The following is a 55659-nucleotide window of genomic DNA, read 5'->3' on the forward strand; positions in this document are numbered from 1 at the left end:
CTGACTTCAAGACTTATTATTTAGCTACAGTAATAAAGACAGTGTGGTATTGACAGAGGGGGATATACAGAGGTCAATGGAAGCCACACTAATACACCCAACTGGTTTGTGACAAAGGTGCAAAAGCAGTTTGATGGAGGAAAGGTAGCCTTTTCAAGAAATAGTGCTGGCAGGGAGATCAGCTCGGTGTTTTGTGACCACCTAGAGAGGTGGGATAGGGAGGGTGGGAGGGAGACGCAAGAGGGAGGAGATATGGGGATATATGTATATGTATAGCCGATTCACTTTGTTATACAGCAGCAACTAACACAACAATGTAAAGCAATTATACTCCAATAAAGATGTTTAAAAAAAAAAAGGAATGGTGCTGGGAAAATTGGACATCCATCGACAAAGAAAGGAAACTCGACCTCAACTTTACACCTTCTGCAAAAATTAACTCAGGTGGTGTGATGGTTAGTTTTATGTGCTGGCTTGATTGGACCACCAGGTGCCCAGATGTTTGGTCAAAAGTTATTCTGGGAACTTCTGGGAGAGTGTATTTAATGAGACAAACATTTAAATCAGTAAACTGAGTAAAGCAGATGGCCCTCCCCAATGGGGGTGGGTCTCATCCAATCCGTTAAAGGCCTAGATAGAACCAAAAGGCTGACTCTCCCCCAAGGAAGAGATCATTATTCCTGTCTGATGACCTTTGAACTGGAACATTGCCTATTTTTCTTGCCTTTGGACTTGAGCTGAAACACTGGCTCTTCTTAGGTCTCCAGCTTGCCAACTCACCCTGCAGATCTTGGGATTTGCCAGCCTCCATAAGCACGGGAGCCAACTTCTTATATTTTATATACATGTACATGTATATACATATCTTCTATCTGTTCTGTTTCTCTGGAGAGCCCTAATACAGAAGGGATCATGAACTTAAATGTAGAACTATAGAAAAGAAACATTGGATTTAAAAGAATGAAGACTTTGGTCAATCAGGAAAAAAAAAAAAATCAGGTCATTTGTTTAAAAAGGAAATCAGGCTAGTTTCAGATTTCTCCACAGTGACACTGAACATGAGAGAACACTGATACATCTATAAGATCCTCAAGGAAGGAATGTTTTCTATCCAGCTAATCTGTATTTCACCCGTTGAACATGTAATCATTAAGGAAATATTTTTCCCATGAGTGCTTCTTGAGAAAAGTATGAAGGCTATTATCTTAGTCTGTTTGGGCAGCTATAACAGAATACCATAGACTGGGTGGCTTATAAAAACAGAAATCTAGTTCTCACATTTCTAGAAGTTGGCAAGTCCAAGATCAAGGCACTGGCAGATTGAGTGCTTGATAAGAGCTCACTTCCTGATTCACAGATGTGTCTTTTCACCGTGTCCTCACCTGGAGGAAGGGGGAAGGGCGCTCTCTAGGGTGTCTTCAGTGAGGGCCCTTATCCCGTTCATGAGGCCAAAATCACCTCTCAAAGACCCCACCTTCAAACACCATCATGTTGGGCCTTAGGATTTAACACATGAGTCTGGGAGACAAACATTCAGCTTATAGCAGGAACTTCAACTGGTCAAAAGATGACTGAGAAAAGTATAGTAAAAGGACTGTCTTTTGAGAATTTGGCAAATGAATACGTTTAACTGTAGAACGAAGTCTAAAACAAATGTAGGGTCTAGGGTAAAGATGGTATATAAATGTTATACACCTTAAAAATGTAGAAATAATAAAAGAAACATGTTTTGGGAGGGGAAGGAGGAAACATGTGGAAGGTAGGGTGACTTTACTAATTGCCTCATTTATGCCTGACTTCCAAATATACTGGTTAAAATAGACAAATCAAGTAATAGAAGTATAAATATTTACCACTATAAATGTAAACATTAAGAAATATATTATTGACTCAAATCAGGTGAGTTGGGTAGGAAGAAGTATATAAATTTTATCGTTGCTTATGGTGAAGGATTAACAGATCCTATCAAAGGAAGCAGATATGGGGCTAAGTAAGGTCTAATTATAGAGGCAAACAACTATACTACAAACTATCCTAATGAGAGGTTATTTAAAGAGGCAGAGGGAAAATAACACTACCACTCTTTACAGATGAGGATTACGTTCTCTGCTGCCTTCCACAGCAAGTGCTGTTTCCGAGTCCCGAGAATTCCCGTTATGCAGGACCGACTGGCAACCATCAGGCAGTACTGCCCTTTTCACTCTTAGTTGAGAGCAGTGCTTCTCAAATTGTGTTGAATGTCCAGGTTCCTTTTTTATTTCCTTTCCGTTGCAAACCAGTTAGAAAAATGAAATGAAAACAAACCAAAACAAAGACATGCAAAATATAACCTTTAACGATTTACTATTAAAGTCAACAGACTTAAAAATACATTAAATAAATATTATCTGAACAAACATAGAGAAAAAGAATGACACAACTGTATAGGCTGTTCATAGAAAGTATGCATAGGGACTTCCCTGGGTTGAGAATCTGCCTGCCAATGCAGGGGACACGGGTTCGAGCCCTGGTCAAGGAAGACCCCACATGCCACGGATCAACAAAGCCCGTGCGCCACGACTGCTGAGCCTGGGCTCTAGAGCCCGTGAGCCACAACTACTGAAGCCCGTGTGCCTAGAGTCCATGCTCCGCAACAATGAGAAGTACATGCACCGCATGGAAGAGTAGCCCCTGCTCACTACAACTAGAGAAAGCCTGCGACCAGCAACGAAGACCCAACGCGGCCAAAAATAAATAAATAAAAATAAATAAATCTATTAAAATTATTTTAAAAAAGAAAGTGTGCATAAAAGGGGTTAATATAGAGAATTATTTTTGCAACAAACTATATTTTCCAAAGATGGCTGCCATGATATCTCCAATCCGTATGTTCTTTTATAATGTGACCTTGATGCTCATTCCACTGAGTGGTGGGGTCTATGTCCCCTTCCCTGGAACCTGCGTGGGCCTTTGCGACCACCTTGACCAATGGACTGTGGCAGAGGTGACAATGCGGGCCTTATAATTATAGCTTTGAAAAGGCCATGTAGCTTCTCCCTGGTTTTCTTGGGACAGTAGCCCTTGCATTTGATCCATTGTCCTTGAGTAAACTCAAGCAGTCTGTGGATAGGTCCATGTAAACAAGAACTGAGGCCTCCGGCCCACAGTCCAGTTGACTCCCAGCCGGTAGCTGACGCCAACTTGACAGCCATGTGAATAAGCCATTTTCAAAGTGCATCCTCCGTCCCCCAGTGACAATGCATGGAGCCCTATCCGTATGGCAGATTCATGAGCAAAAGAAATGGTTGCCGTTGTTTTGAACCACTGAGTTGTGGAGTTATAACTGGTGACAGAAGTAACGTAACTGAAACACTATTACACTGGCAGCTTTCTATTAGTTTGCTTTGATAACAAAATTGAGTGAAATAGCAGTGACTCACATTACATGCCTATAATCACACTAGGTAGCATTTTTATCGTGAGAAATGAGCTTTCTTCTTTCTTGTTAACTTATCTAATGTATTATAGGTTGAGTTACCAACAATGCAGCTCATAAGGGATAATGTTTACCAAAGCTATTTGAAGGTTATGTTTTAATACATGCTGCATTAATAAGCTAGATACTAAAGGGCAAATGTTGTAGATTCCGTTTATACGAGATACTTAGAATAGGCAAATTCACAGAGAAAGAAAATAGAATAGTGGTTATTAGGGGCTGGAGGGAGGAGAGAATGGGGAGTTATTATTTAATGGGCAGAGAGTCTGGGTGGAAAGTTCTGGAAACAGTGTTGATGGTTCTGCAACATTGTGAATGTACTTAATGCCACTGAATTGTACACCTAAAAATACTAAAAAATGGTAAATTTTATGTTATGTATATTTTACCACAATAAAAAAAATGCTCACTTCATAAAACTTAGAAAATAAAGAAAAAATGTTTAATTAGTAATTCTACAACTCAGAGAGAGTTGTTCTTAGCTCTAGACTTTCCTCAGGACGCCTTCTTGGGATGACCTCACAATATGTGGCAGGGTTATTAAGATAATTTTTTTCTATTTTCTCTTCCCTTGTTGTTCGAAGATAGCGGGCTTTCTTTGTATTTTGTAAACAGGCAAAAACATAATCTCCTGTACAATATTTTCCTTTCTTCTGGCTCCCCCTACCAACAAATCCTAATCTCTCATGTCACTAAAGAGATTAAGTGAAATACCTTTGAGAGCAACGGGAGAAAAAGAAGATTTTGCAGGCTACCGGCAGGAACGGGGACAGATTTTTCACCTCACATCTGAGGGTTGGAGTGAAAGGCTCCCCCCAGTGGCCAAACTTCAAACAGGGCGTGGCACTAAGATTTTCAGCTTCAGCGAAGATTCTCTTCTGCGTCACTGGTGCGGAAGGGGATAGCAGAGGGACGTCTATGGACTTGAATAATAAAAATGTCAGCAACACTGTTGGACTGGGGATTTATCTCCTGTTCTGAGCAATGTGTAAGCCTTTTGGACTTTAGTACAAGCCTTGGAGGAAGAGGTCTAATAAAGACTAACAGTGATTTTCCTGACAGCACAGCAGATTTAGGTTTGATTTAATGATAATGTAGAAATATGATATTTTAGTCTACTGGAGTTTGTGAACGGAAATTTAGACGCGCCATTAGCGAGTTCCCATAATTTCAACATCCCCTAAAGTAACAGGAAAATTTGTCAACGTGTTTTCTCTACTTTGTAGCCAAACCTATAGCAGAAGGAATCTGTGAGAACTAATGTTCTGCCTCTTAGAGGAAAGGGTGTGTGTGTGTGTGTGTGTGTGTGTGTGTGTGTGTGTGTACTTTTATTTAGATTCTAGACATATCGTCTTGGAGATTAACGGCTTGGCCAGGGCTCTGCCCACAATATACCCGTTGTTAACCATTTTTATCATCGCCCTTCCCACTTTCATGTGGCTGCTACCAATTTCTTCCATTTTCAGTTTTAAAGTTTTTATTTCATAACCTAGGGTTCCTTTGATACTTTGTAATCACTTTTTAATATGGAATGTTTAAAGGCTTCTATAAAATTGTCAGTGGATTCTTAAAGGAATTATTTACGGCCTAAGACATCATACGTTGCAACATTAAAAGGCTTTCGTGTACTTAATTGCAACGTATGATGTCTTAGGCCGTAAATAATTCTTTTAAGAATCCACTGACAATTTTATAGAAGTCTTCGGGAAAATAGGATATAAGTCTTAAGAGTTTTGGCAACTTTCCAAGATACAACTATTCCCATATCAAGAATACCTACATTCAAATGCTTTGTCATTTCAGCCAGAATGGTGATCACTTGTATACAATAAGCACAGTTCCATGACCTTGTTCATAGATAATTCGTGGGTCTGTGTTAAGTGCTTGGGAAATATCAAGATCAGTCAGTGATGGATTCTACCACTACATGTTTTTAAAGTTGGCTCTTAAATTTCATCTCCTCCAGAAATGATCTTTAATCCTTCAGTCCTAGTTATTTACTTAGTCACATTTGCTTTTTGTGGGGCTGTGAATGTATGTGCAATTTCAAAGTAAGTTGCAGACATCATGGGACTCTTGTCTCTCATCCCTGTATGTCCATAATTCAGGACGTATCACCTGGAAATAAGGGCCCCAGAAACACCCACAATAACCACAATACCATTATCACACCCAAGACAATAGCAATTCCGTATTATCTGATATCTAGTTTGTATTCATATTTCTTCAATTATATCCAAACTGTTTTTTTTACAGCTGTTTTTTCCTCAAATCAGGATCCAAATGAAGGTTCTCATATTGCATTAAGTTATTGGGTTATGTGTCTTCAGTTTCTTTTAATCCAGGAAAAGTCCTTCGACCTTTTAATCGTATTTATTTTTTGTTTAACGACATTGACTTTTTGGAGAGACGAGGCCAGTTGTCTAGCAGATGTTCCACATTCTCTTTGGACTGATTGGTTCCTCATGATGTTATTTATTTCCCTCTCCCCTGAATTTTCTGTAACCAGCAGTTAGGTCTATGGTTTGACTGGATTCAGATTACATATTTTTGGTAGGAACACTTCCTAAGTGTATTTGGTATTGCATCCCACCAGGCAGTGCAGTCAGGTTGCCCACGCTCAATTTGATTTCTTGGGTAAGGTGGTGACAACCGTATATCTCCTGGTAAAGATCATGTTCCCCTCTGCAATGAGCAAGTACTCTGGGAGGGACACTTGGAAATGTTGGTAGATTGCCACCACCAACCCCTCCCATTCCTATTTGCAATTCCTCTACCCCCGACAAGAGGTAGAATCTATTTCTCATCCCTTGAAGCTGGATTGGCCTTGTAACTTGGTTTGACCAATATAATGTGATAGAAGAGGTATTTCTTTCTTTTTTTTTTTTTTTTTTTGGTATGCGGGCCTCTCACTGTTGTGGCCTCTCCTGTTGTGGAGCACAGGCTCTGGACGCGCAGGCTCAGCGGCCATGGCTCACGGGCCCAGCCACTCCGCGGCATGTGGGATCTTCCCGGACCAGGGCACGAACCCGCGTCCCCTGCACCGGCAGGCGGACTCTCAACCACTGCGCCACCAGGGAAGCCCAAGAGGTATTTCTTTATTTCTGGACCTAGGCTTTAAGAGGCCTTGAAGCTCCTTCTGCCCTCTCGGGATTAAGCCACCAAGTAAAGGAACTCAGGGTAGACTCTGAATGATGAGGGACCGCATGAAGGGGAGAGGCCCAGCCAGCACAGCTGGAGGCATCAGACGTGAGTGGAGCCATCTGGATCCCTGCGCCCTGGTCAAGCCGCTCCCGCCAAACACCACGTGCAGCAGAGGCAAGCCCTCTCCAGGGAGCTCTGCTAAACTGCAGTCATGAGAAATAATAGACGGTGTTTTAAGGCACTGTGATTTTGAATGATTTGTCTTATAGGAAACAGATCTCATGTAAATATTCTTTCATTCAATAGTTTTAGCATCATCGGTGATCCTTGCCTGGATCGACTATGTCATTGGGGTTGCCAGAGGCTAGTTTAAAATCTGTTATTCTCTCTACATTCATTAGCTGGCTTGTTTTATTGAGAGAGAGAGAGAGTGAGTGAGCAGGGGGAGAGGGGAGAACGCCAGCTTTCCCTCATTGACTAGGTATAAACTAACTGTACTGTGCCTTCTAAAAATGAGGGTAAATGCTTACTCTTTCCCATTAGTTATTAGTTTCAGAATAAAAAGTTGATGTAATATTTACCTCCAAGGATGATAAATCACGTTCTCTCCAATTCTTTTCCTCTGGTCTTCTTTAGCTGTCTCTCCTCCATAGTCACATGGCACCCTATGTATCGCTCACTGAACTCCAAGTGTTGCAGTGTATTCATCTGTCTATCCTGTTAACTGGACTGTTTCATTTTTTTTCTTTTCTGGCTGCGCCATGTGGCATGTGGGATCTTAGTTCCCCGACCGGGGATCGAACCCAGGCCCCCTGAAGTGGAAGCGGGGAGTCCTAACCCCTGGACTGCCAAGGAATTCCCTGGACTGTAAGTTTCTTGAGGGCAGGAACACTGGAGGCTCAGACTCAAATACACACAAAGTTCTCAGTGAAACTAGATTTCTGCCGTACTTCTACTTTGTTTTTTCTTCATGCATCTATCTTGCATAGTTTAGATAATAATTTATAATTTTTTTTATCCTGCAACTGTTTTTGTCTTGGTTATCTTGATTTATTGACCTTAGACATGATTCTGTTTCCTACTGGATAGATGAGCCCTTAGCTCACTTACATTAACCCTTCTCTTCTCTCTCCCAATTTTTGATAGTAAATATCACCATTTAGAATTCTTTTATTGGTTACATTTGAAACTTTTAATATTTTAAAACCACTATTTCTTCATCAATTTTTGAAACCTTGCATTACTACCCATTTTTTAAGATTAAGCTTATATAATGTCTGCATCCATTTTTTAAAAAGGATTTAAGATATGGGGATATATGTATAGCTGATTCACTTTGTTATAAAGCAGAAAGTAATACACCATTGTAAAGCAATTTATACTCCAATAAAAATGTTAAAAAAAGGATTTAACTTTTATTTTTTTTTATATTTAATTTTTTTTATTATTTTCTTGGCCGCCCCGCGCAGCTTGTGGGATCTTAGCTCCCCACCACGGATTGAACCTGGGCCCTCAGCAGTGGAAGTGCGGAGTCCTAACCAGTGGATCACCAGGGAATTCCTGTCTATATCCTTTTTAACACACCTCTTTCAATACTCAACGATCTCAGATGTATCTTAATGAAATATTAGGCAAACAGAAGAACATAAATATGTAGGCCCTGATACTCTCTAAAACTCACTTTTCTGCACTGCCATTCTGAGGAGTTAAATGGGTCCCTGGTAGATAACACCACACAGCATCTTCCATGTTCTGAATAGTGGCACGAATTGGTGTTATTTCTCCTAGGTTTGTAAATACTGCTTTACTGCTTTTTCAGGAGGGGGGAGTTCCAGGGGCCCTTCTTTTCCCATTAACCTTCACTCCTGGGGCCAGGGAACTGCTGTGGTGACTCTGACCACTGCTGAGGATACTTGTGCAGAGTTCCACTGGGCCTGCTGTGGTGCAGACTCCAGTCAAAACTCCACCCCACTTATCACTTGCCTCCCATAGATGCTCTCTTGAATAGTGGACCACAATGACTTTCTGATTCTCTGGTAAAGAATATTAGCTCAGGAACTTCCCTGGCGGTCCAGTGGTTAAGACTCCGTGCTTCCAATGCAGGGGGCGTGGGTTCGATCCCTGGTCGGGGAACTAAGATCCCACATGCTGCATGGCACATCAAAAAAAAAAAAACCACAAAAAACAAAGAATATTAGTTCAGAGCCAGTGTCCAATAATCCTGTGAGTATTCCCTTTCTTTATTTCACGGTAGCCTTAAGCAGCGTCAGACCCTTTGGGAAAGCTGAAGGGAAGCTCCCAGTGCACCTGAGATGTTCCTGTAGGATCCTTCCTCAACAATACAGTCTCCACTTCTTTCAGTGGTGTAGAGTCTATGACCGGATTGTGGTCTGGAAATTGAGTGGGGTGCTCCATCATGATGGGAAGACCTCTGCTTACCAGCTTTTTGGTTATACCAACACAGCAGCCCTTAGTAAAGACCCTAAGGACCCTGCCAACCTTGAATCACTGGTCAAGATCTCTGCAGGAAAGAGCACCCGGTTATCACGCCAGCCCTGCAGCCTAATGTGGTGACCAAGTCCACCTGGCTTGTGCTGGCTAATTGCCGCTACTTGGCTTCTGCAACCAAAAGATCGTTTCCAGCTCCAATGAAATCAAGGACCCAAAAAAACACTCTGAAATGCCTTCCTTTCATCTATCAGTGCCTTTGGTCAAGGGGCTGGGTTCTGGGTCTTCTCCAGGAACTTCTGGCTTTGTGAGTGATTCTCATGTGATAAATCCACTCCAGCATTTCTCCTCCTAGATATTAGGTTCTTTCTTTCACATCACCTTAACTGGAGTTCAGAGTGGTCGACTGTCAAGTTCAGTTCCTTCAACCAGTAAAGCAAACAATTAAAATCACTCTTGGCTGCTCAAACGAAAATTCTAAATTCAGAATCTGTGTTGACTGAACCCATACTGATAGATTCAATCGTATCTGAAATCAGACGCTTTTCTTGGCTAATCACCGACATAATCCATTCCCACACATAGTTCTCGAGATACTCAGAATCCTCCAAGCTCTCACAAATATACATATTTCGATAGTATGGATCCCACTCTACTAAATTTCCTTACGTTCACATAAAATAATCTTGGTGAACCTGTGAATTCCACTGATATAATCTGGCAACCTGCAGGATCAAATACTGAGTTTTGCTTTTGATTACTTTAGTACTCTGAATACAACAAATGTTTCTTTTAGCACAGTCATGGAGAAGCCCTGGGTTTCCAATTAGCAGTCCTTGAAGTTCTCACGCCTTCATTTTGTTGTACAGCAGCTGCAAAGTAGTTCCCCGATGTCTTGTCCTCACTGGACACTTCATTCCATGAGACCATAGACAATAACGTAATTAGCCGTTTACCATCCAGTCAGATGCTATTGATGCTGCTGCGATCCTGTTTTTAACGTCCTGCCATCTTTGTGGTGCTCAAGATTGAAGGACCTGGGTGGCAGCACCTGATAAACCAAGGCTAGTCAAGGGCCCACGTGACATCTGCCACCTAATGAAGAAAAGTAGCATCTCCCCACTTTGGTTCCTACAGCAGGAAGCCAGGGCCAGTCCCAAAACCAGGGAGGTGATTTAGATGAACATTCCTCCAAAGAACATTTGTTTGATGAATATCTTTTGTTCTTCTTTTTAACAGGGAAATAGGATTTACTGGCAGACAGGAGTAAGGAGGGCACGGCGCCAAGGCGCTCAGGAGCGCAGGGCCCGCCATGTGTCCAGGGCCACGACTAGGGCTGTGTTCGACCACACAGTCTTCCGGGGTCATGAGCTGCTTTTCGGCCACCATATTTTCAAATCCACCCACATGAACCTTAGTACATCCCTGCTTCTTGGAGATGTGGATCTTCTGGTGGCCAGGGAACTTGAACTTGGCCCCTTGGAGGGCCTCCATGCTCCTTGTTCTGCAGGTTGGTGCGGACGCACATTATGACTTGGCCAATGTGGACCCTGGCCCCTGTGCCCTCGGGCTTTCCAAAGGCCCCGTGCATACCTGTCTGGAGCCTAGGTTGGGGACAGCATACCAGTCATGAATGGGCTGGAAAGGGCTGTCTTCAAGGTATCTTAGGGTAACCTGTACAGGCAGCAGGCTGCACACACTACCGAGGAGGCTGTTTGCAGCTACTGCACGCTGGGCGCCCATGGGGAAAGGAGCACAGTCGGCTGAATTGGCTGCAAACGCTTTCCTTTTTTCTTCTCTTTCTCTTCTTAAAGCCTCTTCTGTTATTTCATAGAGTTCCAGAGGAGACAAATGCCTGTGATCAGTCAGTCAAGCCGACTGCAATTCTTACTTAAAAACTTTTACTTTCATTTTTGGAAATTAAAGTGTTTAAAGATAAAAACAAAGAGAAAAATAAGTATCCATATTTCTATCACGCAGATTTAGCCACTGTTAATTTCTTGATGTATTTGTCTTCATTCCTAATTTTCTTCTCTTGTAAAAGAAATAAAAATTGCAGGGTAACAGGGAGAGAGGCAAAAACTATACATGCTCATTGTAAAGTATTCAGACTTAGAAAAAATACAAAGACTCATTCACTCAATAAGTATTTATTGAGCACCTGTCAGGCACCAATACTGTTCCAGACACTGAAGGTACAGGAGACAATAAAATAGACAAGAAAATCCCAGCCTTCATGGAATATACATGTTAGGAGGAAAAATTACAAATAAGAAAAGTAGTAAATTATATAGTATGTTGGACGATGATAAGTGCTACAGAGGAAAATAAAGCAGGGATTGGGGTACAAGGAGAGTCACGACGAATTGCCACTTTAAGTAGGATGACCAGGGAAGGTCTCAGTGGAATCTGAAAATAAACTTAAAGGACCTGAAGGAGGTGAAGAAAGGAAAAAAATCAAGCCAAATCTCACTACCCATAAATAACATAATGAACGTAAGGTGAATGTAATTCCAGATATCTTTCTATGTATATGTACAGATATCTGGATGAATGGTTATGATGAATGTACAGAAAGATACAGCTGGGAGAAATATACTGTTATAAAAAACGAATTCACACTATAAAAGATTTCTTTTCAATCATCAATAATCTGTTTATTAAGCACCTATTTTTGTTTCCAGAGACATACATATATACATACATGTATCTGTATCACCCAGATGTGGGTTTGGGATTGCATTAAATCTAGAATCAATTTGGTTAGAAATGATATATATATATTTTAAAAATTACTTATTTATTTATGGCCTGTGGGACCTTAGTTCCCCAACCAGGGACTGAACCCAGACCCCTGGCAGTGGAAACACGGAGTCTTAACCACTGGACTACCAGGGAAGTCCCAGAAATGATATTTTTCTTAAGAGTCTTCCAACTCATGAATGGGTCCCACCACTCCATTTATTCAGGTCTTCTTTAGTTTCTTGTGGTAATGTTTCATAATTTTCTATGCTGAGGTCTTACACATCTTTCAGATTTATGTGAAGGTATCTGATGCTTTCTGATGTTACTGCAATCAGGATTGTTTTTTTTTTAATCAGTACTGTTTTAATTTCAATTTCTAATTGTTGCTAGAATATAAAAATACAATTATTTTTATGTATTAGCCTGTATCCTGTAATCTTCTTAAATTCAGATTCTTTTTCTAAGTTTATTAATTTGGATTTTCTACATACACAATCATGTCACCTGAGAATAACAATTTTGTTTCTTCCTTTTTAACACTGGCTAGAATCTCCTGCACAAAACTGAAAAGGAGTGGTGACAGCAGGCACCTTTGTCTTCTTCCTGATCTCTGGGGAGTTAAAGTTTTCAATAATTCACAATTAACTATGATGTTTGTTAGAATTTTTTTGTTTCTTTAGTGGATGCTCTTTATTAAATTCAGAAGCTCTCTTCAATTCCTACTTTGAGTTAAAAAAAAAATCCCAAACGGGTGCTGGATTTTATCAAATGCTTTTTATGACTCTATGAAGATAACTTTTTCCCTTTAGTCCTGTAAATGTGGTAAATATTAATTTTTCAATTCTGAGCTACAGTCCTTGCTTTGCATTGCAGCATGTAAACGGAAACTTGCTGGTTTCTGTGGTGTAAATCACTTCCACCACGGCAGGTTTCAAGCTGCCAGAGAGGTGCCTGCAGAGGTGGGCAGCAGTGTGTAACAATGGTTCTTGTGAGCCAGTGTGAGCCAGCTCTGGCTCACCTCTGACTGCAGTTCCCAGGAACGAAAATGTACAGCTTCACTAGACCAGCAGGAACAAAGCAACTTCAAATTACCTATTTTATTAAAAGTCTCACAGACAATCTAGGAAGTAGATAAAATATGGATATAACTCCCTTAATTTTTTCAAGTCTTGATTAAGTACCTAATAAACAGTGTCTAGAACTATGTTAATGCAAAGGAAAAAACATAACTCTTTGAAGAGCTTACAATCTAAACGATCTAAACAAAATTAACAGAGTGTGCTTGACACTTGGAGAAACATCTTAAGATAGTCACAACTCGGTGCTAAAGAAATCCAAAGGTTGGATGGGGTAGTCTAGGAATTCTTCCTGGAAGAGATTAGATGGGTCATGAGCTAGGTCTTAATGGAAATCACGGGATTTGGACTAGCAGAGGAAAGAAGAAAGGAGGCAGGAGAGCACCCGGTACCTGTGGGAGCTCACAAAGCCGGGCGACATTCCCAGCACTCTGCTGGGGAGGTGTGCCTCCATTTCCCACCTGTGCAGCTGCAAGTGGCTAAATGATACTTCACATTAGTAATCAAATACACTCATTCTGGCTTTCTGCATGTTGATGACAGTAAGCTCAAAAACCAATTTTCTACTGAAATACTTTTATAATTAAGGTCTCTATAGAGTTCTCAGACTGAGATCAAAAAGTGTTCCTAAACATCCAGGGAATAGCTAGCTCACTGAGTTGCTCAAGTAGGGTTTACTTGGCGGCTCAGAAAACATCTACCCAAAATCAGAATGGCCAAGGTCCAGACAGAGCCCGAACATTGTTTCCTCTTGAGTATTTATCTGCCCATAAAGAACACATGGAAATGACCTATGCTCTACCATTCTAAAATAAGTCTAAAATTATTAGATTCTAGAAACAGTTTTAAAAGCAGAAATGTGGAAAATGGAGCTATGGCTAGAAGTGACATGGACACTGAGGCACGGTTCTCAGAGCACGTGTAAGAACTGAGTGATAAAGTATCCACTCATCATCAACACTGGACTTACACACTACTTGGCCAATTTAAGTAAAATACTTCCTCAAAACAAATTTTGGATTCACAAAAACATCTGGATTTCAGCTATTAGTTATACTAATATAGTTATGTTAATTATCCTAATGATATGATTAATAGCAATACCGTATGATTCTGAGGTGGATAAAGTAAAATGTCTCGTAAGACGTCCGCAAAGAACTCAGTGTTGGTGTGCCAAGTTAATTCCCAACTCTCACACAGTAGTTACTGAAAAATAGAATTTTCATGCATACATCCTTAATTAATAATTTTTAATGATTTCTTTGTATCTAATCAATTTAGATAATATTTTCTCCTATACAGAAGATTCCAAAATAAAGAAGCACACACAGAATATAGCCAATAGTAGGTTGTATCAATTTACTTCACGTAAGAACAGCACATTTCAGGCCTACGACTTCCGTTTAATATCAACGAAAACAACCTGTACAGAAAACCCAAAGGCAACCATATAGCACAATATGTAAAATGTGCAAATATACTTTAAAATGCAAGTTATCCTATAGCATTTTCAAGGCAGAACTTTATAGTAAATTAAGGAATCTACCTCATTCTAGCTGACTTAATAACCCTTTGCATGTAGAGCCAATGCAAATGTACAAGGCACAACTTAGTGTTGGTGCTCAAGTATGTAACACACACCCTCAGATTATTTATTTGAAGATATTAAAATAATACAATATCATGTTTGTATTTTATTATTTAAGGAGACATCAGCTCATTTCTAAAGCTTCATGAAACATTACACTGATAACATACGTGTGGCCAGGACGAGCTGTTCCTTGAACTTAAAAGGTAAAAGACAAGACTCTAGCTAACCTTTAATATTAAAAAAAATTTATATATATGTACACACACACCGCCCCCATCACACACAAGAAACTTCCCATAATCCAAAGGGAGGCTGTCCCTTTTAGCAAAGGCTCCCATTACAGTATTCCACGGCAGAATTATTTAAAAGGTACACGTTTATTAACCCCCTGTTTTGGTCAATCTTGCTACAAAAAGACACTGAAATAGACAATTTTCTTCTTCAAGGTAGAGACAATGCCTAATTTAGAGAGTCTTTCTCTTGAGATTGCACAGTAAAAGGTATTACTTAGTTAAATATAAAAAAGCTTGCTGCTTTTACAGAAATTATTTAAATCTACAAGGAGAAAAAAGTCAACCTATCAAAAAACCAGTAAAAGCCTTGGCTAGAACACAATTCAAAACCTTTCAAACCCAATCAGTGCTCTTTGCTGTTTTACTGCCCATCCCTGAGAGTAAATCATTTTTAATTTTTGTAATAAAGTAAATAAATTTTACATTGACAAGAATGATGCTTAAGTTTTTTTTCAAAATATGAAATAAGCCCCACTTCATTTTAGTTAAAAAAAAAATGAATGCTCTTTGCAAAGACCACTATTTATAAAAATTTAAAATATTTGTATCTCAATCAATTTTAATCTTCTTTTTACTAGGTAATTTCTATGTTTTTGCTATTTATGTCACTCATTTGCTTATAACCCATTATTTTATAATTTTTGTTAACAGGAGGATTTAATTGGTAATGGAGCAAAAGTACATATAAAACTTAAATGAATGCTGAAGTGAGATCTCTATTTTCCTGCAGTAAAAGCGTTTTACCGGAAATAATCTGACTGCCATCCTAGAAAGGCAAAAATACCTATGAAGGAGAGAACACACGTGGTAAACGTCTTCCTTGTTGTCTTTGGTCTAGCCTTCTTGGCCAAAATCTTCTGTAAACTTCTTTAATTTCAACAAGTCGTGCTCATTGACTGTGGGCTTTGTGCTAGATAGTGACCGTAACATATCCGACTGTCAGGAAAAAGAAGTGGGGGAGTATTAGTAATAGATTTAACGGAATAAAAAACATTTCATTATCAACATTCCTAACTTTTGCCTAAGGTTAAATGTGAAAATCTGCATCGTGCCATAAACTACTGACGATAAACTCTCTTGTTTTCCTGAAGGACATCTTTGACCAAGTTATTCCTTTGCTTATAAACTTTCAGTTGCTTGCCTTGTCACGATCACAACTTTCAAAGGCTCCTCAGCACCCTGAGGAAGTACAGTCCTCTTAGCCTGATGATCAAGGCCTCCAGAATTAAGTCCCCGATCGCTTTTCTGGCCGTATCTGTTTATTCTTAAACAAGAGAGCAGTTGTCCAAGTGCAACTCAAAAGGAATGCAGTCATTCACTTATACTTATGTGAAACAGAATAATACCATTTAATCAAAATCAACTAATCAAAAATTTTAACTGTTAGTTAAAATTACAATCAAAATGGTAAGAAAATATACAAATATCAAGGATTCATTAAGAAATTAACTTCTAGGCCATGTCTCCTGTAAAACAGTATGGAAAACAGTCAAAAGAACCAAAACTTTAAAAAATAAACCAAGGATTGCAACAAAAAAGGATTTCTGAATAATTTCTCAGATAAGCATTGTGGTTGATTAACACATAAATATATCTATGTTTACAGATGTATTTCTCTCTATATATGCATACAAACTTATATGCATATATGTACATATTTGTCTATATATCTAGGTCTACACATCACGTGAAAGTTTCCCCTTTGAAAGTTACTGTTAATTTTGACATATAGATTTGAAAATCTATAACTAAAGCAGAAGATTTTTAAAAATGACTGTTTATCAATAAGAAAACATAAACATAATAAATGTACCTTTTCAATCACAGTAAGTTCACTAAAATTAATATGGCTTACAAAATAATAAAGTCTTACGAATTATTTTATTTCTTCCAATAGAAACTACAGCAATGTCATTTTTATGAATATTCTAATTCCTCTAATATAAACAGAAATGTAATTTTTTATAATAAAAATTTTGTTTTCAGAACTTTTTAAAAGAGTAGTGCATTATTTAAACTTTCTATGAAGCTCTGAGAAGTAAAACAGGAAAATACTATTATGAATACTATGATTCACGCATTAGCGTTTCTGGATATTTTACAAAATCTGAGATTCAGGGGAAAAAATTTTAACCAATCCCACCATTTTGGTGATAATATCCCAGCTATAAGACCTATAATGTCAGAAACCTGTATGTTTTTAAAAATAGCTTATTCACTTAAAATTTCCTCGAAGCCCAAGAAAACATTTTAAAGATAATTATTTTTTTATATTTTACATTCAACTAATCTTTAAAACTTTTTAAGTAGTTAGTATTAACCTTTTTGAACTAATTTTACAAAACTGAAAATTTTATCTGACAAATTATAAAATATAATTTTTTTCTGCCTGCACGGTGCAGCATGTGAGAGGTTTAGTTCCCCAACCAGGACTCGAACCCATGCCCCCTTCACTGGAAGCATGGAGTCTTAACCACTGGACTGCCAGGGAAGTCCCCATAAAATATAAGGTTTTAAAATTTTTCTTAAAAGCAAACAAAATGTCAAACCATGCAAACAACTGGCTCCAAAAGTTTATCCCCAGGGACATCCATCCACGTCATCTCAATGGCACCAGGATCACCTGGAGAACAGGGCGTTAGCAGATCATCTACTATGTTGTTAGGATCAGCTTGTGAAGGTCCGCAAACCTGGAATAAACAGTACAACAACAGAACAAATTAAATAAACATTAAGATTTAGACCAGGGCTTCCCTGGTGGTGCAGTGGTTGAGAGTCTGCCTGCTGTTGCAGGGGACACGGGTTCGTGCCCCGGTCCGGAAAGATCCCGCATGCCGCGGAGCGGCTGGGCCTGTGAGCCATGGCCGCTGAGCCTGCGCATCCGGAGCCTGTGCTCCGCAATGGGAGAGGCCACAGCAGTGAGAGGCCCGCGTACCGCAAAAAAAAAAAAAAAAAAAAAAAAAAAAGATTTAGACCATTAGCAGGAAATCTGAAAATGTACTATTATTTTATGTTTTGTTAAAATGCTTACTTCTGAAAATAAACAGAAGCGTATACAACAAAAAGTGCAATTAGCTCTGGGTGATGGGATAGATTTTGCTTGATTTTAATCTTTTTCTTGGATGATTTTCTATATTTGAAATTTCCTACAATAAAATTACTTAGATGATCATAGGGAGAAAATAAGTTAAAATAAAGTAAAGAAACAATTACCTGTAGCTAAAATTTTCTTTTTTTTTTCCTAATGATTATTAGGTGGTCATAATCCTAGAGACCAAAAATAGACTTACTTAACACACTGCTATATTTAAAATAGATAACCAACAAGGACCTACTGTATAACACAGGGAACTCCGCTCAATACTCCGTAATAACCTAAATGGGAAAAGAATTCGAAAAAGAATAGATACATGTATAACAATCACTTTGCTGTACAAAACTACCACAGCAATGTTAATCAACTATACTCCCAAAAAAAAAAAAAAAAAAAAAAAGACCTACTTAAAAACTCCTTTAAGCTACTCTGTTTTCCATAGCCAAGAAATTGCTGTGATCTTTGGAAGGTTTATTATTGTGAAATTACTGAATCTTTGTCTTTCCCCACAAAAACTCCTTCTTCAAATATAAGTACAAAATTAAATGCTGAATGTAATTTCAGTGCTATCTTACAATTCATAACTGATTTAAAAGAAAAAGTTTTAATAACATCCAGAAAAAGAAACTTTGTGACATAGAGTCACATATAGTATTTAGAAGGCAACACACTTGTATCAAACCAGGGACTGCTTTCATACTTAATACTTGTTTTACAATGATCAATCTTAAATACTGTCTCAGGATTGGGGCAGGGGTAGAGAAATAAATATTTTCACTTTACTATGTGTATTTTATTGTCTGTCTTTGCTCACAACAATTTCAGTGGCAGGGATTTTTGTGTTTTTTAACTTAAGTACTTTAAGTACTTTTAACTTAAGTACTTAAGTTTAACTTAAGTACTCTGACTTACCTCTGGGCCCAGATTAGTACTTATACATTTAATAAATAAAATACACAGGCAAACTTGTTCTTGCTAATTGAAAAATGGAGAAGATGGAGCCACAGAAAGATCTACTATAGTTGGTGATACAAACGGCCTGATGTTAAAAGAGATTTGCCTGGGAATTCCCCAGCGGTCCAGTGGTTAGGACTCGCTGCTTTCACTGCCGGGTTCAATCCCTGGTCCGGGAACTAAGATCCTGCAAGCTGTGCAGCACGGTCAAAAAACAAAAAGAGAAAGAAAGAAAGAAAGAAAAACGAAATTTGGCTGCTTCAACTCTATCCTCCTAACAAGGGCCTGGCTTTAGGGTCATACAAGCCATCCCTAGTAGTTATACAGAGAACTGAACGGAAAGTTCTGAGTATGAAAGGACTGAGTTCCTTCTAAATGGCCAAGAGAATTTAAGAAAAAACACAACGGTTGTGGCATAAACTTGATTCTGAGCTAACCATATTTCTCTCAGTAATGAAATGGCTGAAGAAGAGATGAGTAATATTTACTGGGCTATTCAGGTACCATGACAGCTGTTTTATGAATATTCCTTCATTTCATTTTCATAAGAGCATTTCAAAGTAGTAATTATCATCCTTACTTAAGAGATGATAAAAACTGAGACTTAAAAAGGTAATGCAATTTGGTCAAGGAGATAAAACAAGTAAATTGTAGAGTCAGGCTTCAAATTCAGGTTTTAATTCAAGCTCCTCATTTAAAAAAAAATTTTACTGTGGTATATAACAGACACATATGTGTATCAGAGTCATGACATATTAGTTTGTCATATACCGATGGATTAGGTTTGCTAACAGTGTTTCAGGATTTTCATATCTACGTTCATGAGCATACTGGAGACTGCTGTCCTCAGCAAAAGAGCTGGTCCAAATTACCTAGTCTACTGTTACTTAAATTGAATATCCCAAGACCACAGTCTTTTCACAAAATTCTCTCTCAAACCATATACACTCAAGTCATTCATGCAGACCAAACAGTGCATGGGAGAAGCAGGAGAGAAGAATGGTTGAGGCTTCTGAAGTACACCTTACCTAGAGAAAAACCACACCTCCAATCCTCTCTAGCTGTACCTTGGCAAACTGTGTTAAAAACATCCAAGTCCCAGTTTAATCATGTTAGTCTAGAACTAACCATCAACAGGTGGCTATATGTACCTTTTGTAGAGCTTCTGTGAGGACCAAATGAAATAGGAAGATGATGGAGCAAACACAGTGCTGGGCATGTGAATATTTAAACAATATTAGCTATTATTATTTTTACTTTATTGATGAGGTGTAAACATACTAGATTCTGCTCGAGGATATTCTAATTACATCAGAGACAATCACAGATTTAAGTTTCTATATTTATATCAAAATAATAAATACTTCAAAAATCACTGCACACAAAGTTTTAAAACACTTTGGGAGAACTTATTTTCAATGAAATGGAAACATAATCTTTTATGTAAATCTACTTATTTATTATACAAAACTGAAATCTTCCTAAAATTCTTCAAAGACAAGTCAATCATGGTCTCAAAGCTTGATTTTAAAAATATATGAAAAGATGGATAAAAGTTCCTTACCTTTTTAAAATGAGTAGCTGACTGTACTTTCCTAACTGGCTGCATAAGTGCATCACGTACAATGACACTTATGTCTGCCCCTGAATAGCCTTCAGTTTTCTTCCCAAGTTCCCGGACATCTGCTTCTGTTAGACTGTTCTGAGTGGTCCCCAAGTGCAGTTTAAACATTGCTGCTCGGGCATGGGCCTCAGGCAAAGGAATATAAATTCGTTTCTCAAATCTTAAAATGAAAAAAAAAATTACATCAAGAATATTACTATATAATACTATTTAATTTCTATTAAAAATTAGTTTTTCAAGAAGAAACAAGATATTTAGATATTCTCATTTATACAAAGTTAAGCTGAATCAATTAAATGGGCTCATATCCATCAGAGTTAAACAGATACATATTTAGGTTAATAAAGGGGAAATATCCAGAACACATTAATAAAACCAAAATAGCCAGGGAACCAGTCTGGAGTGCTTTAGTTTTTCTCACATGATTTTTGAATTATTTTGGCCAGAGTGTTCACGTGTCTGGAATTCATGACACGACATGTCCTACAGGATTACAATTTCCTGTAGAATGACACTCTGAACTCCTGATCAAGGGATTAATATGATTAAAAGTGTGAAATAAGAGATGACAAAAGAATTACCTAAATTCTAAGGAGTAAAATCACTCAAAATCTTATAATTTTGCTTGCCTTCTTAGAATTTCAGCATTTGGAGATAAGGAGGAAGCAATGAGGGACAATTTAAATGGGTCTGTGAAGACATTTTCTTCTCCAGGTAATTAGTCTCTCTGGCAATAAGAGGAATTTTAAAAGTTTCCACTATCTCTAGAGATGGGTTTAGAATTAGGCCATTTTTCAAAAACAACCAGCACATTTCCTTTCTTGATACTGGATGGTAATCTAACATTCTGGCAAACCATCAAGTGAATGGGGTAAAAGCAGCAAAAACTGAAGTGTTCATTTTTACCATGCACAATTAAATCAATGGGATAGGGAACTGTGAAGCAGTGAAAAGTAAGGAGTCTGTATACCTTTCCTGTAGCTCAAGTTTCATATTCAGTTAAAAATTATAGACAGAATTTTTTAAACTGAAACTATATCTTTCTTAGCATACTTTAACTTGTAGAATTGTCATTTTGCTAAAATTTTATATTTAGCAAAATGGAAAAACCTTCAATGGAAGGTTTTTCCATTGAAATATCAAACTGTATATATAAATTTCTGAAGCATCAGTGCACCTACTAAGCTTAATTAGAACTAAAGTAAGCATTAGGTAACATACTTTCGGACGTGAAAGATTCCAGTAGGTGTAAATCTTGGATCTTGAACACAGCAGGCAAACAAACAAGTGCCTGCCTCTCTTCCCCAAGGCGGGGGCCAATAGGGTTCGAGCACATTAAAAAACATTCTGAAGTTATCAGAATGCCTCCTCAACTAGACAGAATGGGAATTAATATTCACTTATTATATTGTAATTAGAAATAAGGTATTTACTGTATCGTCATACCTTCGCCTAATGGCAGAATCCAGAACCCAGGGTATATTTGTAGCTCCCAGAACCAAAATTCCATCATTGTCCACACCAACCCCTGCATCAAAATAGGTAATGTTTTAAATAATTTGCCATTTCAAGTGTTCTTTGAACATCATGTGTTCTCTTATGAACGTGGTACTTTAATGTTAAAATGCCTCATCTTGAGACTTTCTCTCTGAAAAAAACTGTATTTAACCACATTTCTTACTACTAGAATATGATGCAAATATTCCCTAGAACCTCCTAAACTGTGGGAAAATACTATTAATATTCTTTTCAAAATATTTCTTGAAAGATTTAATTTGAAGTTTATATATTTTTATTGATATTGTTTCTGGCATGTTATAAGTGAATATATTAATCTCTTCACTATTTATACCAACGCGATGATTACAACTGGGTAAAAATTATGTATGCATGTGGATCAGAACGAGACATGGCATAAGACTTGGACTATAAGAACGGAGAAATTCTGCTTGAAAGTTTTTCCATTACTGTCATAATAATGATTATACAATAAAGAGAAACTATTTTAAAAAATCAGCAACACTACCTTGCATTTGAACTAGGAACTCTGTCTTAATTCTACGTGCAGCTTCACTTTCATTTTCACTTCTTGAACCACACAGAGAATCAATTTCATCAATGAAGATAATGGAAGGTTTACTCTCTCTGGCAAGTTGGAATAAGTACTTAACTTGCCTAAAAATAAATAAAGGTTTCAATTTCTAAAAAAAATAGTAAATGACACATGACAATGAAAAACCTAAAACAAAACTATATACCAATAGTATAGGAACTCTACAGATTAAAAAGTCTCATCACGTTTTGATCTCTAAAATAAGATTACTACATTTGGATAATTCATTTCATGATTTACTAAACCATACACATATCATATATGCTATCTTCTCCCTATGAAATAAATTCCAAACTAGGGACTAATCTAACAGAAATGAATACCACCTGTATTTATAATAGCACTTTTTTTGAATGTCTATTAATGATATAAGAAACCTATTACTTTATAGACTGAAATAGTGACTACCAGGCAAAGAAAAACTTAAAAAAAAAAATCAATTTACTACTTACTTTTCACTTTCACCTAGCCACTTAGAAACAAGGTCAGAGGAAGATATTGAGAAAAATGTTGAGTTGTTTGCTTCTGTTGCTACAGCTTTGGCCAAATAGGATTTTCCTGTTCCAGGTGGCCCAAATAACAGGATTCCCCTCCAAGGTGTTCTCTTGCCTAAAATTTGCATTAGAAAAATAACATGAGACTTTCAAGACTGTTGACTTCAGTTACCAGAGACATCATCCACAGTGAAGAATACCGTGAAGAGGTTTCCACTCTAAAGCTAGCCGTAGAATAAAACAACATTTAAATAAATCAATCTAAGGTAAGTATGTCCTAAGTGTACTTTGCTTTTTCTAGAGACCACTGTGTCAAAACTGTGTTTATATAGCTATAATCCTTCTAAGAGAAAGTTCATTTGCTTGCTCACTCATTCAACCACTACGTATTGAAACCACGACATGTAGGCAGAGAACTATGAATACAAGGATCTCTGCCTTCCAAGGCCTTCCAGTCTATTAAACAGAAAAGAATTCAGTTAAAAGGTACTTCCTGATCATCTACTATGTGCACTGCTCAACATCAGAATATTGTAGGAGAAACTATACTCACAGGAGAAGGGCAGCTGGAAATATTCTTTTAAAAATATTTATGACCTTTGGAGGAGCGAAACTAACACAGTTTGGATGACTGGTGAAGTTCTACTCAATTCCTGATTCCACAAGGAAGCACAGGTTATTTCAGGTGGCAGATTCCCATTCCAGTGCTTGGGTAATGATAAGCGGACTCTACCTTAAATACTAGTTTTGCCAAAATATAATAGCAAGTGAACAAGTAAATTCTTTGTATCTCAGTTCTGCTAATGAGAAATTATAATGCTGCCTTAAATAAACCAGGCTGGGTTACAACTGGCAATAAAATATCAAATACATATTAAAAAAACCTACTAGGTGTAAACTGTGGGTGGACACACGGTGTCTGTAAAAGAATGATATACAGATGACTGATGGCAAAACTAAATATCATGTTTATTGTTATGAAAGCCTCAACTTTACTTGAATTCTATTTGCCTATTTTAAATGTCTGCAATTATAAATCAGTGTTCCCTTAAGTGCGGTACATATACCACTGGTGGCAATGAGATGCTTTTAGGTGGTATACAAATACTTTTCAATTAAGTAATTTTTAAAATGCATTCTATAAAAACACTAATTTTTCCATTTATAGAGATACAAAGAAGTCTTCTAAAATAAAGTTACTAAGTAAAAACAAGTGAGCAAAACAATCTATGGTATTAGAAGTCAAAAGCGTGATTACCTCTGGGGAGGAAAGAGGCAGAGAGGGATTTCTAGGTTACCAGCAGTACTTTATCATCTGGGTGATGATTATACAGGTGTACTCTGAATGAAGCTGAACACTTATGGGTTCCTGCATGTCTTTGTATATTATGTTACAGTTTAATAAAAAGTCTGCTCTAAAAGTGAGTGATTTAAAGAAAAATATTTAAAAAATAATGGTACACGTATATGGAAAAATTCATGAAGATGACACATATAGGACTCATGTTTGGGAAACACTGGTGTAAGTAACACAACATAAAATGAGTTCAACCGTATTTTTGTACCTTTATAGGATTATGATGTCAACTTTTACACTGTTAGTTTCATATTCCTGAAGTGAGGTTGTGAGTCGTACCTCGAAGCTAGGTGGACAACGGGTGGCCCACGGGTCCTTGCTCTTCATCACTGCTCTATACGACATCACTGTCTGGACCTGTTCAGTTTGAGGCCAATATCACAGATTTGCTCTCTACATAAACCAGCTTGCTTTTAAAAGGAAAAACCTCTGTTTCACTGTTAGACTGTGGGTATAGCCATATCACAAACACAGGCTATCAGTCAAAAAAAGGACAATGTGAAGGAACGGTTCAGCACAGACAAACCACGTACTGCTGGAGCTGTAACTTCAACTGTACCCAGATGGTGGGTTAGCAATATTCTCCTTGCAGTGATAAAGAGCTACTAGAGGATACGTGCTTCATATGAAACTGTTCAATAATTTTAACTCCTCTGTTTAAGAAATGGAAATACTCTTATAAGACTAGTACATGTCCACTGCAAAAAAATTCAGATCAAAGTCAAAGGAGAAAGTAAAAATCACCCATAATCTCATCTCCTAGACATACATTAACATTTTTATGTCAATCTTTCTACACCTATTTCTCAGCACACACATTTAACAACATGGAATCATACTATACATACTATGTAACTTGCTTTTTGATCTTCACAATATAGGTGGACATTCTTCTATGTCAATTATAATGTAGATCTAAATTTCTTAATGTAGATGGTATCCTATACTCTAATGAGTGCACAGTATTCTACTGTATGTCCATGATTTACCCTATGCCCTACTGCTTGACATTTAGGTTTTTTTGCAATAAATATATTATAAATATGTATATGCATATGAAATAAGTATCTGTGTAAAGGTATATCACTGCCTTACAACAGAATTAAGGTAACAACTCGTGATATAATGACAAGAATTCACAATACTTTACTTCAGTCATCAACACATTTAAAAAAAAAAAACCATCAAAAATAATTATTTAAAGGTCATCTCACCCGTAAAGAGATGAGGAAATTTAATAGGCAATATCACAGCCTCTTTCAGTGCTTCTTTGGCTCCTTCGAGACCAGCAACATCGCTCCATTTCACATTTGGTCGCTCTATAACAATGGCGCCTACAAAAAATTAGGTCATCTTTAAAGAGCACTATTCCATCACATTTAGAAGACAACAAGAAATAATGATGAAATACAGAAATGCATTATAACTTTGTCTGGAAAAGTTCTATGTATTAAAAACATTTCTGAAAGTGTGTGATGAGGACGAAGTTGTTAGGGAGTAGTGAGGGGGAGTCAGGACCTGGGGTGGGGAGCCAGATAACCTGGGGTAAAGTCACTTAACGTTTCTACCTCCACTTCCTCACGGCGAAATAAAAACAATACCATCTGCCCAAACTACTTAGACAGGTTAGTAGAAAGATCAAATAACGTAATGAACGTTAGAGTGCTAGGAAGAGCACCAAACGTTACAAAAAGTAGTTGTAATGTTTGAGTACGTTGATTCTGGAATAGCTCCTATTTCTCTCTCTTTTTTTTTTTTTTTTTTTTTTTGCGGTACGTGGGCCTCTCACCGCTGTGGCTTCTCCGGTTGCGGAGCACAGGCTCCGGACGTGCAGGCTCAGCGGCCATAGCTCACGCGCCCAGCCGCTCCACGGACCGGGGCATGAATCCGTGTCCCCTGCAGCGGCAGGCGGACTCTCAACCACTGCGCCACCAGGGAAGCCCTATTTCTCCTTTTAATCAAAAGAAACGGTGATCTAATGCTCTCCTTAACTACAGAAAGAAAATATACTTAACGACTTTAACTGAAGATAGGCAGGTGGATGGATGGATAGATAGAGGGAGAGGGGAAGGGAGGGGTGAGGAAGCAACAGGGATGATGGAGAGGAGAAGGTGTGCTCTTACAGACATGCAATACTTTCCCAAGGTTTGCCAAATTTTCTATCTGGCTTCTAAATAGGCCTATTTACAATTTTTGTACATTAACAAAGTCATTCAAATGATTTAGTTTTTGGACACAATATATTCAAAAGCCATAGCAAACTGTTGCAGTAAGGAGAAGTAAAAATCAGTAAGAAAAAAAAAAAAAAAATCAGTAAGAGTCCACAAAAGATTTCTCTTACTATAGCGTGCTGGCAAAACTTTCCAGATCTTTTATCAAAATCTTTCCCAATTTTCAGTATATAGAAATTGCTCAACTACAAACTACAAAGTAGCCTGTTCAAAGGTGATGTGTAATTGTTTTAAGTATAATATCACCACTCACACAATCTACTGATTACCTATGATATTAGTTTTATGGGTATTTTTTCTTGTTTTGAAAGATCATCTATTATTCTAAGAATGCTATACTCTGCAACTTACTTCCCTAAATTATGAAAATCTTTAGCTATACATTAAAATGAAATGAGGGACTTCCCTGGTGGCACAATGGTTAAGAATCCACCTGCCAATGCAGGGGACATGGGTTCAAGCCCTGGTCCGGAAAGATCCCACATGCCGCGGAGCAACTAAGCCCATGTGCCACAAACTACTGAGCCTGCGCTCTAGAGCCTGCAAGCCACAACTACTGAGCCCACGAGCCACAACTACTGAGCCCGCACACCTAGAGCCCGTGCTCTGGAACAAAAGAAGCCACTGCAATGAGAAGCCCGCGCACAGCAAGGAAAAGTAGCCCCCGCTCGCCACAACTAGAGAAAGCCCGCGCACAGCAACAAAGACCCAACACAGACGAAAATAAATAAGTTTATTAAAAAAATAAAAAAGAAATGAAACCATAAACACTTTTAGCATTCTAAAAGTTCAGACTAAGTATAAATTAAGAAAAATAGCCAATTCACTTTTTCTTTTCTATGTCCCATACAGATTAGTAACCCTACATGAGGAAAATATTACATCATCTGATAGGATTTTGTGTCAGTTAAACAAAAGTAAATTTATATATAAGCATTATCTGGTCAACTAAAATCTTTTGTTACGAATTTTCTAAATGTGTCATAATTTATCTCCACATTTAACTAATACTTTTCTCTTTAAAAATTTAAGCTAGGTGACTTTGGAATGTTCAGTGATAAAAGACTATTTAGACAAAAGTAGTGTCAATTATTAGATACTGATTAATGATTTTTAAAATTAAAAGAGAGGGATTATTAGAAAATAAAAGCCAAATAATTTGATAATTCCCAATTGTACAAATTTATGCATTCTTTTGATTATACTATTTATTATACTAATATGTTATTTAACCTCAAAGTCACTGAATATCAAAATTAACAGAAAATTCAAATCATGAACTTTAATTTTAATAATAAAATATTACACTTAATGTCATGACCTAAAACAGAAGTAAAAAGATTTGGAAAATTGTTTCAGGAAAAATGAGGAAAGATTCAAAAAAGGATATTATACGATGAAATCCATCAGCAAACCATGAAACTAAAAGATGGAGAAAAAGGATTCTCAGATACGAAAGGCTAGGACTCCTTCATATTCTATTTCATCCTGAAATTCCAAATAAATTTCCTCATTTAAATGTTTTAAGCATCTGTATTTTTATACATCCTTGGGCCTTATCATCACTCATAGGAAATGTAAAAAAAAATTCCTTATTAAAAATTGTATCTTTTTCAAAATTAAAGATACAATCCAATTTTTACTTCCGTGGGGCAGAGCCAGAGAGAGGAGGAACAAAACCAAAAGAACAGATAGAAAAAAGCTTTTTGCCTTACAAGTAAAATAAAGCCACTTGGCATGGACCACTGGGTTGCCCAAAAATACTTACTGAGGATGAAGTATGACCACACTGCTCGAGGCAGTGCAAACTCAGTTACTGCCCTTGGACTACACCCACCATTGACGCTGGCGTGTAAAAATACCCTCGTTAACTGTAGTGTTTTCAAAATACTATCCTTATAGTATTACCCTATACATCCCAGAGGGGTCAGTAAGACAGAAATATTACCAAAATGGAGATCAGAATAGCAAGATTAAAGGTCTGGCCTTAATGGATCTCTTTCCCAGATATGTGTTCTATTCAGCAAGATTCAAATGAGATAAAATACATGTTACCAATGACTGAGCATAAAATTCAACTTGAAAAATCATTAGATAACATATCAAAGAACAATCAAGTCTCAGTAGCTAAAGAAGCCAGCAATTAAATAGATGCCTTTTTAGATACACAGAGCTACTATTTACTGAGTCCCTAGTACTGTCAGATGTAATATTAGGCAGTTTTTACATTGTCATTAACCTTTTAATTGCCCTGAAAGTATTCTTAACTTCCACTTTAGAGCTGGGTCTCAGACTCTGAGAGGTTAGGGAATTGCCCAAGACTAGACAGATTTAGGCAGCAGATCCCGGAGTGGAATCCAGATGTGAACGCAGCTACAATCTATGCCCTCTGGATCATGCCACTTCACTACAGTAGGGAGAAAGGGCTTTTATAGGTGTGGAAGGTAAAAAACTGAAAGCCGAAAGAGGGAAATGTAAATGGGAATGCTGAAATGGGATAAAAAAGCAGATTAGGAAGAGCAGGTAGGAAACATGAAAAAAATAGCATCAATGAATAAGCTACAGCAACAGCAATAAAAGCCAAGTGTGAGTCCTCATGCATTCTGTTCCTCTGACAGGAAATTTCAATACCATCAGATTTTATAGTAAGCTAATAGTATAACTGCTACCCTCTCTAAAAGGGGACAAATAAGACAAAATGAAAGACAGTAAGCTTTTAAGGCAGATATAAAATGAAACAATATTTTTACTGCATGGAAAAAAAACCAACCCATTAGAGACCCTATAGAGCAAATCTTATAAACATGTTCTCAACAAAGCCAGCATGTGACCACTGGGAACCAAAGCCAGTTCTTGAACCTCATTTAAATACAGGTGGGAAAAAAAACCCAATTCAAATAGACAATTCACTATGAGCTTTTTAAAAATAAAATAGTAAATTTAAAAATGAAATCTAAAGCAACCTTGAAGTTGACTCTGTAGTTTCTTTTTTTCAGGATCATCAGATTCTCCTTCCCCATCACTGTCATTCCTAATAAAAAGAATTTAATATATTCAAATGATCACTCATTGCTATCAAAGTAAGGCAAAAAATAAAGGAAAAGATTAACCTGAAATATCCGTAATTTAAGTGGCAAAGTTAGACATTCACATTAAAAGTTAAGCTTATTTTATTACTTTTCAGAATATACTAAATAAAATAGTAAGCACAGGCATATTACCCATCAAAATGGAATCATGAACAGGAAATGGACAAAACGACCAGAATGAAGTCAGGAACCAGCTCCAAATTCCCACGACATACCTATTTATGTACTGATATTAATTCATAAATGCATGACCCACACCTCATTCCACAAAAGATTTAAGATGAATTACAGGAGTGTTGTAAACAATTAACAATAAAAAAAATCAGGACCAGGCAAACTATATATTAGAACAAGAAGCCATAACTAGGAGGAAAACCCCCCCCAAAATATCAACTATTTAAGGTACAAAGGTGCATAACCCTTAGCCTAGGGGTTCCAAAGGATGGATGAAGCTTTTGATGAAAATGAACTGACCCCAAAGAACAAGGAGATCAATGCACACATTTCATATCTAGGGATTTATTCTAAGGAAACAATTTTAAATGAGTTCAAGGATTTGACTACAAGGATAATCATGCCCATATTGTTTGCAATAGGGAAAAAATTAGAAATAATGTATATTCAATTATAAGGATTAGCATGTGACAGAATACACTGCAATCTTCAAAGCAAAAAATATGGCATTACATTATTTTTCACATATAAGACATAAAGGGGAGTAAAAAGATGGACAGGTTTTATCTCAGAATGGGCTTGCTTGGTTATCACAGGGTGGTGGGGTTATTTATGGGTAAGGTGGAGACTGCAAACTGATTCACCTTGACATTCACTCCAACCTTCTTCTACTGCGTTTTCTTGTACAGTAAAGACTGTACTTGTTATAAAACTGCCCTTCCCAGGCTCGCCTGCAGCTGAGGCTCCACAGGAGACCAAAGTCCTGCTGGAAGGCAGAAGCAAGCAACTGAGGTAGGGGCTGCATGCGAGGAGACGCCTGTAGGTGAAAGCACTGCTTTGCTGAGGGCGCTGTGGCAGGGCCTACTGCCCACTCCCCGGCACCGGAATGCTGGGCAAGGGAGCTGGCAGCAGTGGGATCCCTGCTGGAACTACCCTGGTGGAGGGGGGCATTTCTCCTAGCCATGCGGAATCCAAACTTGACTCCCCGGCCCTCGAATTCTGTAAGGGAATGCACTACAGGGATCCCTGCTTTCCCAAAGTTTGCTTTATGCCACTTTGCTTTTACAAAAGACCTATATTAGTACTGTTTTCAGTAACTGAAAGATATCCAAAAACGATCATCACTTTAATGAAGGCAAATAACGAAAATAGCATTTAGCATTTGTTTTACAGTGAGCTCTTATGAGGCAGCACGCACCCTGAGCAGTGAGAGGGGCCCCGCCAAGAGCCTTCCGAAAACCACACTCCATCTCATCACCAAGCTGAACTGTGTCAGCTTTGAACTGTGTCTGTGAGCATCTGTGCTTTATCTCCATTTATTTTTGTGCATCCATTAGCAAGAGGTAATTGCTTCTTTGCTTTACCCCATTTCAGCTTAAAGTGGGTCCCGCCATCCAACACAGAACTGGTATCCCCCTGCTAGGCAGACATCTTAGGAGGGACACTACACGGTCTCCAAGCAAGACCAGGTGAGGCTCAACTCCCGGGGGAGAGGACGTTTCTGCGGGCCAGGGGGTCTCAGCGAGATCTGGGGGTCCAGGTACTTGAGGTCAACTGATCCTTCCCAACAGCTTTCATTTCATTTTCATCTGGAGTCCCAGTCTTACAATACATGCCCCAAATTTCACACAAGAAACCCAGTGAGGTTCAACTGATCTTGAAATCCAATAAGCTATGAGATCAGCTGGGTCTAATTTTTGTCATGCCAATGCTAGAGCTATAAGATAAAATATTCTTAGGGTATCAAAGGAACTCTCCGGTTCCCCGACCATGTCTTGAACAGAGAATATAAAACCTTGAGCTTATAAGTTTTTTCAAACTCTCCCATGTAATTTGAGGCAGGCTGTCAACTCTAGTTCTCAAAATGGCCTTTCGTAGTAGCCACAAAGCCCCCAGAGCACTGCCTCCAGGGCACTCCATGCCTGGTGACCACAGGGGTTATCTAAGTTGCTTGTACCACTGCTTACCATGAACTGTAAGTATTACATCCTATAATGCTAATCAGAATTTCCTGCCTTCATATCCAACGAAGCCAGATGACCCCACCCCAGAGTCTTGTTTTCTCCAAGTATGTTGTCACTTGGAACCACTTCTGGCTCCAATTAATAGAATGATCAGAGGATCTGGGTAGAATATGTTCCCACTGCTCAGCACAGAGCCTGACATGCACACATTAGGTGCTGAATACATAAATTCTGCATCTGTAAGTGATATATCGCCCATCTAGGAAGACAATTCAAAAATGAGTTTTGATGTTTATATAAATTATGCTGTGTCGCTTTCTTTACAATGATAAAGTAAAGCAAATCTGATGCAAATCCACATCAAAAAACTTACATATCCAAAATTTGTTTTATATTACCAGAGTTGTTTTTCATTTTGTCCGTGTGCTTAGTACTAAGTCAATACTACTAGTCAAAGATTCAATTCACAGATTACTCCTACAATTTTAAACTTCATTACATAATGGGCAGAGGGTAAAGAATTGAGTAGCATTCCTACCAAATGTTTTTTCTACTACTACCAGGCAGTCAAGGAGAGCAATTTGAGGTATATCACCCCCGAAGCTTGGTAAACTAGGGGTCCACAAACTTTTTCTGTAAAGCACAAGACAGTAAATATTTTAGATTTTGTAGGCCATACGGTTCCTTGTCACAACTACTCAGCTTTGCTGGTACAGCACAAAAACAGCCACAGACAACAGGTAAGTGAAGGCATGAGGCTGTGTTCCAATAAAACTTTAGTTACGAAAGCAGGCAGCAGGTCAGATTTGGCCCATGAGTCACGGTTTGCCAACACCTAGTTTAAACAAAGGAAATTTCCTTCACAAATTAAATTCAATTTTATCCTGTAATTCGACACAATACAATCTCACTCTAAAATACATACCCCTTCTCATCAGCTGGACTTGGCTGTCCCTCTTTCACTGGCTTCTGTGGTTTTTTCTCCTTCTTCTTCAGGTACTCCTTCAGTTTTTCTGCTCTATCAAGATACTCTGTACACTTGGCCCTGATACTTTGCTTGGCTTTATCACCCTGTGCTTCATCTATTGAAGGGAAACGAGAGAGATTTTTCCTTTAGTATTCTTTACAGACAGGTATAAAACTCCTAGACATACTTTTCCAAAAAGGAAAATCGATTTTGGAGGAGAGAGAAAAGATCATCTGTAGCTCATCATAATCCATGATTATCAATCCTTTCTATTCCTTCCTCCAGCAGGGTTGGGGGCCAACAGTGAGTGTGAGTCAGAGAGAGTTCTGAGCAAGACACTAGGATATCTTAAGTTAATGTTAAATAATAAGAAGAAATTATTTAATATTCTGTGGGCTTCATACTCTTCCCTTACATTCTGTGCAGACAGCTAAAAGCGGCTTATCTCATACAAAACCAATTATAAGACAAATAGAAGTAAAGCAATATTAACCATTTCCATCAACGTCTACATAAGCTTTATTTCAGAGTATAAAAAGTGACAGAAATCCCATATATTATGAGTACCACCAGTACAGTAATTTTACTAAAGGCCCCTGTGAGAGCTGTTTGAAAAGGAGACTTCAGCAATATACGCAGTGTGTGGGATTAGCCCCACCTATCTTATACGTTATGATTAATTCTTAGTTTCACTTTAATGTGACAGAAAAACCTCAAAATTAAATAGGGAAGCTCAAAAGAAAATCCTAAATTATCCAACTGCTAAAATTTTTTTTAAAAAAAAACGAAGTTTGCCAGAAAGACACTTTTTCAATGTCTTATTTCACATATGTTCAGCATTAGGTTTAAGATCCATGAAGGCAGGGGTCGTTATCCATTTCTTCCTCACTGCTGTATCTCAGTGCCTAGAACAGTAGCTGGCAGGTGGTAAACACTGAATACATATTTGGAAATACACAAAATGTCTCCCAACCTATTTTTGTTTGTTTCTGTTTTGGCTGCGCAGCACAGCATGTGGGATCTTAGTTTCCCCACCAGGGATCGAACCCGCACCCCCTGCAGTGGAAGCGTGGAGTCTTAACCACTGGACCACCAGGAAAGTCCCCCAACCTATTTTTAAAACATCTATTTTCAAAGAGATGTTTAGAAAATGAGTAGGTCCAGATTACATAATCTGCGTACATAACCAGTAAAATGAAAACTTTTTCCCACTGACTATATGGCATTTTAATATGTTTAGGTGTACAAAGTAATAACTATGACACCTGTGCACATTTGTTGGTTGAGTACTTAAAAACTACTAAGAAGCTAGTGGGACTCTTTTGCAAATTGATGGTTTATAATTTTCTGGCATTGTACTTCAATTTTTATAAATGAAAGAGAATAATCTTTTTAGTGTTTTTAAATAAAAAAACAAATGATGACCTTACATTTAACTACATGGAGAAAATACTGTACAGCGTGTTGGTAGAGTTGAAGGGCTTCCTCGTAGTTCCCAGCTTTGTCTTCCTGGGCTGCTTTGCTAGCAAGATCTATCGCTTTCTGTTTGAAGGGAGGCAAAACTATACCATCAAAATCAAAGCATAGCATAAGTCTGAAATAAATAATCACGTTGAATGTTTTCTTTAAAAATGAAAGCAACCTTAAAACAAATCTACCTTTTTTTCTAAATCACAACTGCATTGTATTATAAATTATAATTATTTATAAAATGCAAATTACATTTCTTCTATAAGTAAATGCTATCTGAACACCTCTTTATCTAGTACCAATCACTGAGATTCTCACATAATTTTTCACTCAACAAAAGTCAAGCTCAGGGCTAGTAAGGAATAATCAAGTAACATGAAAATTCAAGTTAAAAGCATTTATGGAAATTCTCAAAAATCAAATGTCTAAAGCATATGACAACAGTAAAATTTAAACGGGGTAAAACCCCTTCAGAAGCAATAGGGCAATGAAATACCAAGAGTCTGAAAAATACCCAAATCTTTTAACTCAGTAATTAACTAAAAGGTTCACTGAGCAAAGACAAACCAGAGAGGTCTTTTGAAAAAACAAAAACAAAACTTGAAAACTTAAATTTTAAATAGTGAAAAGATGCCACACAATATAAAAAGTAGAATTGTTAAATATTAAGCAGTATTTGTAATAATATGGAAAAATGAATAATGGAAGTTTTTAAAAAGCATTATACAATTTTTACATATAGCATGAGATCAAGTATTTGAAACAACAGCAAACAAACAAATAAACTTTTAAAAAGCACAGAAGAAAGATGGGAAGGAAATTTCACAGAGCTTATCTTTGATAAGACTCAATTTTTTTCATTTCCTACTTCACATCTTTCAGAAATTCCATAATGAAATGGGCAACTTTTGTAGTACTTTTTAAACTTTTTATTTTATATTGGAGTAGAGTTGATTAGCAATGCTATGTTAGTTTCAGGTGTGCAGCAAAGTGATTCAGTTGTACATATACACGTATCTATTCTTTTTCAAGTTCTTTTCCCATTTATGTTGTTACATAATATTGAGCAGAGTTCCCTGTACTATACAGTAGGTCCTGGTTGGTTATCCATTTTATTTTACTTTATTAAAACTTATTTTATTTTTTTAATTTTGGCTGTGTTGGGTCTTTGTTGCCACGTGTGGGTTTTCTCTAGTTGTGGCGAGCGGGGCCTGCTCTGCGTTGCGGTACGTGGGCTTCTCACTGTGGTGTCTTCTCTTGTTGTGGAGCACAGGCTCTAGGCTTGGGGGCTTCAGTAGTTGTGGTGCGTGCAGGCTCAGTAGTTGTGGCATGCGGGCTTCAGTAGTTGTGGCATGCAGGCTCAGTAGGTGTGGCTCGCGGGCTCTAGAGCGCAGGCTCAGTAGTTGTGGCGCATGGGGCTTAGTTGCTCCGCAGCATGTGGGATCTTCCCGGACCAGGGCTGGAACCCACGTCCCCTGCACTGGCAGGTGGATTCTTAGGCACTGCGCCACCAGGGAACCCAGATCCATTTTGAATACAGCAGTGTGGACATGTCATCCCAAATTTCCTAACTGTCCCTCCCCCACCCCTGCAACCATAAGTTTGTTCTCTAAGTCTGTGAGTCTGTTTCTGTTTTGTAAGTTCAAAAGTTGTAAATAACTTAAAAAAAACCCACACACACAACTACCAGAAATAGATCCATACAGCTATGTCCAACTGAATTTTGACAAAGATATAGAAAGGCAAGTTAACGGCAGAAAGATAGGTTTTTTTTTTTTTTTTTTGTGGTACACCGGCCTCTCATTGCTGTGGCCTCTCCCGTGCGGAGCACAGGCTCCAGATGCGCAGGCTCAGCGGCCATGGCTCACGGGCCCAGCCGCTCCGATGTGGGATCTTCCCAGACCGGGGCACGAACCCGCATCCCCTGCATCAGCAGGCGGACTCTCAACCACTGCGCCACCAGGGAAGCCCCAAGATAGGCTTTTAAAGAAATGGTTCCAGAGCAAATGAACATCCATAAGCCAAAAAAAAAAAAAAGAGGAAGAACGCCTCAAACTAAACCTTGTACTCTGTACAAAAACTAACTTGAAATGGATCACAGACTTAAATATAAAATGCAGGGCTTCCCTGGTGGCGCAGTGGTTGAGAGTCCACCTGCCGATGCAGGGGACGAGGGTTCGTGCCCCGGTCCAGGAAGATCCCACATGCGGCGGAGCGGCTAGGCCCATGAGCCATGGCCACTGAGCCTGTGCGTCTGGAGCCTGTGCTCCGCAACGGGAGAGGCCACAACAGTGAGAGGCCTGCGTATCACACACACACACACAAAAGTAAAACTATAAAATCCTTAGAAAAAACAAAGAGTATCTTCACCATCTAGGGCTAGGCAAAGGGTTCTTAGACTTGACACCAAAAGCACAATATATAAAAAGAAAAAATAAAAACAGTATATTGGCATAAAAAAGACACATAGATCAATGGAACAGAAGAAAGAGCCCAGGAATAAACCAACACATATGTTCTCAATTAATTTACCATAAAGGAGCAAAGAATGTATGATGGGGAAAGTACAGTCTCTTCAATAAATGATGCTGGGAAAACTGGACAGCCAAATGCAGAAGAATGAAAATGAATACTATGTTATACAATACACAAAAATAACTCAAAATGGAGTAAAGATTTGAACATAAGACCTGAAACCATAAAACTCCTAGAAGAAAACGCAGATGATAAGCTCCTTGACGTTGGTCTTGGTGATATTTTTTTGGATTTGATGCCACAAAGGCAACAAAAGCAAAAATAAGTGTGACTACATCAAACAAAAAAGCTTCTGCACAGCAAAGGAAATAATCAACAGAATGAAAGGTAACCTACTGAATGGGAGAAAATACTTGCAAATCATATATATCTGATAAGGGGTTAATATCAAAAAATATAAAATACTCATACAAATCAAGAGCAAAAACCAAAACAATTTGATCAAAAAATGGGCAGTGGATCTGAATAAACATTTTTCCAAAGAAGACACACAGATGGCCAACAGGTACGTGAAAAGGTCCTCAACATCATTAATCATCAGGGAAATGCAGATCAAAACAACAATGCGTTATCACCTCACACCCATCAGAATGGCTATTATCAAAGAGACAAGAAATAAAAGGTGTTGGTGAGGATGTAGAGAACAGGGAACTCTAGTGTACTGTTGATGGAAGTATAAGTTGGTGCAGTTACTATGGAAAATAGTATGGAGGTTCCTCAAAAAATTAAAAACAGAACTATCATATGATCCAGCAATTCCACTCCTAGGTATTTATCTGAAGAAAATGAAAATATTAGCTTGAAAAGATATGTGCACCCCCATGTTCACTGCAGCATTATTTACAACAGGCAAGATATGGAAACACCTAAGTGTCCACCAAAGGATGACTGGATGAAGAAAAAATATATATATCAAATATTATTCAGCCATAAAAAAGGAAATCTTGCCATTTGCAAAAACATGGATGGAACCTGAGGGCATTATGCTAAGTAAAATAAGTCAGACCAAGAAAGACAAATATCATATGATCTTACTTATATGGGGAATCTAAAAAAAAAACCCCCAAAAACAAAAAATGAGCTCACAGACAGAGAACAGACTGGTGGTTGCCACAGGTGGGGGGGTGGGCGAAACAGGTGAAGGGGGTCCAAAGGTACAAACTTCCAGCATAAAGTAAATCAGTCATGGGGATGTCATGTGTAGCATGGTGACTATAATTAATAATACTCTCTTACGTATTTTTGAAAGTTGTCACAAGAAAAATATTTTGTAACTATGTATGGTGACAGATGTTAACCAGATGTACTGCGGTGATCACCTCACAATATAAACAAATATCGAACCATGCTGCACACCTGAAACTAATATAACATTATATATCAATTACACCTCAAAGGAAAAAAAAATGATAAATTGGACCTCATCAAACTTAAAAATTTTGGGTCTGTAAAACAGCCTGTTAAAAGGATGAAAAGACAAGCCAAAGAGTGGGAGAAATGTTTGCAAACCACATGTTTGGGAAAGGACTAGTACTTAGAATACAGAAAGAACTCTCAAAAATCAAGTTTAAAAACAACTGAAGTAGAAAATAAGCTAAAGACATAAATAGACATTTCACCAAAAAGGATATACAGATGGCAAATTAGCACATGAAAAGATGTTCAACATCACTAGCCGTTAGGGAAATGCAAATTAAAACCACAGTGAGATATCACTAAACATGTATCAGAATGGCTAAAATAAAAAATAGTGACAATGCCAAACAGTGGTGAGGATACAGAGAACTGGATCACTTATACATTGCTGAGATGTAAAAAGGTACAGTCACTCTGGGAAACAGGTTTGTTTTTCTTACAAATCTAAACACGCAACCACCACATGAATCAGCAACTCCACTCCTGGGCATTTATCTCAGAGAAATAAAGACTACGTTCACATAAAAACTTGTACTTGAACATTCCAGATGCCCTTCATGGTTAAACCGTGGTACACCCAGACCAGGGAGTACTACTCAGTAACAAAAAAGAATGAACTACTGATATACGCAACTTGGATGAATCTTGAGGGAATTAAGCTAGGTGAAAAGAACCAATCCCAAAAGGTTACATACTGCATGATTCCATTCACATAACCTCAAATGACAAAACCAGAGGTGAAGAGCTGTTTAGCATTGTCAGGAGACAGGAATGCGGGGGGAAGAGAAAGGGAAGTAACTGTGGCTATAAAAGGGCAACGAGAGGGATCCTCTGGGAGAGAACTCTTCTGTATCATGACTACGGCGGGGGGATACAGGAATTAACTCGACGGAACTCTGTGTGCACAGACACACACACACACACACACTTAAGACTGGGGAAATCTGAGTAAGACAGTAGAATATATCAATGTCAACATCCGGGTTGTGATACTGTACTATATAGTTTTACAAGATGCTGCCGTTGGGGACAACTGGGTGAAGGGTACACAGGCTCTCTCTGTATTATTTCTCCCAACTGCGTGTGAATCTACAATCATCTCAAAATAAAATTTTCATTAAGAAAACTATCTTTAATATTTTAAAATATGCACACACATACAAATTAAGAACAAGCATGATTACTGAAACATTCCACCTGTATTAATTTAGGTAGTAAAACTATTCAACAGAAATAAGAGCCAGTAGAAAAAAATAATCATGGCTACGCTATATTAAAAATAAGCATACAATTAAGATAAGAAATTATACAAATAATCCAAAAACTAATCATATGTTGAAAATATTGTATTTTGAAGCAGTTGCTCATGGACTGCATAGAGATGGGATAAATGGGAGGAAGAGGCCTTCCCTCTGCTGTGGCAGGAGGGAAGAAAAATAAATGGTGTGTCTCAGAACTGATAAAATGTAGCAGTACATGTTTGACAGTTCAAATAGCCTGAACTTGGAGCTAAATTTCCAAGTTTGGTAAACTCAGCAGGATATAAAGGGTGGAGTCACAGCACCTGGTCAACCGGTGGTTTGGTGTACCTGGTCTAATAAAAATGTATCCAGAAGGCTCAGAGGCTAAGTCATGTAGCAGAAGTAAGTTCTTCCTTTTTCTGGCTATAGTTTCCTTCTTATGCTATTTTCAATTGCTGTGCCTGCCACTCACCTCTTCAGCTATGCATTCCCCTCATTTGCTGTCAGCCCTCTTTTAGGAACCAAAATGACATTTGTTAAAACTCATACAGTCAGTATTTAAAAATCTAGCTCCAAATACGGTACCAATCACTTTAAAGCAGCCTTTCTCTGATGATGGATGCATCTGTATTTGCACTGTCCAATACGGGAGCATATGGCTTTTGAAACTTTTGGCTAATGTGACTGAAGAGTTTTAAGTTTTATTTAAGTAAAATTTAAATTTAAATTGCCACATGTGGCTACCATACTGGACAGCACATGTTAAACCTTTAATCGAAGATGATGATTGGAGGATATGCATCTGTTTTTCCCCTGATGAATGCTCCACTTCACCCTTGTTTCTGTTAGCATTTTTCATTTGAAACAAAATTAACCATGTCTTGCATGGTTTGGGAGTGCCAATTATTCTTTCAGAATATAACCCTGACCGTCTCCATCGCTACCACCCTAGCTCAATCCACTATCACATCTGTCAAACCTACCGCCTAGCCTCCTCGAAGCGGTCAGCCTGCTTCCACAGTTGATACGGAAGTCCACACAGCACCAGTGAAGGGCACCCTTTGATGGCTTCCCATTGCGAACAATAAATCCCAAATGCTGGGTCATGATCTACCTGGGCCCTGGCTCTGTCTGGGTCTCACCTGAAACCCTCTAGTCCTCCTTCACTCAGGCAGCCTGTGGACTAGGACCCCTCTGCCCACAACACTCTTCCCTGCTCTTTCCCCAGATGGATGCACAAGGGTCTCATTTTCAGTCACAGTTCACATGCCAAGTCCTCAGAGAGGCCCTCCCTCCTCTCCTATTTCAAAGGCTGCACCCCATCCCTGATCTCAGCCCTCCCCTCACCCTGCACTTCTATCCCATTGCTGTGTTTATCATTGTTCCCCTGCATACTCACTTACTGGCCATCTCCTTTAGTATACAGGGAAGCTTCACAAGGAAGGGGACTTGCACTGCAGGCATGCAAACAGCCCTCCTTCAGCTAGCCCTGACACTAAAACCCCCTTCAGCTTGGTTCTGCTTCTCTGCTACCTTCAGAACCCAAACCTCACCAGCGCAGTCTCTACTCTTTCCAGTTCCTTTTTTTCTCCTTACCCTTCAGCTGCCAATCTGGGCTTCTGTCCCTTACCTTATCAATAAATCTGCTCATATCAAGGTTCTCTGTGGTGCCAGATCCAAAGACCAGCTCTGCGTCCACCTCGATCTCTCGACAGTATTCTACAGCAGCATCACTTCCCTCTGGAGCGCTGCCCTCTGCCCGCTTTCCTCCCGCCGCTGACAGCTCCTGCTCAGTTTCCTTTGCTGACTCTCCTTCTTGAACCTGACGCTGAAGTATCAGGGCTCCTCAGGGCTCGGGCGTCCTTCTGTTTCCTCCCTCCCTATGTGAGCTGTTCTCAATGACTGAAGCTGATTATCTTCAGGCTGATGATTCCCAAATTTATTCAATTTTAAAACACGCCACTCTTCTGTTTAAAATCCTTCCAGTGGCTTGTTTCTGTGCATGTGGGTTTTGTTTTGTTTTGGCCTGTCCTCTCCCACTAGAATATAAGCTCCACGAGGACAGGAGTCATGCCTGTTGTACTGGCTTTTTTATAATCTGGAGGCTGGCACAAGACTGACTGAATCTCAGGGTCAGCCAGGATCCAGTCATTGATATGGAGGCACAAAGGCTGGGAACATCTGGGACTGTCCTTTTCAGATTAGGAGACCATGATGTGCCCACGCTAGAAAACCCTGGGAAACTGGGTAAATTCCAGACCCACCCATCTCAGGAGGAAAGCTGTCCCAGCCCCTGTCTTTCAAGGCTGATTCTTTCCCTGGTGCTCTGGAGCCCATTCCTACCTTCCTCCTCAGACATTCAGTCCCCTCGATTTTAACAGCTCAACTGTTCTCCCCAACCTAACCTTTCCCTTTTTGGGGGAGCATTCTTTAGCATAAAAATGTATGCAAGTCCTACCTTAGACTCATAGCTACAAAACACCAACAGAAACACACCAGCTCTCCCCAATTCTAAGGTTCCCATGTAGCTACCATCTTATTCAATACTTGCCTCTTCACCTCCACAGCAAAGCCCCAAAGAGAACCCGAAGTTCATCTCGGTTTCTTGATTCCTCCCACGGCAATGCTTCCTGCCCCTCGACTGCAAGATCTCTCACTTATCTAGTTATGGGTCACTAGGTGAGAACTTAGCCCTCGTAAGAGACACCTCACATGGCCTCCTTTGGCCATCAACGCACCATCCTCTCCAGGTTTGACTCTTGGCTATGTCACGATTCTTTTTCAGGCTTCCTTTTCTCTCTCCTTAAACGCTGATATTCCACTGGGTCTGTGCCTTGGTCCTTGTCTTTCCTCATTCTATAAACTTTCCAAGATGGCCACACCTCTGCTACTAACTCCCAAATCCTTATTCCCAGCCTAGCCTAAGTTTTATACATATGTACCCAGCTGCTCAATGGACAGTTCTACCTGACTGTCCCCACAAGCATTTCAAGCCCCTGAAGTTCAGGACCACCCTGGCTCCAAATGTGCCACCTCTTCTTGTAATCCCCACTGTCAAGCTGTGCCCTGTACACACACAATGGTTTCATTCTAAAACAAAAACGTGAGCTTACTGCCTTCTCTGACTCCCCTCTGACAGCAGGATGGGGACCAATCACCTATGTGCAGCACACACTGCTCCTTGTCATGTGGCTTAACTAGGCTTGACCCCTCACCTGGCACACTCCGTTCCCGTCACACCAAACTACAGGGACAACCCAGATGGCTCAGACTTCATACCTCCGTGTACAGCGTGCTCTCCACCTGGAATACCCTATCCCATTGTCCAACACTCAGCACAGTCACTGTGGTCTTCCAACTGCAAAGTCCTTCCCAGCACCCCCAGGAGGCCTAGCCTCTGCTTCCTCTAAATTTCCACTGCCTCTTGTACATCCTTCCAAAGGTCACAAAGTATCCTAGTAGTCCCTTTATGTCTGATGTTTTCACGTCAGAATATAAGCCCTTGGAAATCAAGGATGATACATTTCTTTTATGATTCCCCAACATGTAGCAAAATGCATGACATAGTAGACACTCAGAAAAGTAAATATTCAGGACTGCGTAAACTTTGAGTTCTATACACAATGAACTTGCAGTTTCTCCCGACCCTCTGCGAGGTTTATTACACTTCTAGACTGAGGCATATGTTGTTTTTCTCTGCTTGGAATGCATCCCACTTTCTTGTCCAAGAAGGCATGACTTCATAGTGAAAAAGCACAAACTTATAAGCAGATAGACCTGGATTCAAAACTAATCTTCAATACTAATTAGTCTTCAATACTAATTAACTGTATGTCTTTGGGCAAATCATAAACTTAATAAGCTTTTGTTTCTTATACTGTGAAACTGGAGTAATACCTTGAAGAGTTGTTTTGAGGACTAAATGAGATCACATCAAACACCAGGCAGAAAATTAGTGTCAGTACCTTTCACTCTTATCTAAGCTCACATCATCTTCTCTGCGGAACATTTCTCATTTATCCTTGAAGAGTTACACAAGCCCTTCCTTTCTGCCCTCTCACACTAACCTTTACTTCTATTAGAGCATTACTGCATTATTTTATTTTGATTTTTAGTTATCTGCATGCCTCCATTTGATTATAAGCATCTGGCTATGGGGATTTTGCCTTGTTCAGTGAGAAATCGATTCGTTAGTTGAATATTCTTCATCCAAATTTCCTACATTAGAAGGTGGAAAAGGTTGAATGAGAAAGCACATCTGTGACCCAACCACTGATAAAAGTATAACTCATTATCTCTCCCTCTGTTTAACACTATCAATTATGCCTTTAATATGGGTCAATCTCGAGCTGATTCACTGAAGAACATCCACAATCCAATCCAAATATGATGCAAAGGATTACAGAATGAAACTGCAAATGTTGCAAAATAAAAATGATCAGTAAATAGATGAAAATTATATTGTAGAATGCCCAAATCACATGCAAACTCTTGACAAATAAAAGTTGGTGTACTATGTATAAAACAGATGAGCAACAAGGATACATCGTATAGCACAGGAAATTACAGCCATTATCTTGTGTTAATTTTTAATGGAGTATAATCTGTAGAAATACTGAATCACTATGCTGTACACCTGAAACTATATTGTAAATCAATAAAACTTCAATAAAAACATTTTTTAAAGATGGTGGAATAAAACTATGCAGTTAACTGACAAACCAACAAGGATGAAAACAAGGCATTTCAAAAGAAATCACCTTTGATCCTCAAAGGAACAACAGTTTTATCAAATGACCAATACTTTTTCCAAGTCCATTTACCAAAAAAACCCCTTCTGAATGGGGCTACAAAAAACTAATATTAAGTGAAGATTGTTGCATCTTAGTTTAATGAAATCTTGTTGGAAAAAATACACATAAGTCAACACATGACTTATTCTTTATTCTAAGAAATAAGTCACGTTGCAATTATATTTTGTTAAAGACATAAAACATTTATTTTCATAATCTTTTGGGTTGATTTTCAAGATAAAAGTCCCAATCAAGTGCCCCACCTCCTTTTTGGTGAAAATTTGATCTCGATTTAAATCAGTCTACTTTCAGTGATTTTTCTTCAGGATCAATTATCCTGGGCTCAGTAGATCCTCTATTAATTATCCCAGGTGCCTATACCAGGCACTCAACAAAAGCCTTTTCAACTGCAAGATCAAGACAAAGATTCAATACAGGGATTCACGCTACTCTTTTGTCCCAAACTTGACTAGTGGACTGGAGCTCTCGAGGTTAAGTCATATTCTAAACTCCACTGAAGCCCCAGATCCATTCTAGGGATGGGAGACACTGTTTGAAAAATTTCTCATCTCCATGAATTCCATTCCACAGAGGTCTAGCAATTAAGTCTAAAGTATCAGGATTACATGCTTTATGTACAAAACACTGAACTCACTGCGGTAGGGGTGGGAAAGTGAAGTCACAAAGGAGTTTAAGAAAACTCCATGATCTTATTTATATACTATATTTTGGGAGCCATTAGCGTGCACCTGAACGTATAGCTCAATGAATTCACGGATTCCTCAGATTCTGAGACTGTGCTCACGTTTCTATTCACCTGACAGCTCGAAAAGAAAGGCTTTGCTACACCAGCTTGAGGAACTAGGAGAGAACTCGAATCACCCTATTTTCAACTGGTCCAGAGTAATGCACTGGATACATTATGTTCTTTCCTCTCTCCCTTACACTGACTGCAGCGTTCGTGCCTCTGTTCAAAGCTCTGCCCAGCTCGGTTCAAACTCGGCTGGTTTGAAAAGGAAAAACAAAAACAAAATCCTCAACAAAAGTCAGAAGTCCCACAAAGCCAGTGGGCTTGGGAAACCCCGGAAGCATGCGGAAAGCGTCCGATTCTCCCACCTGCCTCTGGGCCGGCGCGCCACCGCTTCCTCCCTCTTCCCCGCCCCCCACTTCCCACCCCACGCCCAGCGCCTCCCCTTGGCTTGGGCTCTCCAGGGGGCGGGAGGATGGCGATACCTGGAGGTTGCTCGAGGTGGATGCCATGGCGGAGATACGAGGCGGTTCCTCGAGGAGGAACGGGGGCAGAGGAAACCTACAGTGGCAACGTCGAGTCGAGCCCGGAGCTGCCCCAAACGTGCGCAGGCCGCTGGCTCTTGGACCTCAAGCGGCGGCCTCCTTTCCGGAACGTCTTCCAAAACAACACTGCGCTCCAAAAGCCAGCGGCCCCCCAAACCCTCACAAAACTTCCGCAACCCTGAGCCCCTCCGGGCTCTCGTCTGGCCTCTAGCCTCAGTACTTCCGCTTTCGTCATCACCACGCGCGCCACCCAGTCCCGAACTAAGCCAGCCGAGGCCTGGCGGAAGTCAGGCGCAGGCGTACTGCGGCTCCGGCCTAGGGGCAGGGAGACCGTTTGGGGTTGAGTGCTATACTCTTTTCTTCCTTTTACGGAAGTCTTATCCTTTGAGATGAGTTATTGTTTCTGGCTTCTTTCACTTGACGGAGAATGGAGAATGCTCTGTCAATTTTGTGAAAAATGTTATCCCGTCTCCAAGACCCGCTGGTTGGGGACTTTGGGTCCGTTACCATTTACTTCTGTGTAAAGTGGGGGTAATTAAAGTACCTACCTCAGGGTTGTGGAGAATGCTAGTGCTGCGCGGTTAGGCGCACTGCAGAGTGATAAGCGAACACTTCATCCCGCAAGCGTTTTCTCAATGGTTATTGTCATGGCTCTAGGAAGCCCCGAGAATTTCAATAAAAGTTATGTATGGCGCTGCCCTCAAGGAGCTTATGGCAGTCTGGTGGGGATGCAGGCTTCTGAACACAAGTCTTGTGAAACTGTTAGATCAGATATTATTTATTCCAGTTAACGTTACAGGGAAGGTTAATGGCTTGAGCAGGTGAGTGCTTTATGCGGGACCACAGATGTCAGGGATTAGTGGCAGAACTAAAAGAAGACCTTTTTCCAGCATTCTGTTGTTTGCAGGCACAGTCCTCTTTTTTTTCTTCCTTTCATAGTTTAGCTTCTCAAAGGAAAGCGAAATAGATGTTTAATCACTCCAACGTTTTACTTCCCTCTCATTCCCTAATTCTTTCCAAACATCTGGTGTCTCCTAAATAAAGAACTTCCCTCCCTCGCTTCTTACTTAGTATTGTCAAATACCCAGTTCTTGAAATCTCTTCCGGATAGTGTCCTAATGTCCTTCCTCTAACCTCTTCACTTTCTCCCCTTCTTACTCTTAAGGGCAGAATTTCCTCAAGAGTCTGACGTCCTCTTCTTTCTCACTACTCAAGCTCTGCTCATCTTATCCCCTTCCTGGGCTCCAGGTAGCGATAGAATAGAAATGGCTTCAAATTTAAATTTCTAGCCTGCTCTGTCCTCTGCCCAGCATTTATAGCTACCTCCCAGAGAGTTCCAAAAAACCATAGGGTTTTCCCACAAGAAAAATTCAACACGTTAAGAGCCATATTAATTATCTTAAACCCCAAACTTCCTTCTCTGATCTCTCCTTAGAATAATATATCACCAAATCTCCATCATGCAGGCTCAAAGCTAAAGCCCTCTCTCTGCCTGCGTCTATCAATTCTCCTTCCTACCCACTCTGTCCCCTTCCAGTTACTGATAAAATACTATAGGGACTCCAGCCCTTAGAATATCAGCACATAATAGACATTTAATAAATATTAAACTATTTAACTGAGCTGCTTAAAATAAGTCGCTGGTTCCTTAATGACTCTCAAGCTTGATTTTGCCTGAAGATACAACCAGATTCCAATTTACCTTTCAATTCAATCCCTAAATGTTTACTGAACACCCACTGAAGACAAGTCTACTGGGCATTAAGAACCTACAAAGATGAATAAGGTGTGGTCTTTGCCATTTAGGATTTTACAATTTAGTGGAAGGCAAGACATGTAATAGTGAAAAGAGAATTCATTTGAGTACCACAGTTGAGTACCACCATGTGCCAGGCTGTTTTAGGTGCTGGATATGAAGCAAAGAGTCAAAAATTCCTCTTTTATCACCAATACAGTAATAAGTCCTGTTGATACCATGTGCTCCCTGATATGCAATGAGGAGAGTGTCACCTGCGGTATTTTAAAAAATCTATAACCTCAGTCTCATCATGAGAAAGTACCATACAAATACAAATTGAGTTTTTTTTTTTAACTTCTACAAAATACCTAACCAGTGCACTTCAAAAATGTCAGAGTCATGAAAAAACAAGGAAAGACTAAGAAACTTGTCACAGGTTGCAGGAGACTGACAACTAAATGCAATATGGGATTCTGGACTGGATCCTGGAACAGAACAAGACAGTGGAAAAACTGATAAAATCTGAATAAAGTCTGTATTTTAGCTAATAGTATTATACCGATGCTAATTTCTTAGTTTTGATAAGTATACCATGGTTATTTAAGTTGTTAACAGTAGGAGATGTTGGGTGAAGCATATATGGGAATCCTCTATATCTTTGCAACTCTTTTGTAAATATTATTTTTAAATAAAATGCTTCCTTAAAAAGTCCTGTTCTTTGGGAGCTTACCTTCTAATGGAATAGAAACTTTTTACCTTTTACGTGTGTGAGATAAATAGAAAATATATATTGGTCTCTGTCCCTGGTTCCTGGCACAGAGCTCCTGAACCCTTGGAATTTCCTGGGTGATCGAAATGTCTTTTGTTCTAATGAGGTGATGCTGGGTGGGCTCCTGGATGAGGACTGATCACCATAAAGTCCAAGCCATGATTAGAAACTTGGAATTTTCAGCCCCCCCACCTCCATCCTCTTGAGAAGACAGAAGGGCTGAAAATGGAGTTAATGATCGATCATGCCTATGTGATGTGATGAATCCTCCATAAAAATCCCCTAAGTATGAGGTTCAGGGAGCTTCTGGGTTGGTGAACGTAGAGGTGCTGGGAGAGTGATGGGCTCCGAGAGGGCATGGAAACTCCTCGCCCCTTCCCAAATACCTCGCCCTATGCATCTCTTCTATCTGGATGTTCAACTGTATCCTTTATCATAACCTTTTATAATAAACCGGTAAGAGCAAGTAAAATGTTTTTCTGAGTTCTGTGAGCTGCTCTAGCAAATTAATTGAACCTGAGGAGGGGGTCATTGTAACCTCCGATCTATAGCCAGTTGGTCAGAAGCACAGGTAGCATCCCTGTCTTGTGACTGGCATCCGAGGACTGTGTGTGTGTGTGTGTGTGTGTGTGTGCGTGTGCGTGTGCGTGTGTGTGTGTGCGTGTGTGTGTGTGTGGCAGTCTTGTGGGACTGAGCCCTTAACTTGTGGGATCTGACACTCTCTCCAGGTAGATAATGTCAGAATTGAATCAAATTGCAAACCACCCACCTGGTGTCGCAGAGAATTGCTTGGTGTGAGGAAAAGCCTTCCAGTATTTGGTGATCAGAAGTATCAGAAGTGAAGTACAGCATGTGTAGGTAAAAAAGACAGGCAGGGAAGAAAGACCTAGCAGGGAAGAACTGAGTCATTCCAGTGTAACATGTTTAAATATGTAAGTGTAAAAATGTTATATTCTCTATGGTTTACAAAGTATTTTCACATATATTTTCTCATTTCCTAATTCTGTGAAGTAGATCTTAAATATCTCATTTTTACAGATGTGGAAACCAAGCCTGAGAGAGAGAGAATTTCCCCAATCCATGCAGCTCTTAAGTGGCAGAGCTGGAGTTTGAACCCAGGGAACCTGACTTGGGGTCCAGTATCAGAAGATGGACGGTGACAAGTGCTAGAACAGAGGCAGGACACACCGTGGTACCACAGAAGGGAGAATGCTGAATTTGGAAGGAGTGGTTAGGAATTTCTTAGGGAAGGTATCAGTTAAACTGACTCTTCAAATCTTAAAACTGATTTTGACAGAGGCTAGGCCATTTCAGGCAGAGGAAAAGCATGAATAAAGGCATGGAAGGGTGAAGTATATGACGTGTTTGAGGGATGGCTGGAATGTAGGGGAGCTGCGGGGAAGGAGTGACCGGAGAGGAAACTAAAATGGCACCCGTGGGCACTGCCAGGTGTTCAAGGCTTTGGAGATAAGGAGTCTGGACTTTGTTCTGTAGGGAGTAAGGATTCATTGAAAAGTTCCCCGCCCCCGCTTTGTCCCTCTTTCCCTCCCTGCCTAACTTTGTTCCTTTTAGAAGAAAGTAGCTAGTAGAGTCCTGACTTGGTCAGATAACAAGTTTCCCTTGCTCTCCGAAAGCAGAGTATTCCTGTGAAAGCTTCATAAGCCAACATGGCGTAAAGCAAAGAAACCATCACCTTAGGGCACATCTTGCTAACAGACACACAGAATAAATCGAGATAAAGCACAGGGGCTCACAGACACAGTTCAAAGCGATGGCTGCTCCATGCTGAGATGCTGAGTGTAGTTCCGGGGAAGGAGTTTGGCGGTGCCACTCTCCGTGGTGGTAACTCTGTAACTCACTGCGAAACAAACACTGAACTATATTTTTTCCTGATTTTTCCGTAAAAGCAAAAATCCTCTTCAGATTTCTTTCAGTTAGCAAAAACAAGTACTAACTCAGGTCTTTTGTAAAAGCGAAGTGACACAAAGCAAATTTTCAAAAAGTGGGGGAGACCTGTATTGGTTTTAGGAAGATGAATCTCGCAGTTGTTTTTGTAGGAGGGACCAGGGAGAGAGAGGAGGCAGGAAGGTGAAGCAGGAGGCTACTGCGACAGTCTTAGCTTTTAGAAAACAGAGTCTGCAGAGCCAAACAGCATATTCCCCATTCCTGAAGCACAGCTGCAATTTGGACTTTAATTAATACATCCTCCTTCCCTCAATTGCTTTCACCAATTCAACCTGTTAAAATCATACCTATTCTTCTAGTGCCTGTTCCAATGTCGCTTGCTCAAGACACCTTCAGAACCTCTCTGAACTCATAGCACTGTGGGACCTTGAATTGTCCTGAGATAATGCAGGCTAAGTGCCTAATACGGTGCCTGGAGCATAACAGATACTCAGAAATTGTTAGCCTCGCCTGAATAGTGTTCCTTCTTTCTAGACTGTAAGGTCACCAAGGCCTAAGACTTCATCTTATTCTTGTTTTGTTGTTGTTTTTTTTTTTTTTTTTTTTTTTTTTTGCAGTACGCGGGCCTCTCTCACTGTCGCAGCCTCTTCCGTTGCGGAGCACAGGCTCCAGACGCGCAGGCTCGGCGGCCATGGCTCACGGGCCCAGCCGCTCCGCAGCATGTGGGATCTTCCCGGACCGGGGCACGAACCCGTGTCCTCTGCATCGGCAGGCGGACTCTCAACCACTGCGCCACCAGGGAAGCCCTCATCTTATTCATTTTTATAACCCCCTCCCCCCACCCCATGCCCTCACTCCCCACATATACACACAGAGTATGTGCTTAAGGAGCCAAGGTGTGTTAAACAAAATGAAGTTTCCTTGTGAATGATCTTTGGCTGGTAGGTGGCATCTGTGGATTCGTCTTTCCACAGGGTCTCACACCCAGCCTATCCGGGACCAAACCCATCTCAGACCATCTTAAAGGAAATGCATAACCTGCTCAGGTCCACTCAGGAGTCAGGTCTCTGCTTGTTGTGTCACCAGCTCCCTCCCTGCCCTGGGACAGAGCAGTAAGGAAGGCAAAGCACTGACTGGGCTGATCATGGGAAGGAAGTGACTCATCGGGGATCTCAGGCAGAAAACCTGTTCTCCATATCAGGCAGCATACCTTTCTGAATGTGCTGGTCACCTGGAGGCCCAGCCCTTTCCCACTTATTGTTGTTCCTTTTACTCATATGAAGCTACAGAGAGTCCCGGCTGGATAGGTGGGTGTGGGAACCGACCTATCAACATCAGCCAGCCCTGTGAGGATGGGCGTGTGGACTAAGGCAACCATTCTTCATCACGCGTTATCTAAGGTGAATATTCTCTAAGGCATCAGCTCAGAAGAAAAGGTGAGGTGCCTGCCCTCTAGAAGTTTGCAAGCTAAGACATCATCCCCCAGACTGTGGGTCCTTGGACCACAGATAATGTACATATGTACAAACTGCTCAACCCAAGTCCCTTCCTGAACGTTTTCTCCAAGAACGTCTCCTTTGCTCTTGTGCTGGATTCAGTATTCAAGTGATTTTGGCTGATAGTGTCTTACTTGTTGAAGGAAGGTGGAAAATATTTGATCTCTTCTCAAAACTCCCTTTTCCCTCTCAGAGTAGGAGCTATAGTTTTTTCAGCTTTCTCCCTCTCTCAAATTCCAATTAATTGATCTTTACCAATAGAATAGGAAACAGCATTTTATAGCCTTAGATATACTCTCTGATATATTTACAGATGAAATGACTTGCTTTGTAAAAATGCAGTGTAGCAGTGGGTAGGTTGGCGGGGGGGAGGGAGAGTGCGTGCGTGTGTTATGAGTGAAACAAGAGATGGTCTGTTGACCATTGTAGCTGTCAATAAGTGCAGGGTGTGAGGGGGTGTTCACTGGACCAATTTCTCTGCTTTTCTGTATATTTTAAATTCTCCACAAGAGATTTTTTTAAAATTGCATTTCCCATTTGTGTCGAACTCCTATTTAAATTCTTTGTCCAATTTTCTACTGTAGTGTGCATCTTTTCATCTTTCTCTTACTGATTTATTCGTCTTTTGTATATTAAGGAATTTTATATTTTGTGATATGTGTTGCAAATATTTTCCCATTTTATTCTTTCAGGTATTACCTGTTTTGGGTATGAGAATATAAGTTTCAATATAGTCACATTTATCATTCTTTTTCTTTTTGCTATGTTTAGAAGAACCTTACTCACTACTAGGTTACTGGAGACCACAGTACACCTGTGTGTTCTTCACGTACTTTCAAGGTTTCATTGCTTCATTTAAATCTTTGACCGCTCTGGAATTTATTTTGGTGTAACAATTAAGCTCAGGGTCTGGTTTTGTTGTTTTATTTTTACTTATTCCAAATGGGTGGTCAGTTCCCCCAATGTTATTTACATCCTTCTTTTCTCTACTCATTTGAATGGCTACCTTTATCATATACCAATTTCTCACAAGGATTTGTTTGTCTGAAATCTTGAGTTCTAAAAATAGTCCTTTTCACCACCTACTCTTATGCCAGCAGAACTGTTTTTATGACAGTAGCTTTGTAATACAGTACCTTGTGGAGCTGCCTGCCTGATTCACCCTAAGCAGAATGGAAAACTAGCCAAGGGCTCAGGCTCTGATGCTAGAAGGCTTGGTTCAAATCTTGGCTGCAGCAAGTGTCAGGCAATTACTTAATCTCTCTAAGCTGCTATTTTTGCATCTATAAAATGTGGAAAGAATACTACCTGTCTAATGGGGGAATTAAATGAAACTAGCATATGGCAGAACTGGGCTTGGAACATGGTTAACACCCACTAAATGTTAGCTATCAATAATTTTCTAGATAGTTAAGGTTTTCTCATATTTACTTTTCCATGTTAACTTTAGTATCGTTTTGTCAAGGTCCACCTAAAAAGCTTATTGATTTTGTAACTGAATTGATAGATTAGTTTAAGGCAGATGGGGATCTTTAAAATATTGAATTTCCTTCAGGTTTCAGAAACATGTGATGTCTTTTCTGTCTTCTTGTATGCTTCTTAGTAGAGTTTCATTTTTTTTCTTCAGATAGTTTCTGAACATTTCTTTTAGGCTTATTTCTAAGGTATTTTATTGTGCTATTGTTGTCATCATAAGTAGTATATTTTCTTCTCATATTTTCTAGCTGGTTATGGTCTATAAGTAGGAAACCATGGGATTATATGTAGGTTAAATTGCCAGACATGTTGTTTCTAATAGATTATCAATATGCTCTCTTGGAGTTTCTAGATAAACAATGACAACATCTGCAAAGAGCCATATCTTTGCCTCTTTCCCATACAATGTTGAAAGTGTCAAGAGTAGTCATCCTTGACTTTTTCCTAACTTTAAAGGAAATGCTAGTGGTGCTTCACAAATAATCATTTTAAATGTTATTGTGTAAGTTTTCTATTGCTGTGTAACAAATTATCACAAACTCAGCAGCTTAAAACAACACATTTTTATTATGTCACACTTTCTGTAGGTCAGAAGTCCAGGCATGTCCTAGCTGGGCTTTTGCTTTGGGTCTCACAAGGCTGAAATTAAGATGTAACCTGGGCTGCGTTCTCATCTGGAAGCTCAGCTAGGGAAGGATCTACTACTTTGAAGCTCCCTGAAGTTGTTGGCAGAATTCACGATAGCTCACTTCATCAAATCCAGGAACACACACACACACACACACACACACACACATGAGTCTCGGCTGCTTCAAGTCTCTGACTCTAGGGAAGGGTCAGACCCTCTTTTAAAGGGCTTTCCTGATTAAGTCAGAACCACCCAGGATAACCTTCCTTTTGATTAACTCCAGGTCAACTTATTAGGACCTTCATTGCATCTGCAAAATTCCTTCACCTTTGCCATATTCTGTTGGTTTGAAGGAAGTCACAGTTTCTGTCTGTACTCAAGGGGAGGGGATTATATAAGGGTATGACTCATTGGATGTCCCTTAGAGTATGTCCACCACAGTAATATTTTACAAGACATCTCTATAAGGGAGATAGGAAAAATTAATATTTTAACATAAGAGAAATATGTAAGATTTCATATTATAAATACTATATAAAATTTTTGTTGGTTCTCTATCTAATTTATGTTTTACAGGACTTTCATAAGTATTACATTCATTAAAATAGGTAATTAGAAAAATGGAGTGACTGACAGAGAAAGAAAAATACTGTATTTTATCACATATATGGAATCTAAAAAATAGAACAAATGAATGAATATAATAAAACAGAAGCAGACTCATAGATATAGAGAACAAACTAGTAGTTATTAGTGGGAAGAGGGAAGGGGGAGGGGCAAGGTGGGGAAGGGGATTAAGAGGTACAAATTACTATGTATAAAATAAATAAATTACCAGGATACATTGTACAGCACAGGGAATATGTTCAATATTTTATAATAACTTTAAATAGAGTATAATCTATAAAATTTTTGAGTCACTATGTTGTACATCTGAAACTAATATAATACTGTAAATCAACTATATCTCAACTAAAAAAAAGAAAAAAGTGGAGTGACTAAAGACAGAAGCATATAAATAAAGGCTTAATGAAATATCTATGGCTTGCAAAATTGTATGGAGTAGAGCATTTGGTTTAGAAAGAGGAATCACCTCTTTGTTCCTTAGAGAGATGCTGACCAATACATATTCTAGCAGCAAAACTGGTTTAGCTATAGAAGCTCTTATTGTCCACTGAGAGCTCCTTCTCCAGAATGACTTGTTCTTGTTGTCTTTTGAGCAGGGAAAATCTCCCAAGATTGCTACCACCAAATCAACAGAGATCTGGGGTGAGATTGTGGGGATAGAATCATTTTTCGTTCAAAAATCAACCTCCATGTACTTCTCATGGACTAGTTTTAGGAGAAGGATTTATGAGAGTTTAGGTTCCATTTCTAATAACACCCAGCATGGGATAGCACGATTTCCCAAATGACAACATTAACAACATCAAGTAATGACTGTCTAGATTAGCAAAGGAATTTTGCCTATCGCTATCTAAGCCAAGATTTTCCCAAGAATTACAGCCTAATTTAGTTGTTCATTGTCCCATTTGATTGCTAAATTAAGTCAACTCTACAACAAGATTAAGCAGAAAGAAAACGAACACACTATGAGAGTAGCAGCTATGTGTTTTACAGGAGACGGCTCAGATATGATGTCTGTTTACTAGTGTTTTTTTTCTTCTTCTGAAAATAGTGGAATGCTCTCTTCACTCCTTTATAAACTCATTATTATCAACTTTAAGCAAATTTGTTGAGACCTTAAGCTTTGTTTCCATCTTCCTTTTCAAAGTGTGTAGACTTACATCTGCAGACATTTTCAAAGAGATATCATTGTGTCAGAAAAAAAAAATTGGTTGTGGTTTTGTGTACATGTCATGATTTAATTACTAGCTAAACAGTAAGTGGCACTATGGTAAATTTCTGAGTAATGATGAGCGTAATACTCTGGGTAGAGAGGGGTGTTGAGGCAGGATTGGGGACCCCTGAGTAAGAGGTCAACCTGACCACTCTAAGACAAAATAAGCGGGGCTTCCCTGGTGGCGCAGTGGTTGAGAGCCCGCCTGCCGATGCAGGGGATACGG

At 39.2% G+C, this 55659-nt stretch overlaps 1 protein-coding gene and 1 non-coding gene across 2 annotated transcripts; both read right to left on the minus strand.

The window, feature by feature from the left end:
* Window positions 1–10713: 10713 nt before the first annotated feature.
* LOC115859397 (small nucleolar RNA SNORA70) lies at window positions 10714–10845 on the minus strand. The gene has a single exon (XR_004042050.1). It is a non-coding gene; the product is annotated as a small nucleolar RNA SNORA70 (small nucleolar RNA).
* A 3385-nt stretch (window positions 10846–14230) lies between these two features.
* On the minus strand, window positions 14231–45802 carry VPS4B (vacuolar protein sorting 4 homolog B). Its single transcript, XM_030868124.2, has 11 exons — window positions 45522–45802; window positions 34264–34375; window positions 32792–32948; window positions 29603–29670; window positions 25623–25742; window positions 23010–23166; window positions 22471–22619; window positions 21891–21972; window positions 20385–20604; window positions 17322–17462; window positions 14231–15708 (listed from the first exon to the last, which is right to left on the minus strand). Exons 1-11 carry the CDS (start codon window positions 45546–45548, stop codon window positions 15607–15609), a joined length of 1335 nt encoding a protein of 444 aa, XP_030723984.1. The 5' UTR covers window positions 45549–45802; the 3' UTR covers window positions 14231–15606.
* Between the last annotated feature and the right edge of the window lie 9857 nt (window positions 45803–55659).

Source organism: Globicephala melas, chromosome 13 (assembly GCF_963455315.2).
Source record: "Globicephala melas chromosome 13, mGloMel1.2, whole genome shotgun sequence".
Lineage (NCBI taxonomy): Eukaryota > Metazoa > Chordata > Mammalia > Artiodactyla > Delphinidae > Globicephala > Globicephala melas.

Coding starts and splice junctions, on each gene's coding strand:
- VPS4B (XM_030868124.2), bottom strand. CDS start 45,548: ATGGCATCCACCTCGAGCAACCTCCAG. Junction 29,671..32,791: donor AGTCCAGCTGATGAGAAGGG/GTATGTATTTTA, acceptor TCTTTTTATTAG/GAATGACAGTGATGGGGAAG. Junction 25,743..29,602: donor ACTACAGAGTCAACTTCAAG/GTTGCTTTAGAT, acceptor AATTTTTTGTAG/GCGCCATTGTTATAGAGCGA.